Source organism: Beta vulgaris, chromosome 5, assembly GCF_026745355.1.
Source record: "Beta vulgaris subsp. vulgaris cultivar EL10 chromosome 5, EL10.2, whole genome shotgun sequence".
In the NCBI taxonomy this organism is placed as follows: Eukaryota; Viridiplantae; Streptophyta; class Magnoliopsida; order Caryophyllales; family Amaranthaceae; genus Beta; species Beta vulgaris.
The window spans coordinates 49,215,112-49,272,007 of NC_079206.1; the positions used below are offsets into that span (position 1 = coordinate 49,215,112).

The 56,896-nt window shown below is 37.0% G+C and overlaps 3 protein-coding genes and 2 long non-coding RNA genes across 5 annotated transcripts; all 5 read left to right on the forward strand.

Moving 5' to 3' along the window:
* The first annotated feature begins 5,550 nt into the window (after nt 1–5,550).
* LOC125497275 (uncharacterized) lies at nt 5,551–6,440 on the forward strand. Its single transcript, XR_007273902.2, has 2 exons — nt 5,551–6,020; nt 6,137–6,440. It is a non-coding gene; the product is annotated as an uncharacterized LOC125497275 (long non-coding RNA).
* A 5,077-nt stretch (nt 6,441–11,517) lies between these two features.
* LOC125497718 (secreted RxLR effector protein 161-like) lies at nt 11,518–12,816 on the forward strand. The gene is made up of 3 exons (XM_048645388.1): nt 11,518–11,593; nt 12,176–12,261; nt 12,349–12,816. The coding sequence occupies exons 1-3, from the start codon at nt 11,518–11,520 to the stop codon at nt 12,814–12,816; spliced, it is 630 nt and encodes a 209-aa protein (XP_048501345.1).
* Nucleotides 12,817–26,620: 13,804 nt separating this feature from the next.
* On the forward strand, nt 26,621–31,322 carry LOC104893886 (uncharacterized). Its single transcript, XR_790161.4, has 2 exons — nt 26,621–26,836; nt 30,925–31,322. It is a non-coding gene; the product is annotated as an uncharacterized LOC104893886 (long non-coding RNA).
* Nucleotides 31,323–35,322: 4,000 nt separating this feature from the next.
* Nucleotides 35,323–36,272, forward strand: LOC130591439 (uncharacterized). Its single transcript, XM_057394760.1, has 4 exons — nt 35,323–35,384; nt 35,521–35,619; nt 35,718–35,826; nt 35,912–36,272. Exons 1-4 carry the CDS (start codon nt 35,323–35,325, stop codon nt 36,005–36,007), a joined length of 366 nt encoding a protein of 121 aa, XP_057250743.1. The 3' UTR covers nt 36,008–36,272.
* Nucleotides 36,273–39,188: 2,916 nt separating this feature from the next.
* On the forward strand, nt 39,189–40,635 carry LOC130591440 (uncharacterized). Its single transcript, XM_057394761.1, has 2 exons — nt 39,189–39,431; nt 39,619–40,635. Exons 1-2 carry the CDS (start codon nt 39,189–39,191, stop codon nt 40,633–40,635), a joined length of 1,260 nt encoding a protein of 419 aa, XP_057250744.1.
* Nucleotides 40,636–56,896: the final 16,261 nt, after the last annotated feature.

Genomic DNA, 56,896 nt, shown 5'->3' on the forward strand with positions numbered 1-56,896 from the left:
AGGAAAGATCTTTAGGAAACGGAGGGAGTACAAGATAAGGAAAGTCTTAAATAAATCATTAATAGGCGGATTAGTGATCTGCCCGTACGCGTGGCAGATTCCAGCAGAAACAATGCAATCTTCCGAAAGGCGTAACTCCTTGACTAGAAGTCTCCTCGGGGCGTGCCACCTATCGTTGGAAAGCTCTTCAAGTCTAGTTTCTAAATATGCTGGAATTACTTGGTTTTAATAAGCACATAAAAAGTTATGATCAGAAGAGTAGACGTGACTCCTTTTTCACATTTCTTCTAATGATTTTCCGCTTCGTTTTTGCTCAAACTCGTACTATGACATATCCATACGATCCTTATTCATTGTAGCTTCCTTCCAAGTGCTCGTAATCCTTAAGTTTAGCTAAACATACTCCAAATACGCCCTCAATGCCTGAAATTCATCAAAAACAAGAAAACTTACCGAATAGGAGTAGAAAAGCATAACTTAAGAATATAATGCAATAATGAACCTAAATATGAAACTAAATGCTCTAAAATGCAACCTAAATGAACCTAAAAACTATATATAAATATGACTTATCAACAATCAAATCAGGGAGTTTATAAATTCCCATTAAATATGTTGGTATAGCTTGTATTACCGATTTCAGAAAATTTCTTTGCCAGCACGAGACAAGAGTTTCTTTTTCCATCATTGCGGTTTCTTCCAGATACGATCCATGAGAGCTTCAAACATCACTTTTTTAGACCTTCCCACAACAGTTGCTAAGCCTAAATATTTTCTATGTCTGTCAACTTGCTGCATGTTAAGAACACCCATCAACTCTTCTTGAATTTCAGCACTAACACCTTTGCTTAAAGACACCTCCGACTTTTCATAGTTAATTTTTTGTCCGGATGCTTGCTTGTTCATACTAGTTGAGAATATCAACAATAGTTGCATTCATGTCGGTTGGCTCTATCAAAAAGAAGATTATCATATGCAAAAAGAAGATGAGAAATTTCCGAGCCATTGTGGCTCACCTTAGCTCCATGTAACTTTCTCTCCTGAAAATGGCTCTGTAACATATGAGAGAAAGCATCAACAATTAGAATAAAAAGGTAGGGAGAAAAAGGGTGCCCCTGTCTAAGACCTCAAGAGGGGGTCACAGCTCCACATACTCTTGTATTGAGGAGAAAAGAGTATGACACAGATGAAATACATGCCATCACCATATTAACCCATCTGGCATCGGAGCCCATGGTGAGAAGAAGTTTTCGGAGAAAGCCCCACTCCACTATATCGTATGCCTTACTCATATCTAGCTTCAAATCTATTGTCCCTCTGCACGCCCCTTACTCCTTTTCTTCATAGCATGGAATAACTCAAGAGCAATAAGATCATTATCAATAATCAGGCACCTAGGCACAAAAGCACTCAGATTTTCTCTCACCACATGAGTAAGAAAATGTTTCAACCGCAACACAAGAGTTTTAGTCACAAGTTTATACAATACATTGCACAAACTAATAGGTCTGAACTTTACCATAGAGGTCGGGGATTTAACTTTCAATATTAAAACTATATTAATATTATTAACATAATCTGGAGGTAATAAACCATGTAAAATATTACTAACATAATGTGTTACATCATTCCCTACAATATGCCAAAATCTTTGATAAAATATAGCACGTATATCACTAGGCCTTGGGGCCTTACACCGGTGCATCTGAAGTAGTGTTGCATGTATTTCCTCCTTAGAATACATCTTCAAAAAAAGACTCGTTTTAAACTCAGGAGTAACCGAACTTAGTACGTGTTTAAGAACCTCTCGTAACTGCACCAGTGAAGGATGTTCCGAGCTAAAAAGTTTCTCATAGTAGCTTCCAATCACTTCTTCTAGTTTATCATCATCTTGTTGCATGCCACACCCCTTCCTCATCAAATAGCCCCTCAATCTGATTCTTGCGCTTGCGCTGAGATGCTTTGTGATGGAAATAACTAGTATTTCTATCACCGTCTTTGACCTCAAGCTCCCGAGATCAAAGATACCAATATGCCTCATGTTTGCGGTGAAGGTCATCAAAAGTACTCTCCAATATTCCGCACTCCTCACAACTAGCTACCGAAATCTCTTATTGTTGGGCACTTTTCAAAGATTTTTCGGTCATCTCAATCTGCTTCCCTAACTTATCATACTTCACTTGACTCCAAACTTGCAGCTTGCACCCCCACTATATCAGGCTTATGAATCACCGAGCCATCTACATTCTCACTCCAAGCTTCACGGATAGCTTGGTCACAAGTGTCCACATTTCTTCCCCTCTCCCACGCCCACCATTGCCCCCACATAGTCGAGGTCACGAAGCATCCATTTATTCAAAACCTCACGAAAATTTTCCACTTCTTGCTTTTCTTTATCGATCAAAACCACCTTTATTTTCAACATGAGCTAGAAATTTCATTAAAATCTCCCCCAGTAAAACAAGAATAATAGCTTCTTCAAAAAACTGATTAATAAGCTCCCAGGTGCGATATTTACTGCATGAATTCGCACATCCATAAACACCAACAAATTTCCAACGAAAACCTCCTTTTGTGACATCTCCATAGATATGGTGACTAGTGAAAGAAATAAGAACAAAATGCACTCTATCCTATTGCAAATACAAACAGAATCCTCCCGATCTACTTGTACTTGCTACTCCAACAAAACTGGAGTGACCAATATTATCCTTAACTTTCTATTGTGTTCATTCCTGAAAATTCCCTTTCGACACTTGTTGTCGCCACGGGAAGAAGCAACATTAACTTTAGAAGCAGATATACTCTTGAATGTGTTTCATGCTGTTATCCTGTCTCACCAAGTTTCATGGAAAGCTCGATAAGGTTCTTCAACATTCTGATCTGATTAGATCTGAAATAAGCAAAAATAAGGTGAATTGAACATAGCCTAAATATAGGTTACTCATCTTTTTTTCTAAAATGGGTTTACATATTATACTCCTAAATAGTATATTCCTAAGTTCTAAGTGATAATAAGATTAATATACTCATGTAAATAGTTAAACTAAAAACCACTTATAAATTATAGGTCATTGAGTCTCATGTTATTTAAGTTAAATCATGTTTTACCATATACTTCTAAACTAGTTTAAAAGTTATAGTCACTTATAATAAGTAACTCACTTATATGAGTGCACATATTAAATTATAAGCTTATAACTTGATAATATGACTAAATACTTTTAGTTCGATTTTTAAGTAATATATATAGATTATCATGAGATAAGTATAAAGGTTTTGGATAAACTATTATAACATCAACATGTTATGTATAAACAATTTGCTACGCAAACGCTAAATAAGTTAGACTATATAATTTATATAAATAATATTGTAAACTAAGAATCGTACTTAAAGAGCACTCATACTAATATTTTCTATTGATTATTAACTTATAAAATACTCGTTTTGAAACTTAAAAGAACTCGTTCCTCGGAGCTCAGTAAGGATGATATCAAGGACATAAGAAGAGGGATATCATATATATACTGCAATTGAGGTAACATCTACTACTAGTACCCGCAATTTCCTTTAAATACCTTTATGAAATATGATAACAATGTGATTTAGTAAAAGATTATCAAAATGATTATTCTTAGTTGCGGGATGATTATTATGATTTATTTATTTGTAAATACTTTTACGAGTTCTATGAATTGGATGGACTATCATGAGCTATTGTTATGAAAATAGGATATGATATGAAATAGTTTTGCAACCTTAATTATATATTGAGGTAGAGATAAGATGAATGACTGATGATTATTACCTATGAATATTAAAAGGTACGAAATATGATAAAATAAAGTGAAAGAACTGGTTTGCTGAGCTGGTTGACGGTCGTGCACGAACCGAGCTGTTTTATTAGGGCACTGTCCCGTCACTACTTATTACCAGCACACTGGTCCTTTATTAGTGTAGGACAGCGCCCGGGGCACAGGCCCTTGCACAGTGGTGCATACACATGGTTGGGAGACGTCCCTGAGCTGGCTGATTTTGCAGCAACCAGAGTAAAAATGGGTAAAGAAAAGATCAGTGGATGATAGAGGTGATATTAAATATATGTTATTTTCATAAATGTTTGAAATATTCTTTCCCTCTATTTGCAAATAAAGAAATTGAAATAAATATATGTTGTTAGAGTAGCTTGCTACTGAGCCTCGGCTCATAAATTTTTGTATTTATGTTTTAGGTACTGTTGGGGACGATGGTACTGCGTAGTGGCAAGGATTACCACCTTATTAAATCATCTAGTAATACTAACTTGTAAGGTTAACTTAACTAGAATGTAAAACCATATACTTTAATATAAGTTATCGTTGTTATATCAAGAAGCGTTAACGCTCTCTGCTTTAATATAATATAAGATCGATGTTTAAGTAATCGCTATTATATCTCTTAATGTTTAAAAATGTTATAAAATTGTAGCCTTACACCTTCTTAACCGAAGGTGCGGCAGTAATGCCTCGACTAGGTAGGTATCCCGCTGTTAATTGGGTCGTCTTAAATAATAAAATAGTGGTCGGGCGTTACAGTTCACTAATTGTGAGCAGGTAGATGGGGAAATATTTCAATGGCTAACAATGCAGTCTGCAAGATAGTTGGAATCGACTCCATTAAGATCCGGACATATGATGATACATTTTGCACATTAAATAATGTTAGACATGTTCCACAGATGACTAAGAATTTGATGTTACTTAGTCTGTTAGACGGTAAGGGGTTCAATGTTAGAGGTGTGGGTGGAGTTGTGTATTCTGCAAGGATTCAAAGGATGCGCTGAAAGAGATCAAGTGTGGAACTTTGTACATCTTGCAAGGTTCTACTATCTTAGGTTCAGCTGATGTTGCTTCATTTGAAGTCAAAAGGAGGATATGACCGAGCTGTGACACATGAGACTTGGGCATATATTAGTGACAGAAGAATGCAAATCCTCTCCAAGACAGATCTTCTAGGTGGCCATAAGGTCACAAACCTTGAGTTTTGTGAGCATTGTGTTTTTGGAAAACTACATGGTAGCAAGTTTCCTAAGGGCATTCATAAAACAAAAGGTACTCTTGATTATATCCATTTCGATTGTTAGGGTCCTTCATGTTTTGAGTCTTTGGGAGGTCACAGGTATTTTGTATCTTTCATTTATGATTTTTCAAGGATGGCTTGGGTGATCATAATGAAGTGCAAAGGTGAAACTTTCAAGAATTTCACTAGTAGAATAATTGCTTATTGATGCGGTGATATTGTTGCGGTTTTACCCATACACAACAATATATCAGGTTAAAAGAAAATAAAAAAAATATAAAATAACCATATTTGTGCGGTTTCTCCCGAAAACTGCAGCAATATGGTTTCAGCAGAATTTTTTGAAATTTTTTGACTATTTGACCAAATATATTGCTGCGGTTTTTGGCAAGAACCGCAGCAATATATTAAAATAATATTATTTGAACATATTGTTGCGGTTCTTAAGAGAAATCGCGGCAATAGAATTATTAGGGTTTTAATGTTTTTTTAGGAATAGGGGTTTTCAATATACAATGTGCGGTTGTCCTCACTATATATGTCTCTCTCACTCCTTCCCTCTTCCCTCATCGTGCACCGTCTCCCTCATTTCCTTTTCCTCATCTCCCCACACATTCTCGTTCTTCATCCTCGTTCTCCTCCCTAATTTTCGTTCTTCGTCATTCTTCAATCCTCCCTCACCAGACGAAGTCTTCGTCGAGATTTCCCTAATCCTCACTAATCGAAGCCCGCGCTCGTCGTTCCTCGCAAAGCTTCGGTCGTCGTTCAGATCGAAGACTTGAGCCTTCGAAGTCTGCGCTCATCGTTCCTCGCGAAGCCTTCTGTCGTCGTTCATATCGAAGACTTGACCCTTCGAAGCCCACGCTCGTCGTTCCTCGCGAAGCCTTCGTCGTTCCTCTCGAAGCCTTCGTCGTTCCTCGCGCTTGAAGCCTTCGTCGTTTAGATCTTGTTTTCATCAGGTAATTCTCTGATTTTGACATTCAATTTCTTGTTTTTTTACAATATTTTATCCTTTTTGCTTTGAATTTTACCAGCTGATTTTAATTTTTTAAGTTGTTTACGTTTATTTTTCAAGATTTTGGTCGTCCTCCTTTTCGCTGTTCGTCCTCCTTTTCGCTGGTCACCGGACGTTGAATCGCTCGAGTTCTTGGCGATATTACAGTTTCATTTTTCAGCTTCTGATTCTTGTTTTTGGGTTTTTTATTTTTTCAATATTGTTCTTATTATATTTTTTGTAATTAGTCATTAAGTTGTAACTGCTTTTTTTTAATTTTTGCTTTTTCATTTTACTTTTTGATCTTTTGTATTATTTATGTAAGTATGTAACTAGTTCTTTTTATTTTTATATATTAATCAGATTCATGTCATTTTATCTTCAATTTGGTGGATAGTGGATAGGTTACTTGCTTGGTTTTACTCTTTCAAATTTGATTGCAAAATAAAAAAAAATATTTTTTTTACCTAACAGGGCCTATTGCTGTGGTTTTGGGCAACAACTGTAGCAATATGTTCAAATGTTGCTGCGGTTTCTAGCCAAAACCGCAGCAATACGTTGTACATTTTCAATAAAAAGATAAATATATTGCTGCGGTTTTGATAGGAACTGCAATAATATTTGAACATATTGCTGAGGTTTAAAACCGCAACAATATATTAATTACCTATTGCTGCCCCTTTAATTGTTGCGCGGTCAAAACCGCCACAATAGGCCACTTAAAGACTGCGGCATAAGCATTTATTCTACTAGTGTTTCAAGCAGTGGAAGGTTTTGGTGGAGAATCAAACTGGGAAGATGATCAAAAGGTCGTGAACTAATAATAATCTGAAGTTTTGTTTGTCTAAGTTCGATAAGTTCTGCAAGAATGAAGGGATTCCTAGGCATCATACTATCAGGGATACACCACAGTAGAATGGTGTAGTTGAACGAATGAATCAGACACTTTTGAAAAGAGTTCAGTGCATGCTCTCTAATGCTAGGATTACTAGAAGGTTTTGGGGAGAAGTCGTTAGTACAACATGGTATCTGATAAACCATTGACCTCACTCTGGAATCAATCTGAAAACACCATAACATATGTGGTTAGTTAAGCCTGCAGATTACTCTAATATGCGAGCTTTTGGTTGTAGTATTTACTATCATTTAAATGAGGTTAAATTGGAGTTGAGAGCGAAAAAGAGAGTGTTTGTAGGATGTGGGATGGGGTGAAGGGTTATAGAATTTGGTCTCCGTCTGAGAGTAGGGTTACACTTAGTAGAAATATAGTCATTGATGAAAATTCTATGTTTAATCCTACTGTGAAGTCCATTGTTGTAGCAGATTATGGTAGTGTTGATAAACATGTGGAGCAGCAAGTCATTCATGATGAGAGTGATGAAACACGTGAAGAGAATCAACACATAAATTCTGAAGCATCACACATTCTTCAATACCAACTTAACATGTGCCTAATCTTGCTCGGGAGCGCCTATGAGGACGAATGTAACACCCCGATAATTCTCCCTTTTTAGAAATACCTTTATAATATAAAACTTAGAGAATTACTAAAGCATTATCTCCCGTGTGATAACGTATCGACTTATTCAGAATTTTGCAGCGGGAAACATATAACTAAACTTTAAACTTTATTATTAATAAATAAATAAATGTTTAGAAATCAAACAATCTAAATGAGTCTTATTCAAACCAACTTAATAATGTATATTCCTAATAATGCAGAAAAATAGAATAAACTAGTTACACATTCTCTCCATTCCAAATTCCCAATGATGCACATCTACGAACCTATAATGTCAATGTTATACTGAATCTGCTCACCGAAATGGATCATCACATGATCAATAAGGCAAAGCCATGATCACACACACAAACAAAGCACGTAATCAGCAAAGCTGAGTACTACATACTAGAACATAAGCATTCCTAACATGATACCAATAAATAACATGCAGGGATAAATAATACTATAATCATATAACAATCTGCTGATAACTTTAACTGAACTAAACTCTAAACTTCTTTTTAATACTTTAATGGAATAGTTATTGGAACGGAGTTGACTTATCTACTAATGCCTTCACTAAGAAGACGAAATACGGGAGCGACTCCGTATTCCAGAATGACCTGCGATATCGAGGAACTTTTGAAAATGAAAAGAGGATGTGTGATCAATCCATCTCCTAGAAATATGGCTACCACCATGTATCCAACCTTTAAGTCCAACTTAGACGTCACCAGTTTAAAGTCTATAACTATTCTCGTTACACTTTACGTTAATTACCAATTATCACTTTTTTTTTTTTTGACAACACCAATTATCACTTGTTATGACATACATACAAGAAACACAGGAATAATAAAAAAATAGTCACAACTGAACTTCCTTTATCTTAGATTTAATAAGTGATCACAACTTACAATCCAAGACTTAATTTCTTTTTAATCTCAACTTTTTTATTTGTTGAACCTAGCCAACAATAATCTTACCTTTAAAAAGGCATAACTCATCAACTTACCAAATAAGGCCCACAATCCTCATAAGATAGTGAAAATAATACTTGTCAGGGAATACATGAATAACATGATTCAAGCTCTATAACATATATCAATTCCTCATGCGAATTAATAAATAAAATTCCCTTTTTCATGCTTGCATCAAATATTCCATACAAACATACAATCTAGTACTCATAATAAATCTCAAATCACATATGCTTGCACACAGGCATAAAACATGTAAAAATCAAATACTAGAAATCATATATGAACATATAGAGTTCCTATACATGATACTAAAATTTCTTTCTCCTTAAATCATATATAATCATAGCACACAGGTATGTACGTACCTTGTGTAAACTAGCACTAGGGGAAAAAAAAAAGGAAGGGCTGCGCTTTTTCTATAAGTGCAGCCCTACTAGTGAAGGGCTGCACTTTTCTTCAAAAGCGCAGCCCTATATAACAGAAGGCTGCGCTTTTGAAGAAAAGCGCATCCCTTCACTTAGTAGGGCTTCGCTTTTGGAAAAAGCGCAGCCTTTCTTACATTCAGAAGGGTTGCACTTTTTCTACAAGCGCAGCCCTACTAAGTGAAGGGCTGCGCTTTTCTTCAAAGGCGCAACCCTTCTGTTATATAGGGCTGCACTTTTGAAGAAAAGCGCAACCCATCTTAAAAAAATTTGAAATAAAAAATTCGCGGGCTTCAAATATTAAGCAGGCTTCAAATATATTATCCCTCCTTCTCTCTCCTCTCACACGTCTCCTCCTTCCTCCTTCTCTCCTGTCCCTCCTCCCTTTCCTCTTCTCTCATCTCTCTTTCTCTACAAAAACTCCCAGATTCGCGACAAAAAGCCTGAAATAATTTGCACTAATCATGCTGAGGGAGTCCGATTGCCTATTGTGATACCTTTTCGGAAGCGGAACGGGCCAACGAGTCAAACTCACATCTATGCCGTGACGTATAGACTTTTTAAGCCATCCGAGTTCGTTTAAGGCTCGAAATAGCCATTTTAAGTATTTCCGAATTTATTATTTCTTAATTATGTATTAGGTTTGTTTTACGTATTTAAACATTATTAGGTCAATGTTTGGATACTTTTTTAGACTTTTCAGATCTATAATTTCTTAATCTTTGTTTTGATTAATGTTTCTTATATTTTCAGATCTATAATTTCTTCTCTTCTGTATATTAGTTTTTGTTCTTTTTTTTTTTTCATTTCGTTTCGTTCTTTTTTTTGTTTTGGGTTAGTTGCTTTGTAATCTAATTCTTCTTCTGTATATTTGGGTTAGTTCATTGTGATCTATAATTCTTCTCTTCTGGATTTGGATGGTTTACTTTAAAGTTTAATGCAAATGTTAAATTCAGAAAATGTGAGATTAATATATGAGTAAAAAATGTAAAAAAAAAATTTTTATTTTTTTTTGGTAGGAAGGGCTGCGCTTTTTAGGTAAAAGCGCATCCCTTTTAGCTTAGAAGGGTTGCGCTTTTACCTAAAATGCACAACCCTTCTAAGCTTGAAGGGCTGCACTTTTTAGGTAAAAGCACAACCCTTCTAGCTTAGAAGGGTTACGCTTTTACCTAAAAAGCGCAACCCTTCGTTGTGAAGGGCTGCGCTTGAAAAGTGCAGCCCTACTTAAAAAGTGAAGGGCTGCTGTCAAAAAGCGCAGCCCTTCTAGCCTTTTTTAGCGCAGCCCTTCCTTATTTTTCCACTAATGTAGTCGGCAGGCCACTTTTAACTTCTTAGAAGTCTCATACAGAATATTCTCCGCCTATAAATCAATATAAACTAAAATCAATACTCTTAAATAAAAATACAAAATCTAAAAATATTTAAACCTTTAAATTATTCAAAGCTGATTTAATATCAAAACTTCAATACTTTTAATTCCTAGCATAGTACTACCATACTCGTAATTAAAATTCTTAAAACTCCATAAATAAAATCCTTTCTGAAATTCCAGCAACTTTAAAAATCATAAAACCTTCTTTAAATATATGTAAACATGTTTAAAATCATAATCTAAATCAATCTCATAGTATCTAACATGCTACTATGGTTTTCTAGTAATTAAAACCCTAAAAATCCATGCTTTAATGATTAAAGCTATAATTTAACCATAATAAACAAAACTGAATTTTTATTCTTATAATATATAATATATATGAATCAAGATTATTTATTAAAATAGTAGATTAACACCCATAATCATGATTAACATTAAAAGAAAGCATAAAAAACATAGTCTTTAATGGAATCTTGAGGAAGAAGAAACGAAAACAACCACACCAAGAAGAAACAAGAACACGCCGAAAATAGGGACCCACGGCAGCAGCACAGTTGCATGAATTCCGGTGGTTATGGAGAGCTTATGACGTTTCTTGTTAGAGAAGAAACGTTACTTGAAGAAGAAGAAGAAAGAACTTGAAAGAGAGAAAGAGAGAGAAAGTCGGTGAGAAGGAAGAGATCAGAGAAGGAGTGTCGTGAGGTTTGGAGTGAGAGGAGAGAGAAAATAATTATTGTGTAGGGTAGTATAATTGGGTATTAGGATATTTATAAGAAGGCTTCCTTTTGGGTTTAGGAAAAAGAGTTTGGGCTCAATTAAACTTGATGATGAATAGGATAAACAATTTAGAACTTCTATCATCAACATGACTCCTTTTCCTTATTCATCTAGGATTTTGGGTTCCTCAAGTCCATTAGACTTCTTTTCCAATATAAATTAGTATTTAAAACTTTTATCAAAGCATGCTTAATTAAAATATTTTTAACTTTCTTAAATCCTCAAAATAATTTATTTGACTTAAAAATAGTCAACCTTTTTCAATTGTTAAATCATTTTAAAACTAGATTATATTTAAATATAAATATATAAATACTAAAATATATTTATAAAATCCTTTAAAATTATGGGGAATTACAACAAATTTTTGGAAACCCCCAAATAGGTGTGGCTTTGAAGATATGGTGGCTTATGCACTGCAAGTTGCTGAGGAGGTGGATGTCTATGATCTATCTACCTATAGGGAAGTAGTTACATGTACAGAGTCTAATCATTAGCTTGCTGCAATGAGAGATGAGATGGAGTCACTTCAGAAGAATGAGACTTGGGATCTTGTTCCTAAGCCTTTAAAGAGAAAAATAGTTACTTGTAAATGGATTTTCAAGAAAAAGGAGGGGATGACATCTGCATAGGGGGGGGGGGGGTCAAGTATAAGGCTAAATTAGTTGCAAGAGGATTCACACAAAGAGAGGGAGTACACTACAATAAGATCTTTTCACTTGTACTCAGACACAATTCTAAGGATGCTACTAGCAATGGTTCTACATCAGGATCTTGAGCTTGAGCAACTAAATGTAAAAACAACTTTTCTACATGGAGAGTTGGAAGAGGAAATATACATGGCTCATCCAGAAAATTTCCATCAGGATTCAGGGAAAGAAAATTTAGTTTGCAAGTTGAAAAAGTCCTTATATGGGCTAAAGCAATCTCCAAGGCAATGATACAAGAGTTTCGATAGCTACATGATGGAGCTAGGCTACTACAGAAGTTCATATGATTGTTGTGTATATCACAATAAGTTGATAGATGGATCTTTCATCTACTTAGTGATGTATGTAGATGATATGTTGAGAGCAGCAAAGAACAAGTCTGATGTTCAGAAGTTGAAGGAGCTTCTTAGTGTCGAGTTTGAGATGAAGGATTGGGTGTGACACGAAAAATTTTGGGCTTCGAATTTATAGGGACATAACTCAAAGAAGCTTTTCTTATCATATAAAGGTTATATTGAGAAGATATTGTTAGGGGTTGGCATGTCAACAACAAAGCCTATATATATTCCTAGTGCGACCAATAGTCATTTGTCGGTTGCTTTTGCACCTAAGTATGCTGAGGAGAAGGAGTACATGTCTCGAGTTCCTTATGCTAGTGTCATAGGGAGCTTGTTGTATGCAATGGTTTTCACTAGGGCAGATTTTACACATGCAGTCAATGTTGTTAGTAGGTTTGTGGGTGATCCCGGTGAGGAGCATTGGCAGGCGGTCAAGAGGATCTTTTGGTATCTTAGAGGTATGTCGAAAATTGGTCTTATTTATGAAGGTGATGTGACATGTTTCTCTGATTTTGATTATGCTATGGATGTGGATGGTAGGAGATCTATGACTAGTTATGTTTTCACTCTTGGTGGTTCTGTTGTAAATTGGAAAGCTACTTTGCAACCTACGCTGACGTTGTCAACCATTGAACATGATATATGGCCTTGAAAAAAGCAGCTAAGGAGGAAATTTGGTTGAAGGGGCTAGTTAGTGACTTGGTTCTACATCATGATGGTCATCAGGCAATAATATTTTGTGACAGTTTGAGTGCGATATGCTTGGCGAAGGATCAAGTTCATCATGAGAGGACTAAATATATTGATGTTAGGTATCACTTTCTAAAAAGTGAGATGATACGGGTCGTTTACCGTATTAAATTAATAATTTATAATACCTATCTTATTCCTTCAAAAATATTAACAAATAGTAAAAGGGTAAGAAAGGGTCGATCCCATGAAGAGATTGGAAAACTAATAATTCAAAGTTCAACTAATAAATATAAAACTACAGACATAAAACTATTCACAATATATACAATTATACATATTCACATAAAATTGGGGGGTTTGTAAGTGATGTAAAAATTAAGCTAAGGTTTAATACTAGAATAAACTAAATTAATATATACAAGTGACAAACAAGCAAGCCAATGGAAAGTTCGATCATAGATTAATTAGATAATTAATAGTTGTTTAATACTTATAATCTAGTTCCCTTTAATACTCGATTTAGCAATTAGGTTGGTGAATTATCGCCGCGATCAATTCTTGTCTTGCTCACTAGAAAACTAGAATTTTACTAAGACAAATACAACCCTAACAAACTTGTTTTATTTGACCAGTTCATATACTTAGTAAAATTAAGGTGAGCCGCTAACTTTAATTATATTTAGCCGTTAACTCCAAATAACCATTAAACGTCGCGCCTAATGACTACTTAGCATAATTTAATTACTCTCTAATTGTAACCGTGCGCACAATCACAAGCAAAGAGATTAAATTTATATAAGAACACGATAATATGAATTGAATAATTACTAAATCAGCTATTAAATCATGACTAACGCCGCGTTCAATCATGTGAACTAAAAGTATAAGAACATCAAAACAACTGAAAACTATATCTAAAATTAAGAAGTCATGAATACAAGAACAATTAAAAACTTATTAATTGAAGGTAAGAAGGGAAAAACTCATAGATTAGAGTTCCGCCGAAGCAGCCGCTGCCTTCGATTTCACCCACAAAGAACGATCGTCCACCTTCCTAGGCCTTCAACGCCAAAGTCATCAATCGAACTCGAACCATCTTCACTATCTCACAAAACCCCTACATTGTGTATACTTATGTGTCCCCCTTTTTACGTACAATATACGGATGTATATATAATCAATATTTTCATGACAATTTTACGTGTAGGATATTGAAGGAATAATAGCTAACAAGGTAAGTAATGCAAAAGTTGGGCCAAACTAATATCATGCATGCATGTAGTATCTTTCTGTATGATAGCGGATATATCATCAGTATGGAAATTTGACAAACTTTCCTTAGATGCTGCATAGTTGGCCGAGCTTGCTTTCTTGCATGATCATCTTTAATTCACTTTCCTTTTGATACTTATTTTGTGTTTTGATCTCTGTCTTCGAAATCTAGATTAATATCTACCAGCATATGCTTAATTTCTTCATATTCTAGATCTTCTTTCACAGGTTTCCTTGTAAAATAAAACCCATGACCATAAAAACAAATTATTTAATTAATTAGAAAATCAATAAAATATTATATCTTCATAAACAAATTACTAAGTAATAAAAGCAACTAGAATTCATTAAAATAACATAGAAACGGGCAATATAAAACTAAGATTAGGGATTAAAAATATATCATATTGGGCACTTATCATGAGACAAGAATTAAGGTGAACAAGGTACGTACAACTGAAAATTCCGCTAATATATTCACCAAGCCGGTTCCACAGATTAAGTTTCAACATTGTTTGGACTTGCTGAATGTTCGAGGTTGTTAATTTTCCCTTGGGGCAAGTTTGGGGTCCTTAAGGGATGATCAAGTCTGGTCTGGTTGTCTTTCAAGGGGCAAATCTGGTTGCAGGGAGGATCTGGAAATTGTGATCAATGCATCTGTTTATCTGGTTATCTGGTTCGTTGTGAGAGGATTCAAGTCACGGTGGAGATTTCTAGGAACTTGTGCATTGTAGGAATTTGTGCATTGAATCTGGTCAAAAGTGGGTTTCATCGGCTCGCCCGACCAGGCGAGGTTGATTGCTTCAACAGACACATAAAAGTAAGGCGCCCGATCGGATCGATCCCCTTAGCGAATTACGACCGGGTGAACAGCCCCGATCATGCCCGAAACATTAACAGGCTTGAAGAAAATGACTGCTCGATCAGGCGGATGTCAATTTGACGCGGGATGCACGATTTTCTTTTGGGGTTATCATTATATTATAACCTAGGTCTTTGAGCTTTCATTAGTGTGAAAAACACATCTATAATTTGTTTTTTTAAAGATCAATAAAGCTATTCTCTCTCTCTTGCCTATGGACATAGCCAACACATCGTTGGTGAACCACATTAAATCTGTGTGTTCTTTATTGTTTTCTGCTTTTATTATATGTTCTTTCTCACATCCGTTATAACAACTACATATGATTTGATTAATGGAAGGTAAACGAATTATGAGAAAGGTAGGTGATCATTTTTAAATGGACTTACTTTCATAGGTTATATGCAAATGCTTAAATTCAAGTTATTTTGCTCAAGATATGCCAGAATGAGTTGTTTATTCAAGGATTTATTCTCGAATTGAAACATAATCTAGTTTGACTTCTTGAATATTTTGTCCAAAGGTTTTAGCAACTTCAGTAGCTCCTTTACTCGGGGTCTCGGGTATATTATTTATGTTGTTCCACTATTACTATGTCGGTATACCACTTTGATCATTAATATATTTGATTATTGATTAACAAGAATTTTAAATAGTTGAACTATGAAAATATACATTCAGACAAGTGTAACTCTCATTATAATTTACCCACTTTGTCTCTATTGTACTATTCACAAACTCTATATTAACCATCCTTTGTGATTCATAGAATAAGAAAAGTGTAATAATATTGGACTCTTATTAGATATTCAGCTCAATTTATTAGCAAGATATATAAACATAAATGAGAGTATCAATAGCTGAAGTTTTGAATTCACAAATTAAACATAAAAGTCAAACGGCAGTATTACATTAATTATAAGATAATCTATATACTAACAATTTTATGGACGAGTAAAGAACTAAAAATGGCTACGATTAGTCATTCTGTGAGCATGTGAAGTAGGCATAGTCGAAGAAAGCTAAAGATTAAGTAGATAGTAGTGGTGCTGCTTCAGTGCTTCATCTTATTAGATTGATCGTCTTCTTTTTTCTCGCTGCTCAGACTTGCGATTTGAATGCAGTCCATACCAAAACTCATCTTCATCTGTGCCTTCATCAATATTATTTTTTTTTTTGGTAATAAGAGAAATGCATTAACTAAACATGTTCAAAGACAAAGTTATTACAATCCGCTACAAAGTTACTTAAACAATAATTCGGGGGTGTGGAAAATGTCCGAATTACAAGTACTTCATTTGAGTTTTTCCGAGCTTCCTTGGCTAGAGCATCCGCCACCGCATTCTCTTTTCGAGGCACATACACCATTTTGAGGTTGTTGAACTGCTTACATAATTCCCTGCAATCATAAGTTATGGTAGTGTAGTTATCACATAAAATTTCATTAGTACTTACCATTTTAACCGCTTGTTGGCAATCGGAATATAGGGCTGCATGCTTGATCCCAAGATCGAGAGCCATCTGAAGCCCAACCCTAATGCTAAACAGCTCTGCCATGAGGGCAGATTGGGCATATCTTTTCTGGCTAAATCCCATTACCCAAACCCCCTCCTTATTCCGTATGACCCCTCCAAGCCCCACAAAAGCGAAAGGTTCAGTGTAGGATGCGTCAGTGTGGATCATTGTAGTGGGTTGGGGTGTGAAATAGGATATTGGGGAGGTGGGCTGGGGACAGACCATGGTCATGGACTTGGCAAAGGTCCACGCTTGGGTTTTCGCCTTAGCCACTACCGTGGCAGGGGGGGAGGATTTCCCTTCAAAAATGAAGAGATTTCTAGCCTTCCATATCTCAAAACACACCCATGCGAAGAGGGAGGGCCATTGAAGCCCCATGACGGTGGTGGTAGATGAGAGATTTTCTTTAAGCCACTGAGAGAAGTTACCATGTGTGACCATAGGAGCATGGGGGATCAAGGTCCATACATCCTGGGCGCCCGACATGATTGGATAATATGGGAACTAAGCTCAACATCTAAACCACAAATGGGACACAGGGGAGAGTTTATCGTTCTTCTCTGGAAAAGAAGAAAATTATGCGGAACCCGGTCCTTCCATAGAAGCCATAAGAAAAATTGGATTTTGGGGATTGTTGGAGCTTTCCAGATCCAATGTAACGGGTCGGAGCTTTTCCTAGGAGGGAATTGGGCCTGGTAGGCAAGGGCTGTAGAGAATCCTTTTTGTGTGGCGAAGGAGGAAAACAAAAGGTCCGCTTGATTTGGTTTAATTTTTTGCTCATGGATGAATTGAATGATACTATCAGGTAGAGGGAAAGAAATGTGTTGGAGGTCCCATCGATTCAAGTCCCACAGGTCACTCACTTTCATACTCTCCTCTTTAAGTGTCAGGGGTCCATGAATGATTGCTCTTAGGGGTCCTACACCTACCCAATTCGAAAACCACACATTAATGTCATTTCCATTACCCATTAACCATTGACTATTCTCCTCAAGTAACTTCCATCCTTTCCCTATGCTTTTCCAAACCGGAGATCCATACTTAAACTTTGTGACATGCGTTGAATGGACATATTTTGAGAAAATGCATTTGCTAGCAAGGCTATTTTTTTCCTGGCTCATTTTCCAACCCAATTTTGCCATGAGGGCTATGTTCATTTTCCCTTGGTGTCTAATTCCTAGGCCCCCTTCACTCTTGGGGAGGAAAGTTGTGAGGCGGTCAACAAGGTGGATCTTTTTCACCCCCCCATTCTCCCCCCAAAGGAAGTTGTTGCATATTTGGTCAAGTGTATTCAAGGTGGCTTTGGGGAGGGCAGTTGCTTGCATGTAGTAGGCTGGGATAGTGGAGAGGGCCGCTCTGATTAGGCATAGGCGCCCTGCTTTTGATAAAAAGGATGTTTTCCACTTTGCTAGTTTATTCCTAACCTTATCCACAACAAATTGGATTTGACTCCTAGTGGGCCTTTTGTGCATTAAGGGAAGTCCCAGATATAATCCTAGGTCCTCTGACTTGGCTATCCCTAGGGTGTCTTCTAACAACTGGGTCTCCTCTTCCAAGGTATTGGGGGATAGAATAAGCCGGCTTTTATCTTCGTTAACCTTTTGCCCCGACATGTGGCAGAACTTTTGTAAAATATTCCTAACAGCAAATGCAGTTTTTTCATCAACTTTCCCAAACAGTAACAGGTCGTCAGCAAACATCAGATGGGACACTGGGACTTTCTTTTTCCCCACCCAAAATGGGGTCCACTCTTGGTTCTCACACGCAAGGTTTATCATGTGGGATAGGGTCTCTAGGCAGATGTTGAACAAATAGGGAGACATAGGGTCACCCTGTCTAAGCCCCCGTGAGTGCTGAAAGGGGTCCCCTTTTCTCCCATTCACAAGGACCATTGAGGATGATTTTGAAATACAGTCCATAATGATTTTAATCGAAGGTCCATCAATGCCCTGAAATTCAAGGCAATCTCTCACAAAACTCCATTCTAGACGATCATATGCTTTTTCAAGGTCAATTTTTAGGGCAAACCACCCCCCTTTCCCTTTCTTTTTCCACATGGAATGCAAAATTTCCGTGGCTATCACTAGGTTTACATCCGGACCCCTACCCTTAGTGAAACTGTTTTGGTTTTGGGAAATAAGATTAGGCATGAAAGGTTTAAGACGATTTACAATGACCTTTGTGACAATTTTATACACCGTGTTGCACAAACTGATTGGTCTCAAATGTTTCACTGTTTCCGGGGGGTATTGCTTAGGTATTAGACAGATTAGGGCTTCGCACATATTTTCAGGTATCTCCCCAATCTGGAACCACTCTCTCACCTTTGTACAAATATCCTCCCCCACTACATCCCAAAACTTCTGAAAGAAACCAGGGTGAAAACCATCAGGACCCGGGGCTTTGTTTGGGTGCATACTGAAAAGACTTGACTTAATTTCCTCCCTGGAAGGTAAATTACCTAGGTCTATGTGGCCCTCACTATCCAAAGGTCTATACTTGCAGCTCTCCCATTCGGTCGTGAATAATTTCTGAAAAGCATTGGATATATGGTCTCTAATCCCCTGGGGGTCAGTTATGTCATTTCCTACCGAGTCTCGAATGTACCTTATTTTATTGGAAGCCCTAGAGATAATTACACTCTTGTGGAAGTAGCTTGTATTTCTCTCTCCCTGGGTAATTCTTTCCTTCCTCGTTTTTGCAAACCAAAGAGCCCTTTCCTGATCAAGGATATTTAGAATCTCGTTTTGAAGGCTTTCCTCGAGGTTTAGGTGGAACATAGAGAATTTATTTTTCGCAATGTAATCCTGGGTCCCCTTCAACCTTGCCAGGGCTTTCCTCTTCCTAGTATATAGGTTCCCAAATACAATCCTGTTCCAATCCATAAGAGAGGTGCTTAGATTATATAATCTCTTTTTAATGCATTGAGAAGGGTCCGTCATGGGCCACGATTGCTCCAGAAAAGGACGAAAGTTTTCATGCAAAGTCCACATGGGTTCAAACCTAAATGGTTTAAGGCCTATATGGGGAGTTGGTTGATCAAGATTAATAAGGATTGGGCAATGATCGGAGGAGATTCGCGGTAAATGCCACAAGCTAGAGTTTGGGAAACTAGTAAACCATCTAGGGTTAGCCCAGCCCCTATCTAATCTCTCAAACATAGGATTAGCTTTCCTTTTATTCGTCCACGTAAATTTTGGCCCATGGAAACTAATATCTATCAGATCACAATCATTCATGGTAACCACAAATTCTTCCGCTTTTCTTCTATTTATTTTCCTACCACCAAATTTATCCGCTTGACATGTGACTTGATTAAAATCCCCCATTACTACCCAAGGGAGGCTAACATTTGGGGCCATGCTAATTAACTCAGTCCATAATTCTCTCCTAATAGCATAACGGGGACTAGCATAAATGGAAGATAAAATAAAAGAGACTGAGTTCGAAAGTACCTCAACAAGGGCATGCACACCCTGAGTATTATCACTCATTACGTGAAGACCCACACGCTCGGGGTTCCACAGAACAAGGATTCCACCCACGAAGCCCACCGGAGCCACCAGATGCCAATAAAAGGACGGGAATTCCCGGAGAATATCCGCTGTTTTCTGCCTGCATGTTCGGGTTTCAACAAGAACAACAATATCTGGGTTGTGCGTGTCAAGAAGGTGGCGGAGATTATTTTTAAACTCGGGCCGACTAATTCCCCGAGCATTCCAATACAACACTGACATTTTAATCGGAATGCTGGGGCGCGCAGCCAAGCTCTTGAAGAGGGGGGTTTCCCGGTCCTCCACTATGTTCACTTCTTGTCCTGAGAAGGGACACATCCACATTCCTTGGCGGGGCGACAGAGTCAGAGCGCTTTCGCGAGGGTCGTCGTTCTCTTTTCCCTCTTCCCAAAGTGCCGATAGATGAAGTTGTTTGCACGGTGAGTATATTCTCGCCTCCACCAGAGCATTCGTATTTCCCAGGCTCGATATTTTTTGAGAGAGAAACTGTACTCTGATCACAAGCCTTTCGAGGGGAAAGAGAATCCCCGGGTCTATCCACGGGCCCATATTCTGGAGTAGTTCCCTCTCTTCTAGTTCTGCTCCGTCCTCTCTCATTAGAAGCCACTTGAGGAAGATGCGCATCTTTTTGTCGAGGTGAGCCGTGTCTGAGAACTGGGGAATATGAGCGGGGATGAAATCCACCGCATCCGGGTGGTACATTATCAGATTTTCTGCTATCTCCGGTGCACATTTCGGGTTTAGCATTAGTTTCTTCATTTTGACAAACTCCAGTTCGTCCAGAAACTCCCCATCCTCCAGAGGCATGAGATAGTCCGTGTGGCCCAAATTCATCTCCGTTCGGATTGGGCGAACCGAGCGGTTGAAGAAGATGTCTCCGTGGTATTTCCGGTGAATGAACCTGGGGGACCTCGGCGGAGACGCCGGTGGTGGGGAGGAGGAGAAAATGACTTCCTGGGGCGGGTAAATTGCCATGGTGTTTAGAAGGGGATTTTTTGTGGGAGTTTTTTTGTGGTGTGGTTTTGACTTTTGAAAGAGTGAGGGAGTTTGAAGGTTTAAGAACCTTGATGTGCACCGTCGGGGGACAGAGCACCTCCATACAGGTATTACTTTTTGCTGGGGTGCCACGTTTTGGCTTCTCATGGGAGGCCACAGATGAGTTGATGGCTTGAGTAATGTTGCAGGGTGTCAAAACTTCCCCTAGAATGTCAAAGGGGTTACTCCCTGCAAAAGAAGCTACGATTTGACTTTCTTGGGATTTTATTTTCCCCAAAATATTGATGTTTTGATTTTCCCCATTATTTCCTGGGTCCACGTGGGCATTGGTATTTTCCTTTTTGGATTTTTCCCCTCCCCCTTCACTGTCTTCGGAGCTCCGGTGTGGGTGTTTCTTCCCCACCACTTTCCATTCCTCTGGACCCTTCTTTTTCTCCTGCCCCGGGATCGTTTTTATTTTATCGTTGAGATGCCCCTTCCCTCCAACCTTTGTACAGGCGTAGGAGTTATGCCCAAAGTTATGGCATGCATTACAAAACCCCGGGCCATTTGTGTATTGTCTTCATCTTTAGCTGCTATCTTCATCTTTATTTGCTGCTGCTTCTTCTTCTTCCTAATAGCCGCCTTATTGTCGTCCTTGATTATAACATTATCAACTTCAACTTGTGTATTAGTATTAATCAGCTTGTTCCTAGCAACTACACCAGCAAAAGTGTAAGTATTGTTATTATTACAGTCATCATCACTGATCACTGTACAAGTACAAGTAGTACTTTGATCTCTACTAGGTTGAATAATCTTGGTGAAGTCATTAGCATAAAAACTATCATCATTATCATTACTCATCGTCAATGAAATTGTATAGCATAAATCACGCACACGCTCTGCCATCATATTATTAACTTCAACATCCTGTGTATTAGTATTATTCTTCTTCATAGACACTATACCAGCATAATCATCTGCGTAATTCACCGTACAAGTAATACTTTGATCTCTATTAGGTGGAGTAATAATCTTGGTGAAGTCATTAGCATAAAAACTATCATTATTACTCGTCGTCAACGAAATCGTATGACACAAATCAGCACCTAAACACTCCTCCATACTAAGGTTGTAGGGCCCTGAAATCATATGATATAAATGATCACCTAAACACTCCGCCATACTAAAGTTGTATGGATATCGCACTTCATGATCATCAAGCACTCGTAGAAACGGTTTCAAATTCCCACAATTATTAGTAGCCATTTACGACGGGTTTTGTGAATGACTGAAGAAAGAACTATGATTCTATGATAATAAGGTGATGATTAAGGATTTAAGGGTGTGTGAGTGTCTAATTTATAGCGCTACAAGTCCTTGGAGGAAAGGTTCTCCGAGGCAGAATTGGTGTAGGAATTAGAACTATAGTGGATAATGTTATTGGGTAAATAAACCTTTATTGAATTGGTGTAGAATTAGGATTATAGTGCGTGGATAATATTATTGTCTAAATAAAGCTTTAATTCAAAAATATTCAAGTTTTTTCAAACACAAAAAAGTTGTAGATTGTTAATAAACATCTTCTAGTCCAAAACTACCTCCAAACCGACATTAGCTTGGGTTTCATATACTAACATAATTTAATATAAGACATGTTACTTCAAGTTTTAAAAGATAAAATAGGGTAAAAGTTAGGTTTTCGAAGATTATATCATACTAAAAGATATGTAATGACTCCTAAAAGCAACATATTTTTGACGGCAAATTAAACTGCTTGAAATTTTCTTGCATATAATTGCTATAGACAACTAAATCATGATTGGTATTGTCGTATTGGTACCAAACCATATTAGTATCAAGACACTCTTTTTTTGAATTTATTTTCAGTTTAAATCAGCTTAATGTTTTAATTATTAATTTTGTTTTAAATTTTATTATTATAAGTATTTTTTATTATTTTTATTTTTATCATCATTATCATTTCAGTTCATTTATGTTCAATTCAAAAGCATGGGGCCTACATACTTAAGATAGTTAGAAGTTAGAACTTTTAAAAATAAGCTATATAATCGATGAAGATGACTGAACAAAAGAAAGTAATAACACTAAAATCTAAGAAAAAGGGTCGGAAATAGATTTCCGACCAAGAAGGCAAGAAATTAAAAACCCTATAAAAAATTGGGGAGGAAAGGACATAGCTAGTTTTAATTTGAAATCTTAAATTGAATTTACGATTTTTTTTACCATATATATCCCCGACAAATCACGAAATTTACCATATACCTTCAATGTTTCAGATACTCACCATATACCCCTGACTTTCTTGAACATGTTCACCAAATTTTCTTTTTCTAACGGACGTTAATTTAAAGGTAGCGTTATTTATAATTTTATCATTTAAATCTTAACCCTAACCTTAATCCTGCCCCACCACCCTCCTCTGTCAGCCCCCTCCCCCTAGCCCCTCCTCCCTCTCCCCCGCAGCCCCGCAATAATATATATACCCTTTTATTGTTTTTCCTTCCTACCAATATGAACCCTTAATTTTGAAATGTAAGATTTAAATACAACTCTACTTTGTAGAGTTTTATTAAAACTCTAGAAAATCCGGACTCATTTACAATTTTATGCATCTCACTCATTCTTTGTGATTACGAGTTTGGCCTCATTGTTGTTTTCAGTTCTTAGCCAAAGAAACAAAACTAAAATTGTCCAGATGTGATATAGGTCTTTTACAAAGTAAGGAGTTGAGGACATCTAAATTTTAGTAGGATTTAAAAAAATGAGTATACAAGAATTCTGAGGGTGTGTTCTCTTCACCTTAATAAATTAAGTTTCAGGTAAAACAAGTTCAATTTAATTTAGATAAATTCAGTTCAGTTTAGTTCAATTCAGATAAGTTTAAATGAGGTCCAATCAGGATAGTAAGTTCCAATAAAGTCTAATAAGATCCAATAAGTTCCAATCAGGTCTAATAAGGTCCAATAAGTACGTTTCAATTAGGTGCAATAAGTTTCAATCAGGTCTAATCAAGTCCAATAAGTTCCAATAAGGTTTATATAGTCAATTATCAATAAATATTTGTATTATTATTTATTATTTTATTATTCAGATCACCATTAGCTGATTATATTATAATTAGAATTTTATTTAAAGTACCATAATGAGTATGTCGTATTATACTTGTACTATTGTCTATTATTTTATTGAATGCTTGTACTATTATCTATTATTTTATTATTCATATTACTATTAGTCGATTATGTTATTATTAATTTTTTCATACGTGACAATTTTTCACTTGTTAGCAATAAATGTTAATCAACTTTTGATTTTCTACTAGTGCTTTATGAAATCAAAATAAGACTATTAGACATATTAGTGGTGAAAGTTGTGTATATGCAAATATATAAATAGTTTTTTTTTTGTTAAATTGTTTATCATAAGAGATAATTAATAATACTTCCTCTGTTTCATATTACTCCGCTACACTTTTCTATTCACGAACTCCTACGTAATTTTCGGAGAAGAGAGAGGTAGTGAGTAAAAAGAAAAGGGACACATGTGAGAGGACAGAGATAGAGAGTTGCCCAAAAAGAAAGTGTAGCAAGTAATGTGAAACTTCCCACAATGGAAAGTGTAGCGAATATTATGAAAAGGAGGAAGTAATTATTTTTTTAAAGGGTAAATTTTAATAGTTATTATTTCATCATAAATTTTGAGGGGTAGTATTTATGTTAGGGGTAATATTTATGTTATTACTCATCAATTTTTTTGAGTAATAAGGTCAAATAAGTTCAATTAGTTCCAGTAAGGTCTAATAAGTTTCAATCAGGTCCAATAAGGTCTAATAAGTTTCAATCAAGTCCAACTAGAATTTTTTGCATGCGATGCGTGCTTGAATTTTTTTCGAAATAGAAACTCGATTTTCTTCGGTACAAGAGTCAAAATTTGAACATTAGACATACAAAGTATAATTGTTTTTAGTTGTAAAATTTGATTGGTTTAGTTTCTGTCACTTAAGTCTCTCACCATTCTTTTTGTTTTTTTTTACTTTTCAAAGTTAAATTCTATGAACAAAATAGAAATTTTATTGAATTTATTTATGATTTCTAATATTATAATTTTTTAGTTGATTTTTGAATTAAATACAATACTTCAGAAATTGTAAAGAAAGTGGACACTTTGATTTCAAGTCAATTTTTTCATAGGTTGTAGTTTGTAAGTGAATTTTTAAGTTTTTATAAAGTTTCCTCATTTTAGTGATTTGCATAACGTAAATTATGTAATTTTATGATTTTAGTTGACTTGTGAGTGATTGTTATAATATTATTTTTGGTATTTTTGCTTGAAGCCCCCTTTGAGTTGTAAGTGAATTTGTAATTTAGAATGGGAAGGGGGGCAAAATAGGCATTTCAAAAGAGGACACCATTGCTCCCCCCCTCCTTCCCTTATATAATAGAGATAAGTTTCAATCAAGTCCAATAAGGTCTAATAAGTTTCAATCATGTCAATCTGTTTCAATCAGGTCCAATAAATTTCAATCATGTTTGATCAGGTCTAATAAGTTCAGTTCAATTTAGTTCAGGTCCAATAAATTCAGTTCAAATAAGGGTGCATTCTCTTCACCTGAATGACTCTAAACTTATCTTAACTTATCTGAACCGAACTTATTGAACCTAAACTGAACTTATTGGACCTGATTGGACCTGATTCAACTTATTGAACCTGATTCAACCTGATTAGAACTTATTGACCTGATTGAAAATTATTAGACCTTATTGGCCGTGATTGAAACTTATTAAACCTTATTGGACCTAATTGAAATTAATTAGACCTTATTGAACCTAACTGGAACATATTTGACCATATTAGACAAACAAAATTGATGAGTAATAACATAAATATTACCCCTAACGTAAAATACTACCCCTCAAAATTTATTATGAAGTAGTAATTATTAAAATTAGCCCGTTAAAAAAATTATTATTATTAATTATCTCTTATGATAAAAAATTTAACAAAAAAAATATTATTTATATACTTGCCTATACATAACTTTTACCACTAATATATCTAATAGTCTTGTTTTGATTTCATAAAGCACTAGTAGCTAGAAAACCAAAAAATTAATAATAACATAATCAGCTAATAGTAATATGAATAATAAAATAATAGACAATAATACAAATATTTAATTAAAAAATAGACAGTAATACAAGTATAATACTATATAATCATTGTGTTACTTTAATTAAAATTCTAATAATAACATAACCAACTAATTAAAGTGATATGAATAATAAAATAATGGACAATAATACAAATATTTATTGATCATTGACTATTTGGACCTTATTGAAATTTGCTGGACTTGATTAGACCTTATAGAAACTTATTGCACCTGATTAGAACTTATTGTACCTTATTAGACCTGATTGAAACTTTTTGCATTTGATTTGAACTTATTGAAACTTATTAGAACTCATTGGACCTAATTAAAATTTATCTAAACTGAACTGAACTTAACTGGACTGAACCTAAAACTTAATTTATTAAGGTGAAAAGAACGCAACTTAAGTTTAGCATGAACGCACTTTGAGTCGGATGTACAAAAATGATAGGACAAAAGGAGAGCTATTGGGTATCGTTTTGGTACCAATAATAATAATTCCTAAAATTGGTAAAGAAATAGAGAGATGGGAATAGGAAGCAAGGTGGGAGACTTGGTTTTCAAGGGTTTTACGGCGAGCTTGGGTTTGGCAACCATCTATCTCACTGCTACTTTCTCCGCTAGTGTCTATCGAGGTCTTTCTTGGCACAACGCTCAATCGGTAACTCTACTTTCTCTCTCCTCTTACTCCTCATTCTTTGTCATTAAGATTGATAGTCTTTGAATTATACTATTTACTCTTAGGTTTTTGTCACTGTGAATGGATTCATTGTTAGTATATCGTAATCAAATCATGGTTGTGGGCCTTGTGACATCCCTGTTCTTTTGAATATCTTCGCCAGACTTGGATTATATATTGTATTTGTGGCATCACTTAAAATGGCCTAGTATGATATTAAAATATGCTGATGGTTCTTATTTAGGTAGGTAGGTGATTGTGTAGGTCTATTAAACTTGCTTACAATGTAGATTGTAGACTTGTGGATCTAATATTGGACTGAATAGGAAGTAGTTGATTAATGTTGTGGTTGGCTTAGAAGATAAGCTTGGCTGGCTATTTAGTGCAAAATCAACTGTTTCGATCGCACTTGGGTTGTGCTTAGTTGCAGCATTGCAGTTAGTCATCTCCATAATACATTGCAATATTGCATTGCACAGAAGTATATAACAGTTATACTAGAGAAAGGGAAAGGAATCAAGAAAGGGAAAAGAAGAAAAGAATTAAGGGAAACCAGATGATTTTGAAGAGGGTTTTTCTTATTTATAGAGGTTCTAATGGGTGTTTAATTGGACAATGGAGCTTCGAGGGCCTCTTCAACCCACTTCTATCAAGAGGAGACTGAGGAGTACTATAATACCTTTTTCCTCCCCAACACCCAAAACCTTACTCCTACAATCTTCCTCCATGACATTTAACAAATTTCAATTATGGCTTATGCTTGTCACCATCACCACGTTGCTCTCCATATTTAGGACAACTATTATCATGTAGCGGCATAGCGCAGTCTCTATTGATCTTGTAATGGTTTTTATTTAACTGTCAAAACTTCTGAACTAACGTGACCATAGTCATGGACTCGTGGTAGCTCACTACTTTGGAAATTTTCTTATCAGGAAGGTTAGTTATGTTTTTTTTTTCATGCTTCACTCTATAATTTGATTTTACCAAATGGGTGATGGTATTGTAGAAATTAAATCGTCTATGTGGTAGTACTGCTGTGGAAAGGTAGAGGTGGTAGTATGGTTTCCATACATGGCGATGCATTTATGGAGATGAGGGACTGGTATGTGTGGCCATGATAGCTAATAGGCAATGGTGTTGATGGTGGTGGTGTCAATTTTATAGGCCGTGAGAGCGGGTTCATGGTGTCGAGTTTTTGGGTAGGGATAACATGGTTGGTGGTGGTATCGATTTCCTTCCACAAACTTCATTGACTCTTTCCTGTTTATTCTCATTTTATATTCACTATTGACATTTATGAGTTATAACAAGGCCTTGTGCTGCATGATAGTCTTTGTTCGAGTTAATTACCTTCCAAGGACCTCAAGTATTCATCTTTTTTCCGTTAAGGACCTAAAGTAATTTGTTGCTCCTCCAAGGGATTATTTAAAACATAACTTGACACTGTTAACGCTATTAAACACCAAGAACAGAAAAATCAATTCAATAGAAAAAAATCAACTATTAAGCTATAATTTTCTGAAAAACAAAACAAAAATATTAAGCTATGAATATTCCAAATCTGTTACGAGCAACAAAAATTCATAAAATTCAACATTTCCATTAAACATGTCTCTCATAATTGATTTTAATTCCATATCTAAATCCAAACAAGAAACAAAGGCCTAAATCTTCAAGATAATTTTCTCATATTATATTACTCCAAAAAAACAAAAACACCAGAGGCTTAAATCTTCAAAATATATAGTTTTTCATCAAGTAACATCCAAAGTCACTCCTTTAAAAAAACAAAAGTCACCAAATCTTCAGATGTTATAATCGAGTTCACCTCCCTGCATATATTTGCAATAAAAAAAGTTTATATATGAGTGATATATAATTAATGTACTAATTGAATAACTTTCAACAAGTCATACAATTACCTGATAATAGTTTATGGAAGTGGAGGCAGAGAACCGTGGTGTTCTGGCGCTGGTACTTTGTGACATGCTCGGAACACTTTCATGATTGGAGGTGATGGAATGCGAGGTGTTATGCACTTCATTATCACTATACACAGCTACACCTCCCCTTAATGGTTGCACCTAAAAATAAAAGTTTAAAGGACTTAGTCTAAAGTAAACTAATGCAATTAAAATTACAAACCGAATTTCACGCTTACACTTGCAAGTCTTTGAGATCCATTTGGATATGTATATATTTCAATCCCTTTTTGGTGCATATGTACTTGTGAGTGTTGAGTAGGAAGGCTTTATTTTCTGCTGTTTTTCGTTCTAAGTTGGAGCAAAATGTAGTATATCTTGATCATTCTTACAAGTTCTGATGTTATGACCTTGTTGTCCACATCTTGTGCATGACATTTCACTCCCCACCTTGCTTATTTTTCTCCCTCATACAATCTCACCAGCTTGTAATCTCCAATTCTTTGGTCTACAAGCATTTACGTTTTTGACACGAGCTGGTTGTATGGAGTATTGTGATGTTGGCCACACTAGGGGGCCACTAAGAGGCTCTATATTAAACTTATATGATTTTGAATAGTTGCCCTTATGAAACCAATCTGCCAGATAGATCACTATTCTTCCATATTGCAGCTACAACATGATTGCAAGGAATGCCACTAACTTGCCACACATTGCAGCTACAAGTTCTATTCAACAAGCTGACAAGATATTTGACTTGTGTCTCCTTCTCTCACACCAAAAGAGAATCTCCCATCCAAATAAGCTGCCCATCCTCTTGCATGAGCTTTAGAAGTCTTAAGCTTTTGTTGGATCCTAGAACATATTTGACTTCCTGCTTTTATCTTTCAATCTTATTCATGAGTATCATACTTGCTTTAGTTTTAAGTCTAGGTATTCTCTTTCTTTCGGCAAAGTTCCAAATTTCTCACCAAATTTTCCAAGATAAAATCCAAATCAATTTTTTCAATCTAAGCACAAGGTAACATCTCATTAGTCATGTTTTTCAGTCAATTTAATGGCACAGACATACAATTTTTGCAGAAGATAATAATTAATCCAAGAAGAGATAACATAAATATAAGCAAAAACAAAAAAAAAAATTAAATTATATGATAGCAAAGGAATTGAATTTTCTCACCTTCACAGATTTGCTTTGGTGAACATAAAAACAGAGATGAATGAGTTTCTTTTGATGAAGAAAGTGATTTTTCCTCTTCTTGTGACTGATCTTTTCTCACAAGTAGAAAAGTGTAAAGGAAGCTTTAGGTTTTTTTTTTTTTCTTTTCAAATTGGTGTTTTTCATTATTAGGTTTGCTGTTAGTTTAAGCTATTATACTTAACGTCCGTTAGAGTTGATCCCTTATGGGAGCAAAAAATTACTTTAGGTCCTTAACGGAAAAGATGAATACTTTAGGTCCTTGGTAGGTAGCTAACTCGTCTTTAGTCTGGCATTTTGGCTGACTGGAACTAGACTGCTTCGCGTCTACTATGGGCAGAATATTAATTGGGGATCTATTTTGGATGAATTGGCATCATTGATCTTCTTATTGATCAGTGGAATGTGAGCTCTGTAGTTCTGTTTTAATGTGTTAACTATTGTTCCACTTGAGCAAAAGGTTTTTATTTTTGCTTTTCTGCATGGAGATAAGAAGGTATAAGAAGAGCAAGATTTCACATTTATTTGCAGATGCTCAACTGCTTATACTTTCCTCTTCTATTTAAGAAACTTCAATTTATGCACATCAAATTTGGTCTCTTTTCCAGTGCAACTGAATTTCTACAATCGAAACAGTTGATGCAAGTCCTTGCCTTTTCTTAATTACTTGCTATCCTGGTCATGGCATGCTTCTAGTTTTAGATTTTTATTTCTCCTTATCATTCTCAAGCATCAAATGTCAAATTCATCGTCCTCTTGCTGTATGTTGGTTCATGTACTCAGTTTGCTGTATCTTATAACAAATTATGTTGTTTGTCCTGCAGATTGGCTAATATTTCATGCATTCTCCTCTTGATGTTCTATGATCATATAACTATAATTTATGATTTTACCTTCTGAATTTGGATACTTTGTGGACTGTCATTGACCGATTCATTCTTTTGCAGAAATTAAACCAGGAAGACCAGGACGATCAGAAAAATATGGCCTGAAACATTGTAATCGCATCACTTCTAATGTCAACAATGATATTTTGAAGTGAATCTTCCATAAAAGAAAGTTCAACAGTTGAAAATTCAGTAGGATGAAATTCTGCTAGTCGTGTAACTTTGCTATATCAAATGCGGAAAACTGGTTCGCGGGATTGAAAGAAGACATACAGAAAAGTAATTCTTTGCTTACCTCATTGAACCTATTTTCAAGTTCTTTTAATTGTAGATCAATGACACTTAAGAAAACTTCAATTCGAAAATGATGAAGATTTGTCACTTGTGGTCTATTTCCACGAAACTTCCTTCTGCCAGGGAGAACATACTTTTCCTCCATATCAGGAGTCTCAATGCCATATTTAATCGCAAACAAAGTGACTTTGCTCATGTGAATATCCCATCCATCATTTCTCAAGTTCTGCAAATTTATCTTAGTTACGTCAACCATTTTCATTGCGTTCACTATATCTTCATCACTTCTTTGTAAAGTTAGGTTCAACTCATTTGTAATCGCAAATGTACACTTCGTCAAATGTGCCACAAAAATAAAATCAAATGGCATCAGCAAGTGTGTAAGTGACTCAGCTTGATTCCGGTCAATAATATTAGAAACATCTCCAATGGCATCAAGTGACTCAAGAATTGTTGGGTATAAATTAAGCACATTCAAAATTATTTTAAAATAAGAACCCCAACGAGTATCACCTGGTCTACTCAAACTAAGCTCCTGATTTAAGTCAGTTTCAGATTCAAGTTCACCTAAAGATAATGTTGCTTCCACATGTTCAACTTGTGTTTTTCAAAGAAATTATTTCCGTTTAGGTGAACCACCCACAAAATTCAGTAAAGGTGCAAACACATCAACAAATAGCCACCTACAATCAACATCTTTCTTTACGACGGCAACAAGTGTCAATTGAAGTTGGTGAGAAAAACAATGAACGTGCAGATGGAGATTCGTTTAGAATTAAAGTTTTAAAGCCATTAATTGCACCTTGCATATTGCTGGCAGCACCTTCGTAACCTTGGCCTCGAACTCCAGAAAAACTGAGAGAGTGTTCCATATTAGAAGTGACTCAATTGCCTCTTTCAAAGTCAAAGATGTGGTATTGGCAACATGTACGACACCAAGAAAGCGCTCCATAACCTCACCTCTTTTATTAACATATCGCAAACATAAAGCCAATTGTTCTTTATCAGATATATCCACAGACTCATCAGCAAGAATAGTAAAAAAATCACCATCAAGTTCTTTCATAATTGCTTAAGTTGTCTCAGTTGCACAAGCATTAATAATATCCTTCTGAATTGAAGGAGCTGTCATTTGGTAGTTACCCCGTGCATTATATAAAACAACTTTAGCAACATCTTCTTTTTCTGAGGCAAGAAATTTCAGAAGTTCAACAAAGTTACCTCTATTAGAAGAAATTTCATTTTCCTTATGTCCACGAGCAGGCAAACCTCACTAGTAGAATAAATGCTTATTGTTGCGGTCATTAAGTGGCCTATTGCGACGATTTTTGCCGCGCAGCAACTAAAGGAGCAACAATAAGTAATTAATATATTATTGGGATTTAAAACCGCAGCAATATTTGAACATATTGTTGCGGTTTCTAGGTAAAATCGCAGCAATATATTTATTTTATATCAAATTTATAAAGCATATTGCTGCGGTTTTTTGGGAAAACCGCGACAATAGGTACTAGTACAGGTAAAAAAAAAAATTTTGTTTTTTGCATTTTGCCATCAAATTTGAAAGACAAAAAGGCTAGAAGAAAATAAAACACTATTGATTGAAACTAATGACAAAAAATTATTATACAAAATTTAAAAATATAAACAATACAAATTGAAATATATTATTACAATATATTTTAGGCATAGTATAAAAAAATCAAAAGTATAATACCAAAAAAAAACAACTAACTAACTAATTACAAAAAATATAATAAAACAAAAGTGATATTAAAAAGAAATAAGAAACTGATCTAAAAAAATAAAAATAAAAAACTAAAACAAAAAATCTACATACACATCTAAAAAACGAAAAAAATAAAAAAAATCCTAAAACCAAATCTCTACCTACAGATCTTAAAAAAGGAAAAAAAAAACGAAAAAAAAGGAACGAAAAAAAAATGCAAAAAAGGAACAAAACAGATCGAGCGAAGGACGAAGATGAACGAACGAACGAAGATGAACGAACGACCCATCGGTGACCTAAGCCGTCGAACGGTCTGCGAGCGACGACGAAGGGTCTGCGAACGACGAAGGGTCTGCGAGCGACGAACCAGCTACTGAATTTGGCGGACGAACAAACGGTCGTGGTTGGAGCTCTGGCGGACGAACGTTGGTCGTGGTTGAAGCACTGGCGAACGAACGATTGTTGTTGAAACAATGGCGGACGAACGATCGTGGTCGAGAGGAAGAGAGGATGAGAGAGAGAGATGAGAGAGAGAGATGAGAGAGAGAGATGAGAGAGAGAGATGAGAGAGAAGAGGGATGATGATGAGAGAACGACTGAGAGGAAAGAGAAGGAGAGAGCCATGAGATCTGAAGGGAAAGAGGCGCAAGAGAGATGAAAGGAGGACAAAAGAACCCTAACACGCCTTATTTACTTTTTTTAAATATTTTTTAATGATATTGCTGCGGTTTTTGTCAAAAATCGCAACAATATAGTAAAATATTATTTGGCAGAGAAAACGCTAGCAGCTAGCGTTTATCCAAAACAAATTACTTTTTGTAGAGAATAAAAATATATAAATATTGGTATATTTTTTATTTTTTCTAAAATATATTTCTTGAGATATACAAGTTTAAAAATTGCAAAAAGTAATTTGTTTTGGATAAACAATATTGTGACATGTGTGCTAATTACATGTTGACACATGGATGCTAGCTTTTTTTATTCTCTGCCAAATTCCTTCCCACTCCTCTATTTGCTTTTGAGTCCTCCTATTGACAAATTAAAACGCTAGCTGCTAGCGTTTTATCATAGCTCCACAATTTACGGAAAGCAAATCTATTGTTTGTATGCTATAGTATCACTGTATCAGTGTTGCGTCATGCGCGTACTATGGGCAGAAGTACTGCGCGTTTGTGCCATGCGTCAGGCTATTTATTAGGTTTTACTTTTTAGGTTCTAAAAGTACTTTTTAGGTTCTAAAAGTACTTTTTAGGTTATAATTTTCTTGTATAGTTCCTAACTCTTGTAGAAAACTCTTCATCCACAAGAGTTCTTTGCAAGCTTTTGTCACAACAATATATTCGGCTTCTGTTGTTGATCAACACATTTTTGTAACCTCTATTGCCATGATATAACTTCCCCTGCAAAAGTCATCATTTAACTTGATATTGACTTTTGCAAAAAGTCATCATGTAATCAGATACCGACTTTCGCGAATCGATATCATTAGCCATATTTGCATCTGTGTAAAGGGTCTCCTAGACCAAAGCATATGCACATTTTTGACGTGTCACGTATATACCTTAGTATCCATTTGAAAGCTTCTTGGTGTTCTTTTTTTGGAATAGAGAGAAATCTACTAACAACACCTATTGAATAGGCCTTGTACAAACCATAGCATATATCAAACTACCAACGAACTGCAGATGCATAAGGAACTTTATCCATCTCTTCTTTTTCTTTATCACTTGTAGAATATTGTTGATGACCAAAGTATTGTCCATGCAAAAGCTTGATGTATGTCGAGGGGAAGCGGGTTTATCAAAAATCTTATAATAAGTCGAAAGGGGGAGATATGTTGGTAATTCCTCCTTATTTGGAGAATATGTAATTAATAAAGAATAAGAGAAATAAAAGGAGAGAAGTGAGAAATCAAGAAACATTTATAGGCAAATTATATTGCGATAATTTGCATCATTAGTTTCTTAGTAATAGGCTGATTATAAATATGTAATCAGATTGATAGTTAATTTATTCAAAAATTGTAACATTGTAAGATAGTTTATACATATAGAGAAACATTACATTTTGAGATATACCATTGAATATTAGTTTATTTTTTATAAACACTTTGTGATTTGTTTTATTATATCATAGAGATAATTGTTAGCCTATTTTGTTTATATATGAAAGGGAAAACGAATATGATTTCCGTTGCAAGATTATTTGTGATCTTTTCCAACACGTTGTTTATGAGAAGCAATTGCATTGATGATCGACTAATAAAAAAAAGAATTCAAGAAGGATAATGAATTGCTACTTCTAAGAAATTAGGGGACAATTGAGTGAGTATAGTTGTTTTACTATTTCGTAATTTAAATTTGAAATTACCTGTAATTATACATAACATCAACTTTAATTAAGGAGTAATGGAGTTGTTCTGACATGAACGGATGAAGCCGCGACAGAACCTAGTGTTGAAGAACCTCAACACCTGGCTCGTCTTTATTGGCCTGTAATAGCAGTATAGAAACATTTGATACATATTGAATCCTGTTTGTGTCAAATAACAATCGAATGCCTAAATGAAGCTCTTTTGATTTTTCCATAATAGAAGTCTAATTTTCATTATGTTTGAAAAATGTTTCTAGCACCGTGTATGATGTGAGCCTTGTGGACAAGACCTGGCCTATGGATTCCTTTGATGTAGTTGGTGGCAACTTTTCGAGATCGTGGGATAGCCTTGACGCGTGAGTATTGATTTAGTAACATTCTCTTGTTTTATGCTAGATGCTAAGTTACGAATGTGCTCATTTTGTCGAGCTATTTTTTTTTTTGTTTCTCATAGTGGAGCTGTCGTTTCTCATTATGTTGAGTTGGAGCCAAGAGTGAAAGGTCTATTTCAGGGCTCCCCAGCCGTGATCACGTTCCACATCCCCAACAAGGTTGAACATGTGGTAGGCACTTCTTGGAAATAATAGGTTCGCTGAATTTTTGTCCTCATTGCCAATCTCTGGAGCTGATTAATCTAATCATGTCCAGGTTGCATACTCTACCCCCATGTTTCTGTTGAACATGCTTGGAGAAACTATACCAGATAACAAGCTTGACGCAACAATCTTTTTTTCAATATCTTAGTCTTATTAGACTATTTGGGACTGTAATTGTTTGCCTTCCATATTGGTTAAGGTTTGTTGTTTGTATATAATTATATTATGATTAAATGGGCTTTGAGTAACTAATGTTTCCATGTTTTGTTGAATCATTTCCTGGTGATTTTTGGATGGCGGAAACCAACTTTCTCATGCAAAGTTTAGTTTCATGGTTTACTGTTTTTAGTACTCTATGCAATCTCTTCAAGAGGGATGTTTATGGTCATAAATTTTTGGATGTATTCTAGAGCTTTAGCCTCTAAGTATTATTTTGTGAGCCTCTGTTTGCATATCTATGTACAAATATCTAATTATTGCTTCTGAGAGTGTAAGGGGTTGGGGACAAACTGTCATCAAGTAATTACAGTATCTGTTCTTACTGGAGAAATAGCAAATTAAGTAGTTGTCATCCACTTTTGTTGTTTCAGTAGCCATGACGTATATACAAATATAAAGGTTAAATAAGATGATAGCCATGTTCATATGGCATTTTTCAGTACTTATTTGGCTATTTTTGTGTGGTCTTGAACATATTTTGGTATGATTTTGTACTCTTTCTCATCAATTGGTATTTGAGTTCTTTATTTTCTTTTATGTTGATCAGAGGGTCCAATTGTAATAATGTGCTATTGAAGAAAATGCCAAGTCAACAAAGTGCATTTAAGTGGCAAGGAAACAAAAATGGGAAGAATTTGTTAATCAATTGAGGAAGCATCCAAGGAAAGAAGGAGAAATTTGTACCGGCAGCCTCCGCGGTCGCGGGGCTAGGGACCGCGGTCGCGGCGAATTTTGGAGGAAAATCACAAGAATTCGCTGTGAGCTACTCCGCGACTTCACCGCGGTCGCGGACCACCTCCGCGGGCGCGGACCTATTCTCCGCGGTCGCGGACCCCTGTAGTAAGGAAACGACGCTTCGTTTCCTCTGTTTTGCGGATTAAAACATTAGTTAGTTTTTGGTGTTGTTATTCAGTTTTTATCATCTGTTTTTTTTAGAGAGAACAATTGAAAGAAAAAATAGTAGTGATTATTTTGGATTATGAGGAACTAATTTCCTAACTTGGTAAATCAATTGGAGCAACCTCTTCATCCATTTTGTGAGTTCAATCTTTTCCTTTTATTTGCTTGAATGTTTGATGATTCTTCTATTCTTTATGCTAGATTGTTTTGTACTTTGAGTTAATCTGATCATTTAACTTGTGGTTTCTTTACAATCTTTGCTATCTAGATAATTGTCTGCTTTGAGATTATCTAGAATTGGTAGTTTTGTGCTCAATTGTCACATGCTTTTGGATAGTTGTGCACAAGAAGAATCATCTCATAAACTTGTGTTTGACCGCTTGTGTGAATGCAAGTTTATCCTATTGACATCTCCTTAGTTGTTTTTAATTTTTAATTGAATCTAGAACGCTTGGACTAGGTTGTTAAACCGTTAAGGATTGGATTAGAGCGCTCGCTTAATCTTACCACTAAGTTAGAGGAGATTGAATCTGTTGATTCGCAATAGGTCATTCAAGTAATTATAGGAATTGAGTTGTTCTATGATCAAAGTTTGAATTGGTTGTTAAGATTGATTGCCAAGTATTTGTCTATTATTGATTACCGTTTGCTTAGTCTTTCTTAGTTATATTTTAAGTGAAACCCCCCCCATTGTTACCACAACACACGTTTAACCTTGCCAAACCCTTCTTCTCCGTGGATTCGAACCTTACTTCCTTATTCTACGTTTGTGTAGGGTAGTATTGATTTATTTGCGCGTTAGCCGATACGACTTAGGCCTCGCCAAATTTGGCGCCGTTGCCGGGGAAGGCAACGTGTTTGGGTTGTTTATTTGTGTGTTTGTTTCTGATTTTTGGTGTGTGAACCTTTCATATGGTTCACACCCGTTCTACTAATCAAGGAGCTTTGTTTTTTGATTCAGAGATCGAAAGGACGCTTTATCGGTTGCGAAAGGAAATTCGGGATCACTTCCGTGAGTTGCCTTATTATCTTGGTACTGAGGAAGAAGAGATGCCGCCTAGAGCTGATCCGACATTGAGGGAGCTTTCTGCTCCTAATCTGGACCAGGCACCATTGGCCATTCAATATCCAGAGTTTGGGGAGAATGTTACTTTTGAGCTGAAGTCGGGTCTTGTTCATTTACTGCCAAGCTTCCATGGTTTAAATGGGGAGGATCCAATCAAACATCTTGCGGAATTCCATGCTGTTTGTACTAGTATGCAGCCAAGGGGTGTTACGGAGGATCAAATCAAACTTAGGCCTTTCCTTTTTCATTGAAGGATAAGGCTAACAATTGGTTATATCATCTGAGCCCCAACAGTATCAACACATGGAGGGGGATGAAGCAACTTTCTTGGAGAAGTTCTTTCCTTCAAGCAAGTTGAATGAGCTTAAGAGGGCCATTAGCAACATTGAGCAAGGTTATGATGAACTTCTTTATGATTACTTAGAGAGGTTTAAGAGGCTCGTTGCTTGTTGTCCTTACCATGGTTTTGCCAAGAAGGATCTTGTGTTGTACTTAGTTGCTGGGCTCCTTCCAGATGAGAGAAGGATGGTGAATGCTGCTTGTGGGGGTAACATTGATAACAAGACCCCACAACAAGCCATGGAGCTCATAGGTGAGTTTGCTGAGAGTTCTCGCACCTATTCTAAGAGGAATGCTACCCGGGGTGTTAAAGCTGCAAGTTCTGATTCATCTTTGGAGTCGGAGGTTTCCGACCTTAAGAATATGTTCCGGCAATTTATGATAAGTAACAAACCTCAACAAGTGAAAGCTTGTGGAATTTGTTCCAATACCGGTCATCCTACCGATGCTTGCCCAACCTTGCAAGAAGACACTCAAGAGGTGAATGCTTTGGGATATCAAGGAATAGAAAGTATGATCCCTATTCAAATTCATACAATCCCGGGTGGAGAGATCATCCGGCTTTCAGTTACAAGCAAGGGAATCAAAATTTTCAAGGGAACCAAAATTTTCAACAAGGAAATCGACCTCCTCCATTCAAGCAACCATATCAACCTCAAGGGCAATCATCTAGCTCTAACTCAATGTCCACAGAGGATATGATCAAAGCTTTGACTAAGAATGTGACTACCATGCAGTCTAATATGGAGCAATTTCAACAAGAGACAAGTCAAGCATTTACAACTTGGAAACACAAGTGGGCCAAATGTCTAGTGTCATGAATAGGCTTGAGGCCCAAAATTCTGGAAAATTGCCATCTCAAACCGAGGTGAACCCCAAGAAGAATGTGAGTGCTGTGACATTAAGGAGTGGTAAGGAGCTTCTTGATCATGCATCCGAAAAGAGCAAGGTTGTGGAAGAGAAGACAAGAGTTGAAGATGAGGAGGTGGAGGTTCTTACTCCTTCCAAAGAGGTGGAAAAAGTGGTGAGTCCTAGCTCTCACCAAGAGGTAAAATCTTTCCCGGAATACAAACCGCACCCCCTTTTCCCGATGCACTTAAGGACAATCGTAAGCTTGATTTATCTAAGGATATTTATGAAACATTTAGCCAATGTAATGTGAATATTCCTTTGTTGCAATTGATTAAGACTGTGCCTTTGTATGCTAAGTGGTTAAAGAGATGTGTTCAATTAAGAGGAAAAGTAATGTTAAAGGAAAACAAACGGTTAAGGTTAGTGAACATGTGTCCGCTGTTTTTCAAAAGAGAATGCCAAAGAAATGCGATGATCCGGGCATGTTCACTATTCCTATAACTCTTGGTGATACTAAGATTGATAGGGCCATGTTAGATTTAGGAGCCTCCATCAATGTGCTTCCTTATTCTTTGTATGAGTCTTTGACACTTGGTGATTTGCTTCCTACCAATGTTGTTATCCAACTTGCGGATAGATCCACTTCCATTCCTAGAGGTGTAGTTGAAGATGTTCTTGTGGTAGTTGATAAGTTGACTTTTCCTGCTGATTTTTATGTGATTGATATGGAGCATGATAAGCATTCGGCCCCTATTCTTTTAGGAAGGCCGTTCTTGAAAACGGCTAAGACCAAGATTGATTGTGACACTGGTTCTTTGGCCATGCAGTTTGATGGTCAAATCATTGAGTTTAATATGTATGATGCCATGAGGTACCCTAACATTGAGGATCACTCTCTCTGTGCCATTGATGTGTTTGAGCCATGTGTTCAAGGTGTGTTCGATGTCTTACGTGATGATGATTTGCAAAGTGTTTTGGACTTTAGTTTGAATGCTGATTCTTTGGAGTTTTGTTTGCCAGATAATGTGCTTAAAATTGTTGTTGAATTGAATGAGCTTTCCAAACTTCCTTTGAATCCTTCAAACTATAAGCCCATGCCACTTACTGTGCCTAGCACAAGACCGCTTCCTTTTATTGTGCAGGCCCCCGATGTTGAGCTAAAAACTCTACCGGAGCATTTGAAATATGTCTTCTTAGGTGAGAAAGAGACCTCGCCAGTTATCATTTCCAACAAGTTGACCTTGGAACAAGAGAGCAAGTTGGTGGAGGTGCTTAAGGAGCATTCGACAGCGATTGGGTGGTCAATTGCCGACATCCATGGCATTAGCCCATCCACATGTATGCATAGGATCTTGTTGGAAGATGAAGCTAAGCCGGTGAGCAACCTCAAAGGCGTTTGAACCCCCCATGATGGAGGTGGTAAAGAAGGAGGTAATAAAGTTGTGTCAAATGGGTATTATTTACCCCATCCCGATAGTAAATGGGTAAGTCCTACGCAAGTGGTGCCAAAGAAAGGTGGTGTCACAGTGATCCTAATGCAAATGGCGAAATGGTACCACCCGAACTCAAACCGGGTGGAGGGTATGTATTGATTATCGCCGTTTGAATTGGTAACTAGAAATGATCATTTTCCCCTTCCTTTTATTGACCAAATGCTTGAGCGACTTGCAGGGAGGGCTTTCTATTGTTTCCTTGATGGGTACTCAGGCTATTTTCAAGTGCCCATTGCTCCAGAGGACCAGGAAAAGACAACATTTACATGTCCCTTTGGCACTTTTGCGTATCGGCGCATGCCTTTTGGACTTTGTAATGCCCCTGCCACCTTTCAAAGGTGTATGGTAAGTATTTTCTCTGACTTTGTGGGGAGTTTCTAGAGGTTTTCATGGATGATTTCACCGTTCATGGTGACTCTTTTGACCAATGCTTGTACCATTTGTCCCTTGTCTTGAAACGTTGTATTGAGTCTCATCTTGTGTTGAATTCTGAGAAATGTCATTTCATGGTTGAGCAAGGCATAGTGTTGGGGCATGTTGTTTCATCTAGGGGGATAGAGGTAGATAAAGCAAAGATCGATGTGATTCAATCCCTTCCCTACCCCACTAGTGTACGTGAAATTAGGTCTTTCCTTGGTCATGCCGGTTTTTACCGGCGGTTTATAAAAGATTTTTCTAAGGTGTCCTCTCCTTTGTGCAAGTTGTTGCAAAAGGATGTTGATTTTGTGTTTGATGATGCTTGTAAGAAGGCCTTTGACTCTTTAAAAGAGAAGCTTACTTCTGCCCCTGTCATTCAAGCCCCCATTTGGTCCTCCCTTTTGAGATAATGTGTGATGCAAGTGATTATGCCGTGGGGGCTGTTTTGGGTCAAAAGAGTGGTAGAGCGTCTCATGTAATACATTATGCATCTATGACATTGAATGGGGCCCAAAGAAACTATACCACCACGGAAAAAAAATGTTAGCTGTTGTTTTTGCATTGAAAAATTTCGGTCCTACTTGCTTGGGACCAAGGTCATTGTTGTACACCGACCACGCAGCTATTAGATACTTGATGGCAAAGAAAGAAGCCAAACCCCGCCTCATACGGTGGGTTTTGCTCTTAGTGAATTTGAGGTGGAAATTAAAGACAAGAAAGGAGTTGAAAATCTTGTGGCTGATCATTTGAGCCGTCTTGTCCATGATGAGGACAAACCCCACTCTCAAGAGGCTATTCTTGGAGAGTTTCCGGATGAAACCTTGTTTTCTATCCGTGATGTCCGTCCTTGGTTTGCTAACATTGTGAATTTTCTTGTTTCTCATGAGTTTCCCCCCAGGTTTACTAAGTGCAAAAGGATAAGCTACGAAGTGATGCAAGATACTATGTTGGGAGATCCATACCTTTGGAGACATTGTGCCGATCAAATTGTCCGGAGATGCATTCCGGAAAGTGAGGTAGCCTCTATTCTTGATTTTGTCATTCTCATGCATGTGGTGGGCATTTTGGGGCCAAGAGAACGGCGAAAGGTACTTGATTGTGGATTCTTTTGGCCAAGCCTTTTTCGTGATGCCTATTTTTTGTAAAGTTTGTGACAAGTTCAAAGAGTTGGGAATATCTCCCAACGGAATGAAATGCCCCAAAATTCTCTTCTCTATTGTGAAATCTTCGATGTGTGGGGCATTGATTTCATGGGCCCATTTCCCAACTCTAGTGGAAATCTATATATTCTCCTTGCGGTGGACTACGTTTCCAAGTGGGTGGAAGCGAAGGCCACCAAGACTAACGATGCTAAAGTTGTGGCAGGTTTTGTGAAGTCACAAATTTTTTCTCGGTTTGGTTACCCCGTGCTATGATTAGTGATCAAGGCACTCATTTTTGCAATCGGACCATTGAAGCTTTGATGAGGAAGTATGGAGTTACTCACAAGGTTTCAACACCCTACCATCCTCAAACAAATGGTCAAGCCGAGGTGTCTAATAGGGAAGTTAATCTATTTGGAAAAGACCGTGAATCCACCCGCAAGGATTGGAGTTCCCGTCTTGAAGATGCATTGTGGGCTTATCGGACTGCCTACAAGACCCCTATTGGCATGTCTCCATATCGGTTGGTTTTCGGTAAAGCGTGTCATTTGCCTGTGGAGTTAGAGCATAGAGCTTATTGGGCAATCAAGCAATTGAATATGCGCTTTGATGGAGCCGGAGACCATAGGAAGCTTCAGTTGCAAGAGTTGGAGGAAATCCGCCGAGAGTCCTATGAGAATGCAGCCATCTACAAGGAGAAGACAAAAGCTTGGCATGACAAAATGATTATGCGGAAAGAATTCAAGGTGGGTGACAAGGTACTTGTAACAGCCCGCTCTTCCGAGCTGCTAGCGAAACACACTTAATAACCATAAACCAATTAACTCTCAAATAAATTACTTCGCAGCGGAAAAATATCCTTAATTACACCAATAATTGAACTAAAATTCCCAAACATTATACAACAAAGTATCAATAACTATTCTCAAACCAACTATCTAAAATACAAGCTTAATCCTTAAGCCACTATGACACCTTGATCTTGCTCCACTTCGAAATCCGAGCTCTGAATATCAAACCTGCAAATTCAGGGAGAAAATACAAACAAACACAATTCCAAAATGAGTGGAAAACTCGTAACCTTTACTTCAGCCCGTTATAAACATTTTACTTCTCAAATCATTTTCATCTTATTACAACGCTGGCATAGCTCACTCTCTTAAACAAGTCAGTGGCAAGTACAGGCTTTGGACAAAAGACAAACGCTGCCTCCAAGGTTCGTTATGGAGCCCAGCAATACTACCCCCAAGGTTCGTTATGGAGCGTAGCCGACCGTATCAGGTCAAAAGAGTAACCGTCCTCCACCCATACCTTGCCCACTTTCTATTTTCAATTCATAAACTAAGCCAGCAAAACAATTGCGTATTCATATTCATCGAATAACATTTCCAGAATCAACTCATAACATCACATTCATAACTATGGCCATAGTACGAACTTAAGTATCAAAAACAGAATAAAGATCCACACACACATGGGCATGAGTAAATGATTTTACTGAACATAAAAGTTACCTAAATCGCAATCCATTTCCAACAACACCTTCAATAATCTTCATCTCCAAATGATTCAATTCCACAATCATTCTCCAACAATTTACCTCATAACAATAACGATAATATATAACTATTCTCAAACTAATCTCAACTACCAACTAAAACCATAACCAATTCTAATCAAGAAATTATTAACCTTCAGCATCCTCATTCCATAATCCTCAAATCATAATTCTAAAATTGTAGATTTGAACTAACTAAACTTAACTCTTGCGAAACTAATTCAACAACATCTCTTCTTTTATAAACCAACACAACTACAACACAAACAACAGTACGAAACCACAATTACAACAACTCCACCACCAACAACAACCAATAACAATTACAACGACAACGCAGCAACAATAACAACAAACGACAGCAACCACAAGAACAGAAGAGCAACAACCTATAACAACTACAATAATTTAATAAAGCACCACAACATCAACCAGAACAACGACACTAAAACAGGACAACAACAAGAACAACACTACAACAACACAAACAACATCAACCACCACACAATTAAACTAAAACCCCATAATTAAACTCTTAACCATAGTCTAAATATAAATTGGGTTTACTAATCCAGAATTCTAAAATTAAAAAGAAAGAGGTAAATTACCTCTGCTCTACTAGGAGCAGCGAAGAACAGGGACAGAGGGGTTTCAAGGTTTCGGTACCTGACGGTGGAGCACCGACGAGGACGACAACAACGCTACGGCGAGGCTCCCACGCAGGTGCAGTGAGGTTACTCGAGTCAGGCGGAGGTGGCGTTGGTCGAACAGCAGCGCAGGCGACACCCACGAACAACAATAACATCGACGAAACAGAGGAGAAGAGAGAAAACACAACGGGGAAAAGAGAGCGCGGGTCCGGCGAGGCAGGGGATCCGACGAAAAGCCAAGTGAACAGAGGAGAGAGAAAAATCGCAGGCTGAGGGTTTGGGGTTTCGGGATTTTTTTCACGGGGGTTGGGGTTTTACGGGGAAGGAGAAATCAAATGAAATGGGTTTGGGTTTTGTTTAACTAAACTGACAAAATAACAAGGGGGGTGATTTGGTTTCATTAACGGGTAAACATAACAAAAGGGCTCGGTGGTTCGAGAAGGAAACCAACCTTGATTTTCCAATTTGCGAAATACCACTCAACTAAATGCACAAAATTCAAAATATAAAATAATATTAATAGTAATAACCTTATAAAATTAAACATATAAATATATTATAAACACGACAATGTAATTCACATTCCAACTCAAATAAGAATTTCCGAAACATAATTAACTTAATAAACATAATTATCTTTTAAATAAACACTCCTAAAAATAGGGCTATTACAGTACTTCTCTACCAATCTCGCTTGAGATTATTTCCGGGTAAGCTTCGATCCCGTTGGGATGGTCCTTTTGTAGTTGTTAAAGTCTACCCTCATGGTGCAGTTGATATTCGAAGTTTGAGTACGGATAGTGTTTTCAAAGTGAATGGCCAAAGGCTTAAGCCTTACTTTGAAATTGCGAAAGTGGAGGATGTAGAGTTTTTAGAACTCTATGTCCCTCATTATGAGTAAACTTTTTTTTGTGCTTGCATGACGTCGAGCTTTCGACTTTAAACTAAACGCTTCTCGGGAGGCAACTCGTGTTTTGTATATATTTTATTTGGAGATGAGCTGTTATGTTTTGTTTTGTGTGTTTTGTTTTTTGTAGGACAACCTTTGAAGCAAATCAAGAGAGCTGAAAGGGGTGGGTTTCATCACCACTCCCTTTGAAGAAAAAAAAAACACAAAAAAAGAAGAGAGGAATTGCCGAGAGCAGTTCCGCGGGCTAACCGCGGGCGCTGCAGCAGACCGCGGGCGCGACATCAAACCCCGCTGGCGCGGCCCGGGTTGCAAGTTAAAATCACAAAAAAGAGCCGCAAGCTATTCCGCGACCTGCCCGCGATCGCTGAACGCCTCCGCGGACGCGGACCTTTGCTCCGTGGTCGCGGACCATCGTATTTCCGCCAGGTACATTTTTTCTATTCGCCCTTTTCTCTTTCTTCCTCCTTCACTCAATTTCGACCCTCTCTCTCTCTCTCTCTCTCTCTCTCTTCTCACTTTCCCTCTCACAAAACCTCATCCCCTTTCATTTCTCTTCAATTCTTTCACTCAAATTACTCTCTTTCACTCATTCAATCCCTTTTCCTCACTCTCTCATCTCATTTCCCACTCAATCTCCTTCAAAAATCTCCACTTTTCTCATCTTTTTACAAAATCTTTTGGAAACCCTAAAATTTGGGGTTTTTGATTCTTGGAGTTCTTGGGCAATTAAAGGAGCAAGGAGCATTCTTGGGATATTGTTCTCACTTGGGTAGTTGGTCAACCACTTTATTGATTCTTCCATAAGGTAAAACTTCAATTCTTCACTCTCTTTTTGGAAGTTCCCTTCATTTTTCGTTGTGGTTGATTGATTATTGAGATTGTGGAGGATTGTTGTGTTTTTAGAACTCTTTGTGGTTGTGTTGACATTGTTGAGAGTTGAATTTGTGAATTTTGGAGTGAATTGTTGGAGGTTTGATTTGAGAATTGAGGGTGGAATTGTTGTTTGACTTACTTGGGTTGTCTTGGTGAGATTTGTGGTTGTTTTGCAATGGTAAGAAAGCATGGTCGTACCCAAGGTTCCAATGAGCCTGAGGCTCATGAGGAACCTGCTGCTAGTGAGGTGATGATTGACACTATGGGGTTGACTGAACTCAATAGGGAGCAAAAGGTGACTTGGAGAAATCTTTGTCGATCCAACGAGTGGTCCAGTGTACCAAGTTTATTGACACTACTTTCTTGGCTCAGTTGGGCTTTTAGATGGATTTAGAGAGATGATGGGTAGAGCTGGATTATTGGGCATGCTTAGATTATACACCTCGCACTTATAAGAGGTGTGTTTATGAATTTTTATCCACTCTCACCTTGGTGAAGCATAGGGGAGAAACCCGTATTCGGTTTAGGATGCATGACCGAGTGCGTGATATTTCTATGAGCCAAGTTAGAGAGGCTTTTGGTTGGGTCGCTCCCTCCAGCGACAACCCTTTTGTCCCCATGGGTTTCCGTCTGAGGAGGTTGGTGTCTTTTGGTATCGCATTTCTGGATTACCCCTTAGCAGTGGTGGTGAGAAGATTAGTAGTATCCGTCACCCTGGTCTACGCATGGCTGCTTACTTCCTAGGCATGACTATCTTCTGCAAGGGTGAGACGGGGAAATTGAACCAATTAGAGATGTGCTATCTTCGTTCCTTGCTTCCTGGTAGTGTTGGTATACCGGATTGGGCCGACCTTTGGCTCAAGTCTTGCATTGATGTGCGAACCAAATTGGGTGGTCACCTAAGCATGGGAGGTATGATTACACATTTGATTACACGGTTGGGATATCCTCCTAATAATGCTTGTGACCTGGTGGCTGATAAGTTTCTCTTGTTTAATGGCCGCACATTGTTGAAAATGAACATGTTGAAGAGCTCTGATGGTCCCCCATTTCAGATACACTGTGGTGATGGTTTTATCTTCCTTCCTTGGGCGAATTTTCCTTTTGGCCCCACGGTGGCCGATTTCTTTATTAGGCCCGAGGTAGGCGGTGGGATTTTGGATGATATGGATGAGGATGAGGAAGGTGATGGGGATTATGATATGGAGATGGAGCAAGGAGAAGGAAATAGGCTTTCCTCTATCGAGGAACAGTTGCAGGCTCTTACTCTCCAGGGTAATGCTACCATGGGCTACATGAGGCATTTAGATGCTTTCTTTCAGCAGCAGTATGGTGGTAGCTATGTTCCATATGGTGATTTCCCTGGAGGAGCATCTGGCTCCGGTGCTTCCGGTAGCGGTGGGCATTTATGGTGATCCCTAGAGGTTTGTTTCTCCCTTTTGCTTGATCTTTTGATTTTCTTACACATTGGGGACAATGTGTCCTTTAAGCATAGGGGAGAGGAGTTGTTGATGATGTGTTTATAATGTAAATATTTGTTTTCATTTCGTAAGTTCAAAGAAAGAAAAAAAAAGAAAAAAAAACAACAAAAAAATGAGAGATGAAAACCAAATAAAAAAAAATATGAGTGGCTAGGTGAAAACCCGGAAGGGCGCCTAGGCAAAAGGAGAGGACTCATGTCATTATTTTTCGGAGTGGTGGCATATGAAGGGTGTTTGAAGCGGCGTTTGGGTAGGTCACTCATTGTTGAAATAAGGAGGTTGTGGTTTAGATGGTGGTAGGTTAGAAACCTCTTGTTTTTCATCTTGGAGCCATAAGGGGAGTCGGAGGTTTCTTAAGAGGTAAGTCTTGGTTTGATGGTGTTATTCCGAACCAAGGCTTTGTTTTGAGGGAGTAGTGTGTGAGTTGAGCTTGGGGGATTAGGACATGTTAGCTCCCTTGCTCTTTGGTTTGTTGTGTAGTTAGCTTGGGTGTGTTGAGGTCATTTCCACCCCAAGTTAACTATCTTTGTGGATTTGGAGCGATAAGATGGCTAGAGTTTTGGTGCGTTGAGGTTACTTCCGCTCAAACTTTAGCTAGTTGCGATTCATCATTTATTCGCTTTTGATTGGAGTAGTGGTGTTAGGATTGGATTTTTGTGTGAATTTCTCCTGCTTTTCTTGATAGACCTTGGAGATAGAAAGGAGTTAGGATTTTACTCGAGGACGAGTAAAGGTCTAAGCATGGGGGAATTTGATATGCCATGTTCATATGGCATTTTTCAGTACTTATTTGGCTATTTTTGTGTGGTCTTGAACATATTTTGGTATGATTTTGTACTCTTTCTCATCAATTGGTATTTGAGTTCTTTATTTTCTTTTATGTTGATGAGAGGGTCCAATTGTAATAATGTGCTATTGAAGAAAATGCCAAGTCAACAAAGTGCATTTAAGTGGCAAGGAAATAAAAATGGGAAGAATTTGTTAATCAATTGAGGAAGCATCCAAGGAAAGAAGGAGAAATTTGTACCGGCAGCCTCCGCGGTCGCGGGGCTAGGGACCGCGGTCGCGGCGAATTTTGGAGGAAAATCACAAGAATTCGTCGTGAGCTACTCCGCGACTTCACCGCGGTCGCGGACCACCTCCGCGGGCGCGGACCTATTCTCCGCGGTCGCGGACCTATTCTCCACGGTCGCGGACCCCTGTAGTAAGGAAACGACGCTTCGTTTCCTCTGTTTTGCGGATTAAAACATTAGTTAGTTTTTGGTGTTGTTATTCAGTTTTTATCATCTGTTTTTTTTAGAGAGAACAATTGAAAGAAAAATAGTAGTGATTATTTTGGATTATGAGGAACTAATTTCCTAACTTGGTAAATCAATTGGAGCAACCTCTTCATCCATTTTGTGAGTTCAATCTTTTCCTTTTATTTGCTTGAATGTTTGATGATTCTTCGTATTCTTTATGCTAGATTGTTTTGTACTTTGAGTTAATCTGATCATTTAACTTGTGGTTTCTTTACAATCTTTGCTATCTAGATAATTGTCTGCTTTGAGATTATCTAGAATTGGTAGTTTTGTGCTCAATTGTCACATGCTTTTGGATAGTTGTGCACAAGAAGAATCATCTCATAAACTTGTGTTTGACCGCTTGTGTGAATGCAAGTTTATCCTATTGACATCTCCTTAGTTGTTTTTTAAATTTTTAATTGAATCTAGAATGCTTGGACTAGGTTGTTAAACCGTTAAAGATTGGATTAGAGCGCTCGCTTAATCTTACCACTAAGTTAGAGGAGATTGAATCTGTTGATTCGCAATAGGTCATTCAAGTAATTATAGGAATTGAGTTGTTCTATGATCAAAGTTTGAATTGGTTGTTAAGATTTATTGCCAAGTATTTGTCTATTATTGATTGTCGTTTGCTTAGTCTTTCTTAGTTATACTTTTAAGTGAAACCCCCCCCCATTGTTACCACAACACACGTTTAACCTTGCCAAACCCTTCTTCTCCGTGTATTCGAACCTTACTTCCTTATTCTACGTTTGTGTAGGGTAATATTGATTTATTTGCGCGTTAGCCGATACGACTTAGGCCTCGCCATAAGACGAATTTGTGATTTTGATTAGATAAAGGAAAATTTCTATATCTCGAATTTTCACCATTTGTATCTAAATTTTGTGGTGATTACTTAAAGCACTTGACAAAAAGAATTTTAGTGTATTTGAGATTTCTGATGATACTCAAAAGCTTTGCCACCCCCTCCCCCGAGATTATGATATAGTATGCCAGTATGCATGGCTTGCTTCAAGTATTTCTGTAGAAAGGATTTAAGAAGCAAAAAGCTATTGCTAAAACCAATACCCCAAAATTGTAAATTGCGGAATATTTTATGTAGTGTACATCTATTTAACCTTGTCATTCCATGTTAGAAAAAGTTTGTAACAACCCGGATCTATGACCAACCTAATTAACACCTAAATGCAGAGGAAAACCTAATCCGAGCTATTACCATTTTTTTCCAATAATCTACTTCTAAGCAAATACTTCCAATTTCAAGCCTTTTCGAAACTATTTCAAAATGCTTCGAAGGTAAATCGAACTTTCAAACTTAATCAAATGAATACTCTTTTCTTTTAAAAAGTAAAAAAAAAAATGTTGACTTTATCTAATAAAACCAAACCAAATAGTCTCGCCTTAACAATCCAAAATCCTATGATAACTTAATAGTAAAAAAAAAATGTTGACTTTATTTAATAAAATATGGTTCAAATTTTGGGGTTGTTACAAAGTTCCATAAGTTCGTGTATGTGAGACCCTGCCTTAATTATTTTCTGTCTTTTGGTTATAAGTGGGATTTGCATATTGATTTTGTGGAACGAATTAGACAGTTAGTGGTGATCGTAATATATTTTTTCCTTAATATTTTCTTATGCTCTATTTTACTTTGTGCAGAGACTTCTTGCTCGATTTGGTCCACAATTTTCAGCAGTTTCTCTTGTAGCCTTGTTCAGATATATAATGGCTACTCCATCAAAGTCGAATGCTGCCAACACAAACAAGAATAGGCGATGAAGCTGCAAGTCCAATGAGATACAAAACGACTAACTGTTTTCGGCTCTCTCACTAGGGGGAAAAAAAAAAGAAAGGGCTGCGCTGGAAGGGATGCGTATTCTTGATTACGCAGTCCTTCTTTATTGTAGGGCTGCGGTTTTAAATAAAACGCAGCCCTTCTCTACAGTAGGGCTGCGTTTTTTAGGCAAGCGCAACCCCTTACAGTTAGAAGGGATGCGTTTTTTAGACAAGCGCAGCCCTTTATGGGCTTTTTTATTTTATTTGAAAAGAAGCGCGCATTGGGCTTAAAATGTTAAGCGGGCTAGGGTTTATTTCTCACTCCCTCCTTCCTCCCTCTCCTCCTCTCTCACGTTAATGTTAAGCGGCACAATAATTCTCTCTCCTCTCTCACAATCTCATTCTCTCTCTCCTCTCTCACGTTAGAATTGATTCTCTCTCTCCTCTCTTCACTCATTCTCTCTCTTTCTCACCGTCCCTCCCTCACGCCATCAGATAGCCTTCCTCCTCTCCTAAATCTCAACAACGCCGCCTGACCATTGCGACGCCTAGCTCTATGTGCAGCAACATTGCGACGCCACCTCCTCCTCAAACCGTCGGTCGTCAAACTCCTTCTGAATATATGAAAGGAATTGCTACTGTCGCAACACTCGCTCGACGCAACAAATCCACCGACGGCTTCCTCCCTCGTTCGTTCGTTCAGATCTCCATCAACACTCGTTTTTTTAGTTTCTATTTTTCGTTTTTTTAGTTTCTGTTTTTTCATTTTTTTGTTTTTTAGTTTCTGTTTTTTTTTTTAGTTTATGTGTTCGGTTCTTCGTTTTTTTAGTTTCTGATTTTGGTTTTTTTTAGTTTATGTTTTTCATTTTTTTGTTTTTTAGAAAGTGAGAATGTCAATGTGAAAGCCAGCGTCTTACCAGATGGCACTGGAGTTCCAGAAAATTTTAGGTGTACTCGAGTGTGGGTTTGGGTTGATTGTGGTGAAATTGTTATTCGTCCTCCTACCATTGGTTAAGTTATATGTACAAATTAAACATATTTGTAATCTTTCGCTCAAGTTTAGCTACCAGCATGAAGCATCTATCGAATTCAATCATGTATTTCAATTATAACTAATAATTTAATGATGTTTAGAGCCTTCGATTTTAATAATTTTTTTTTTATTTTTTTGGGGTCCAAAAGGGCTGCAATTTTGAGCTAAAACCGCATTCCTTCTAAGTTAAAAGGGTTGCATTTTTGACAAAAACGCAACCCTTTTACACATGACGGGCTGCGTTTTTAGTCCAAAAAACGCAACCCTTTTACACATGACGGGCTGCGTTTTTTGTTAAAAACGCAACCCTTCCTTGTGAAGGGCTGCGGTTAACCGCAGCCCTTCCTTTAAAGTGAAGGGCTGCTATGGAAAGGACTGCTGTCAGAATACCAGCCCTAAGGGCCTTTTTTAGCGCAGCTCTTCCTTATTTTTCCACTAGTGTCTCCAGCTAGCATCTCCATTCTCCTCTTGTTAAGAATCCTTGAAGATAACAAGCACTAATCAGTCTAGCTCTGCGACTTGCTATTTTGTAATCAAAATCGAAGTTTCATTTTTGTATCTATTCCATATGTCCTCAAGATAGAATTTTTCTTTAACTTCTTCAGAGAGTTAGTTAAATCCAGAACTATCAAGGGCTGTTCTTATCTTGAAAGATGCCCCAGAGTTTGGTTGAATACATGCTCGAATGTTTTTGTTTGCATTTTACCTTGTCGTTTCCAAATGTTCTTTTTGAGGTTTCTTCGCATGATTTCAGTGGTTCGTTTGGTTGGCGGTAATATATTGGTGGTAATCGTAACTTTGTGAAATAAGACTCATGCCAATGTATATTGTGTTGTTTGGTAGTTCCCAAATCCTTTTTACTTCATTGAATACAATTATTATCCATTACCATTGTCAGATTTGGTATTAAGGAAATTTCTGAAGAAAATTACTATTTCATGATAAGGGTAAAAGGATAATGTTCCATCATCATGAGTTTGGTTTGAGACTTTGTTCGCAAAAATTGTATACTTTCTCCATTTTAAAATAATTCCATTTTAAAATCAATGAAACAATAGGAGAAGCACAATAATCAAGGAGAGGAGAAATTGAGAGGAATAATAAGATGGACCATGTATGCTAAATAAAGTAATGTTGTATTTATTTTGAAATTTTTGAAAATGATAAATTTGTACTTGTATTAGAATGAAGTAAATATGAACTAATTGCAAAATTTTATAGTAAATGATATATATATTGTCTAACTAGGCATTACTTAAACAAAAACATACTAGAAATACTAAAATATAAAGAAAGGTAGCCTATAAGAAAATTTTCTCCATAATCCTATTTTTTGTTTTCTTATGTCTTATTAAATCCATCCTTCTTTATCTTTATTTGGACATCGAAAATTACTCCCTTGTTTTCTTGTATCTTATAAAATCCATCCTTCTTTATCTTTATTTGGACATCGAAAATTACACCCTCCCCCTTTCCTTCTTGTTTCTTATTTCATCTTTCGTGTATCACTAAGTTTTTCGTTTACTTTTCATCAGCTCTCTAACTCTCTTGCCCTTACTCTCTTTCTCTCTTTACTTTGCCCTGAATAGTGTGGTCTAGATATTATAGCCATGTTAAATATAGGATACATGTTCGTACAAGTAGTAGTGAGAAGGGGATAAAAATCCAAAGCAATGGAAAAAATAACTTGATTATCATCATTATTATGTAGCTTAGTTAGTTACAAGCGTTTAGTCTTGGCCACTTAACGATGTCATGGGACCTGGCTAATTATATGGACATCTATATATTATAATATTTCGTATAAAAAATTCATAATTGATTTTTTTTATTTAAGTTTTCTTGGTTTTATTGACCTTTATTGTATTTTTTTATATGAAATGATCACATATATTGTTATGTGCCTCAATAGTTAAGCATTTATAATGTTAAAACTTGAGGGTCCAAGGTTTATTGAATGACTATTGAGCATACCACGTGGCACATAAACTTTCTTAGAAAGTTCTAATATATTGTATGGATGTAGATTTTAAGATTAGCATATAAATTTGGATTTTAGTTAAAAATAAAAGATGTGGTTTGATAGAAGAATGATGATACCATCTAAAGCATCATGGGATCAAAACTTTGATTGTTCCCACATGTTTTGATAATGGTTATAGATAAACCAGTTGTTAATTAAATGATCCTAATTTCAGGATTTTGTTGCGAAATTAAGATAGGCACAACCTTTAGATAGAGTTTCAACATATGTGAAAAGCACACCTATCCAACTGTAGTAATTTTACTCACGAAAATCTTAATACCCAATGATAAGTGGTAACTTATTTAGTAATTTTTTTCCGTTTTCTTAAAATATCACTTTCTCTCTCTTCCACCTCATTTATAGTCAACTTACAAATTTTTACATGACCAACCACTCCCGGTCGTAGCTCATTATTATTTTTGTGCCCATGGTCACATTCTCCTTTATTTTTTTACTGACGTATATCAATTTAATAACTAAAAGTCATGCGGTATCTATAATAGACATTACATTCAAATAATACAAGACTACTGAAACAAATAATTTCCTTCTTTCAAAATATTAAGATAGATAAATTTGAGATTGAACATTTTTGCATAACCTATTTGTACAAGTGTGGGAATAATTGTGTGTTAACCTGTTGTAGGTTAACCTGACATTCAATATATATAGTATTTATATTACAGACCTATGACTAGTAAAGTACCATTCTACCCTTTACAATATAATATTATCCCTTTACATATAATATTATCCAATACACCCCCTCAATCTTTACGGGGTGAAACAACGGATAGATTGGTGCGATGATTAGTAAATAAGTCAGTAGATAGGCCTTTAGTAAAAATGTCTGGAACCTGAGACTGAGTAGGAACATGTCGAACAATAAGACCTCCCTTGGCAACCATTTCTCGAACAAAGTGATAGTCAACATCGATATGTTTGCTACGATCATGATGAACTGGATTAGCAGTGAGATAAGTAGCAGAGACATTGTCGCAATAGACAATCACAGGACGACGGAGAAAATGGCCAATGTCAGTAAGAAGTTGCTTGAGCCAAATAGTTTCTGCAGTTGTGTAGGCAACTGCCCTGTATTCAGCTTCAGTGGAGGATTTGAAGAAAGTACGTTGCTTTTTAGAACGCCAGGAAATTAAATTCTTCCCAAGAAAAACAGCATATCCAGTAGTAGAACGTTGTGTGTCAGGACATCCTGCCCAATCTGCATCAGAATAGGCAATAACAACAGTAGGAGAATTGCTGCTATATAAATATAATCCATAATCCAGAGTGCCCTGCAGATATCTGAAAATTCTTTTCACAACATGAAGGTGAGTAGTACGAGGAGCATGCATAAACTGAGACACCATATTAACAGCATAAGCAATATCAGGACGAGTCATAGTTAAGTACTGCAATGCACCAACCATACTACGATAATCTGTGGGATCAGCAAGAAGTTCTCCATCAAGCAGAGACAATGTTACTCTAGAGACAACACGAGTGGTAACTGGTTTAATAGTATGAAGATGGAATTTACGTAGTAAATCTGAGACATACTTATGTTGAGACAAAAATAAACCAGAGGGAGTACGCACAACCTACACACCTAAGAAATAAGAAGATCCCCTAAATCCTTCATAGCAAACTGAGAAGAAAGAACATAAATGAATTTGGCAACAAGCGGAGGACTACTACCAGTAAGGACAATGTCATCAACATATAAGAGAAGAATAATGAGATGACCACTATATTTCAGAGTAAACATAGAAGTGTCACAACTGCTGCACTTGAAACCATAGATAAAAGGAAGTTGCTAAACCGAGAAAACCAAGCTCTAGGAGCTTGTTTCAAACCATAAATGGACTTACGAAGACGACAAATATGAGTAGGTTTAGATGGATGAATAAAACCAGGAGGTTGACGCATATAAACCTCTTCATTTAGAAAACCATGAAGAAACGCATTTTTGACATCTAACTGACGAATAGACCATTTAAGAGAAGCAGCAATAGTAAGCACCAAACGAACAGTAGTAGGTTTAACAACAGGACTAAAGGTTTCAAAGTAATCAATACCTGCCTGCTGATGATTGCCAAAAACCATAAGTCTGGCTTTGAACCGCCCACAGAACCATCAGAATGATATTTAATCATGTAAACCCACTTACAACCAAGTAAATTCTTATCATAGTTGCGAGGTACAAACTCCCATGTGTCATTTTTAATTAAAGCATTATATTCATCTAACATAGCTTGACGCCAACGTGAGTCTTTAGAAGCTTGTTTAAAATTAGTAGGTTCAGACTCTACAATTTCAGTGTTTAAGTTCATTAAGACACGAGGCTTAGACACACCATCTTTAAGGCGAGTAACCATAGGATGTTTATTAGAAATAATGGGAGAGGGGAGACCAGGGGAAGACGAGATGGGAGAGGCCGAAGCAGGCGAGGCTGCCGAGGCACGCACAACAGTTGGTGAGACAGACGTAAGGGACAGACTCGGCACAGTCGGCGTACGAGGGCTGGGCGAGGCAGCATGGATGCGAGGAGGAGTGGGGAGCGACGAGGGCATAGTGGGAAGGGAGGTAGCGCACGAAGGAGGAGAGCCAACAGCTGCTGGGTCCTCAACACTAGCCGACACGGGGACGGGGGAGCCACGATGGGTGAGGAAGTGTGCGGGGCAGCAGAGCTGCGGGCGGGGGGTTGGCCAAGGCGACTCGAGACACAGGAATCAAGGAACTGTCAGGGGCAACGTTAGTAATAGGCCAGCCAGCAGACAAGACATGAGGAGACGTGTAAGGCTCAAGAGAGGCAGGACCAACCAAAGCACGATATGGAAATTTATGTTCATGAAAAAGAACATGACGACTAGTGTAGACTTTCTTGGTAGTAGGATCAAAATATCGATACCCTTTATATTCCAATGCATATCCAATAAAAACACAAGTTTTAGATTTAGGTTGCAGTTTGTGATTTTTAGAGTTCAGGAACAAAGGAAACATTCACATCCAAATG

Coding starts and splice junctions, on each gene's coding strand:
- LOC125497718 (XM_048645388.1), top strand. CDS start 11,518: ATGGTGGCTTATGCACTGCAAGTTGCTGAGGAGGTGGATGTCTATGAT. Junction 11,594..12,175: donor CTATAGGGAAGTAGTTACAT/GTACAGAGTCTA, acceptor TGATGTATGTAG/ATGATATGTTGAGAGCAGCA. Junction 12,262..12,348: donor AGTTTGAGATGAAGGATTGG/GTGTGACACGAA, acceptor TATATTGAGAAG/ATATTGTTAGGGGTTGGCAT.
- LOC130591439 (XM_057394760.1), top strand. CDS start 35,323: ATGAAGCCGCGACAGAACCTAGTGTTGAAGAACCTCAACACCTGGCTC. Junction 35,385..35,520: donor TGGCTCGTCTTTATTGGCCT/GTAATAGCAGTA, acceptor AAATGTTTCTAG/CACCGTGTATGATGTGAGCC. Junction 35,620..35,717: donor TCGTGGGATAGCCTTGACGC/GTGAGTATTGAT, acceptor TGTTTCTCATAG/TGGAGCTGTCGTTTCTCATT.
- LOC130591440 (XM_057394761.1), top strand. CDS start 39,189: ATGTCTAGTGTCATGAATAGGCTTGAGGCCCAAAATTCTGGAAAATTG. Junction 39,432..39,618: donor GTCCTAGCTCTCACCAAGAG/GTAAAATCTTTC, acceptor TGTTCAATTAAG/AGGAAAAGTAATGTTAAAGG.